General features: G+C 49.1%; 2 protein-coding genes across 3 annotated transcripts; one reads left to right on the top strand and one right to left on the bottom strand.

Moving 5' to 3' along the window:
* The first annotated feature begins 43796 nt into the window (after positions 1–43796).
* On the top strand, positions 43797–50195 carry LOC112899234 (E3 ubiquitin-protein ligase MBR2-like). 2 transcript variants are annotated; one of them, XM_025967629.1, is made up of 7 exons: positions 43800–44041; positions 44775–44871; positions 45086–46863; positions 47436–47486; positions 48497–48595; positions 48918–49064; positions 49760–50184. In XM_025967629.1, exons 3-7 carry the CDS (start codon positions 45190–45192, stop codon positions 49889–49891), a joined length of 2103 nt encoding a protein of 700 aa, XP_025823414.1. In that variant the 5' UTR covers positions 43800–44041; positions 44775–44871; positions 45086–45189; the 3' UTR covers positions 49892–50184. The 2 variants fall into 2 exon arrangements, with proteins under 2 accessions (XP_025823415.1, XP_025823414.1); XM_025967630.1 differs by lacking the exon at positions 47436–47486 and having other exon boundaries at positions 43797–44041; positions 49760–50195.
* A 387-nt stretch (positions 50196–50582) lies between these two features.
* On the bottom strand, positions 50583–51585 carry LOC112899236. Its single transcript, XM_025967631.1, has one exon. The coding sequence runs from the start codon at positions 51530–51532 to the stop codon at positions 50612–50614; it is 921 nt and encodes a 306-aa protein (XP_025823416.1). The 5' UTR covers positions 51533–51585; the 3' UTR covers positions 50583–50611.
* Positions 51586–71631: the final 20046 nt, after the last annotated feature.

Raw genomic sequence — 71631 nt, 5'->3', positions numbered from 1 at the left:
CCCGGCAGTTGTGCCGTGAGCTACTGCGTAAGTGGAGTCCGGTAGCATTAAAACATGGATCCTTTGTGGAGGATCAACCGCACTTATTATTCGAATACTATAGAAATGTTTTGAGAAAACTCTTTTATTAAATGAACCCTTGCATGTGTAAAACCTCGCTTTATCGCAAATGAACCCTAGCCTTATCCTTGATATATCTTGTGCATGATCTTTATTATCCCCCTCCGTGGGTGTGGTTGGACTTGTTGAGTACTTATATACTCACTCTTGCCTAGTTTTTACAGAGGAGGATCCAAACTTCGTTCCTGAAGACGTCGAGTAGGTCGTCGTCCTACACCCAACCTTGCCTGTGGTTCAGGGTCTCCACAGAAAGCTTACCATGGCGCAAGACTCTGATGTTATCTTAGATTTCATTGGCACTTTAGTTTGGCTTGTAGTCCTTATGTTGTTCCTCTTGATAGTGGCGCTTCAATGCCCGCTACCTCAACGGTTTGTACGGTAATGAACCATCTGATGTAATAAATGTGTTATCAGCCTCCTGGGACTGATATTTGTACCACATTTAGTCACCTCGGATGAGGGGATGCTTCAGTGACTGTAGGTGTTGTTTCAGATCCTGCAGGGCTGGCTTAGCCTCTTCCTTCCACTGGAACTTGTCTTGGCGCTTCAGGAGTTTGAAGAAAGGGTAGTCCCCTCTCCCGGAGTCGGGAGATGAACCTGTTCAGGGCTGCCATACATCCTGTTAGTTTGTGCACATCCTTGATTGTGGTCGGAGCCTCCATGTCAGTGATGGCCATGATCTTCACAGGATTGGCTTCAATTCCTCGGTTGCTAACAATGAACCCGAGCAATTTCCCTGATGGTACTCCGAATACGCACTTTGTTGGGTTGAGCTTCCATCCGAACCTTCATAAACTATTGAACGTTTCTTCCAAGTCTGTGATCAGGTCCTCGGGATTCCTGGTCTTGATGACCACATCATCCACGTAGGCCTCAGCATTCCGATGCAGCTGATCGGCAAAGCACATTTGAATTGCGCGTTGATAGGTTGCACCTGCATTTTTCAACCCGAAAGACATAGTTTTGTAGGCATATATCCCGAACGGGGTGATAAACACGATCTTTATTTGATCCTCCTCCTTGAGCGCAATCTAGTGATACCCCGAATAGTAGTCAAGGAAATAGAGGAGTACACAACCCGCCGTCGAGTCAACAACTTGATCAATGCGTGGTAGCCCGAAGCGATCCTTTGGGCAATGCTTGTTGAGATCGGTGTAGTCAACGCACATTCTCCATTCATTGTTCTTTTTCTTTACAAGGACGGGATTAGCGACCCACTCTGGATGGATTACTTCTTTAATGAAGCCAACCGCCAGGAGTTTAGCTATTTTCCTTTTGATTGCCTCTCGTTTGTCTTAAGCAAACCTTCGAAGGCGTTGCTTTTTGGGCACAGCTTGTGCATGTACATTTAGGCTATGCTCGATCAGTTCCTTGGGCACCCCTAGCATATCCGTTGGTTTCCACGCGAATATGTCTCGGTTAGCTTGGAGGAAACTAACGAGCGCGATTTCCTATTTCTCACCTAAGCCTGCATCGATGACAGCGGTCTTAGATGAGTCACCCTCCAGGAGCTGGATGGTCTTGTGGGCCACATCACCGATCGAGTGGATGCTCGACTTGCTTGCCTTCCTCGTTGGGATTTCCAGTCCGGCTTGGGAGAGTTGTTGCACGGCCGCGAGTACTTCTCCTGAAGCATCTGGCACACGCGTAGTCGAAGCGTACTGGATGGCTTCCTGGTTGCAGTCATACGACTTCTTCAAGTCATCTCGGAGAGTGAGTACCCCACTTCTTCCTGGCATCTTGAGAAGTAGATAAACATAGTGCGGCACGGCCATGAATTTGGCTAGTGCCGGCCTGCCCAGAATGGCATGATATGAAGATTCGAAGTTGGCAACTTCGAATTTGATGAACTCGATATGGTAGTTCTCTCTCATGCTGAACGTGACTGGAAGGACCACCGTGCCAAGTGGATGCGCTGTGTTGCCTGGGACAAAGCCATAGAAGGGAGACTTGCTTGGGACGAGCATGTCCGTTAAGTCCAAGCCATCTTTCTCAGCGTGCTGGCAAAGATGAGGTTAAGACCGCTTCCGCCGTCGATGAGTACTCTAGCGAGTTTGACCTCTGCCACCACCGGGTCCAGAATCAGGGGGAATTTGCTGGGCTCTGAAAAGCTGGTCCATTGATTGTCTCGTGACAATGAGATGGGGACCTCCGACCACCGGAGTGGTCGTGGTACCGCCGGCTCGACAGACATGATTTCTCGGAGAAGTAGTTTCTGTTCCCTCCTGGAACTGATCTCTTCGTCACCTTCAGAGATGATGTTGATGGTTTTGGAGGCATCTTGGAACTTCGCGTTATGCGATTTGTCCCCTTGGTCGTCCTCTTCAGGCTCTTTATCCGCTGGCTTGTTCTTCTTGTTGCTACTAGGATTGCTGAATGTCCTCCAGAGGTGGTAGCAATCAATTGCCACATGATTGGCACCTGGATGCCATGGGCATTTCTTCTGCAAGAGTTTTTCGAACTCCTCCTGCGTCATTGTCTTCCTGCCTCACGAAGGACGATCCACAGCCGTGATGAGGTCGTCTGGCTTGCGCTTTCAGGATGGACCTGAGTAGTCCCGCTAGCTCTTGTCGGTACGATTGTCATTTGTGTGCCTTAGGTTGTTGTCATTGTGCCTCGGGAACCGCTCACGCATCTTTTCCTCTTGCTCGGACTAATCGTGCATCATGTCACGAAGTCCTGCAACAGTTTTTGGTCTGTTCCGCCAAAAGTCTCTATAGATGCCTGGGTCGGTGAGGCCATTGTAGAAGCAGTCAATGATGTCCTCTTCTGAGATGTTCGCGATGGTAGCTCGCACGTCGAAGAAATGGCGTGTGTATGACCGTAGGAGCTTGTTGCGTTCCTGTTTACACTGAGCAAGGTCATGACGAGTACCTGCGCGGGTGATCGCCCCCCTGGAAGTTGTCGATGAAGACTTTCTTGAGCCGCTCCCAGGAGTCGATCGAGTTGTTGCTGAGGCTCTCCAGCCATGTGAGCAGCGCAGGGTCCAAAGCCATCGGGAAGTAGACGACCTTGGTGATGTTGGAGCCTCCTGCGACTTCTATGGCGGTGAAGTAACATCGTAGCCATTGCTGAGGAGCTTGTTTGCCGTCGTACTTGGTGATTCCAATCAGCTTGAAGCCCTCAGGGTACTTGTAACTACTGAACCGTGCTGTGAATGCTGGAAATCAATCACTGCAGTCGGTACCCTCTGTATCGGCTACTTCACGCTCTCTACATCTGGAATCAATTATGGATCATGCATCGCGTCCTTCAATGATTCTCTAGCGCAGGTCTTCTGGAGGATTCCGATGATTAGGTTGTCGCGGGTTGCCTCCTAGAGGTGGCTGTTGCCGCTCACCAGTGTCCTGACTCCCGCGAGCGTTGTCGTTGTTATTGCTTCCCTAACGTTGAGGATAGCCGCCTGCCGTTCGACTGTTAGGCTGGCTGCGGCTTTCGCCCATGTGTTCTTCTCCGATGGCAGACGCGGGGTTTTGTTGATCGAGCTGGATCCATGCTCGCTGCGCGTAGCGAAGTGCTTGGCGCAGGTTTGGATCGTTGCCGCGCTCAAGTATGGCAGTTACCCTGGCGATGTTAACCACGGGGGTTCTGAAACCCCGCTCGCTCACGGCGGTGAATTTGGCATCTAGCTCACGATGCGTAGATCGCATGCGCTCGTTCACCCTCTGTCGTCGGGTTGCGCGGACTCTATTCCAGGCCCTTCGTGCCTCACACTCAGTGTCATTTTCATCACCGGCATTGGCTGTGACCTCGTCTTCGGATATCATGTCAAGTGCTTCGTTGGGTGAGATGCCATCGTCCTCGCCCTCTTCCGCCATCAACACTTGGCGTGATATGAGCTCGTCAGAGCTCGCTTCGACTAGCTCAATTGATTCTTCTGCCATGGTGGCTAATGGCCTTCCCTCCTTAAAAGGCAAGGGCTCGAGGTGTGCCACGTGTCGGTCTTTGTCCTCGAGTAGATCGAAGAGTTTCATGCCCTTCCAATGCATGAAACGGCCTTCTGGAGTGGAGGTGATCATCAGACCATTGTCACCAAGGCAACCCACAGCCCCCCGACGTGCGGTGGCTTCGGGTTTTCCGATTTGGAGTAAATAGTCCAAGTCCTTTTCCAATACGGAGAGGCACTCGGAATTGTTGGCCTCCTGATGTTCAGTGGCCGAATTGCATAGACCGAGTCATGATCGGTTACGCAAGTTCTCATATTGGAGCGAGTCCGATCCGAGTGTGGTCGTTGCAGCGCGAGGCGGAGTCACGTTGAAAACGGAATCCTCCTCGGTCTTCCTAGCGGAGCCATGGGTCGACAAGTCATTGAGATTGTCGATGAACACGTCGAGCTCGCTATGAAAACTCACTGCGAGAGTTTTTGGCTTCATGACATCGATGGTGAACCGACAAAAATCACCCCGCCGTCTGCGATGCAGACCCACGAGCCAAAAACGAACGTCGTGCCCTAGGGGGCATGGCACTGGTGAACTTGAACGAACCCATCGAGTTCACCGATGGATCTTCGATGCGCCCCCCTACCTGGCGCGCCAGCTATCGGTGTTTTACCTCCTGCCCACCGAGGGGTATACCCGAGGTGGTAAGTTTTAGGTAGAGTCACGCCGAGATCAGGATCTCGAAGGTGCAAGCAACACAAGGTTTAGATAGGTTTGGGCCGCGATGTGCGTAATACCCTACGTCCTGTTTGGTGGTTTGTATTGCCTTGGGTGTTGATGTGTTTTGAGGGGGTCCCTGCCCACCCTTATATATCCGGAAGGATAGGGTTACATGAATCCTAGTCCGACACTAGCCTAGGAATCATACTCGAGTACAACTCAAGTAATTTCCTTCTGTATCGGCTAGTCCTACTTCATATGCGAGTAGAGTACAACACAAATAAGGTATAGGACATGCTCTATCCCCTATTCCTGTATGAACTATGTTATATACGCAGTCCTATAGTCTCGGGTCTAACACTTGGCGGCTACAACCACGAGTAAACTTACTTGGGGGTTGCGGTCACAGGGTCTACAAAATTCGACTACCTTTTTGTAGACCCTGGAGGCTACAACTACGAGTAAACTTACTTGTGGGTTGCGGTCACAGGCTCTACAAAATTTGACTACCTTTTTATAGACCCTGGTAGCTATAGCCATGAGTAAACTTACTTGGGGTTGCGGTCACAGGCTCTACAAAATTTGACTACCTTTTTTAGACCCTAGCGGCTACAGCCATGAGTAAACTTACTTAGGGGTTGCAGCCATAGGCTCTACAAAGTTTAGACTACCATTTTGTAGACCCTGGTGGCTACAGCCATGAGTAAACTTACTTGGGGTTGCGGCCACAGGCTCTACAAAAATTTGACTACCTTTTTGTAGACCCTGGCGGCTACAGCCACGAGTAAACTTACTCGGGGGTTCCGACCACACACTCTACAAAAATTTGACTACCCTTTTGTAGACCCTGGCGGCTACAGCCATGAGTAAACTTACTTGGGAGTTGTAGCTATAGGCTCCACAAAACTCGACCATCCCGTTGTAGACCCTCATGGCTACATCCACGAGTAAACTTACTTGGGGGATGTACCAGGGTTACATCAATAAAGAGTTGTTTTGGCCCCCCAAAACAACTACTTTTGTCTCCAAGGTAGAACCTAGGGCTCTAGCCATGAGTACTAACAACATGTTGACTACGATAAGTCATTTGGAGTGCTCGAAGGTCAACACCGCTACCACAGCCAAACATGGCTAAGTCGCAAGGCCACTTGCGCTTATTCTGACTACTTCGAGTACTAGCCTACATGATTCAGCAGAATCAGTTGCACTAAGTAACTACAAGAATGTCGAAGAGGTCCTTACACCCATACAACGCAAGCAATCCAGAATTGCATGATGCGAATAAATCTTGATTCGCTTAAGTCCCTGCGCGGCGCCAAGCTATCGACTACACCTAGAGTCGCTGCACCTGGTGTAGCTCGATCTACGCATCTCGAGTTTTTTCCGAAGTCTTAGGATTGTCAAGCACCCTGAGTACTCTGAACAAACCCATAGGCAGAAAATATCGCACATGATATATTTACATATAATTAGATAGATTGTTCATGACATGTACTAATCTTGCTCTAGGTTCTCTACTATTTTTTGAGCCACAGGACCAACTTCATCAAGGTATTCTGCAAACTTCTCATCGGAGCAGTCTGCAGCCATACCCTCGGCTAGTGGACTCAAATTTCCATTGGGCCAAAATGACTTGATGAGCCCAAGGATGTGCGCTACGTATGTCTTAGTGGTCTCCGAAAGATAGCCAGATATCTTCTGGGAGGCCTCGCAAAGGCGCTCCAGCAGAGTCCTATCTCTAACTACATCTCTGACTACTCCTTCTGGAGGGACCACCATGTCGATGACGACTCGTGCAACGTCCTCAAGCTCTTCGAGTTGTTTCTACCACAAGTCTTTCTCCTCGGTCATTGACTTGACGTGCTGCATGCACTCCATGAGTCGCTTGTTAGCATCTTCAAGCCTCTTCGTTAGAAGTTCGACTTCACTTGAACGACAGTGCAACAAATTCTTCATGTCACTCTATAGTTCTTCTTTATACTGAGTTCTGCAGGCTAATGACAAGAAGGAGTACTCATACAAATTCACATAACACCACTTGGATACATCAAACCATATATAGTACTCGAGAAAGTATTACCTCGGTGCATCTTGGCCAGGGATTTGTTCTTCTCCTCCAGGTTTTCGATTTCCTTTTTGAGGAGCCAAACTTCTCTTGTGCGCTCTAGCTTGATGGCATCAAGCTGGTTCCATAACTCAACATTCTTCATGATCTGCTACCCAATTTGGCGGTCCTTGGCCTGCAAGTGACAAAGGTCATCTTCAACAGCTCTCAGCTTGTCGGATTTCTCTTTGGATAGATTGGCCATTGTCTGTGGATCAAGATAGGTGGTCAGTCAAGCAAGCAAGATATTCAACTAAGCATTTTGTGATAGAACAAACAAGCATATCATGGAGAATTTACACAACTTCTTAAAGGTATCTTGAAAATACTTCAAGACATCTGAAGTCAGCATTGGATCATCGACAAGCTCCATTAGGACAGCATATCACGACTTGGGAGGTGTGACCAGAGTACCACCCGATGAAGTACCTACAGCACCAGTTTCCTCGACACTTGGCTTTAGCTGCAGAGTACGTGCCACCTCACCCGCGATAATTAGTCTTGTCTCTGGCAGAAAAGTACTCACGGGCGGGGCCGGCACAATCGGCTCACCTGATGGAATCTTAGGGGCAGGTTCCACCACCCTAGGACTTTCCGCCACGTCCCGCTCTTTACTCACTGCATTCCTCTCAACTTCGGTAGCAGCGGATGCTCTCAACTTCGGTAGCAGCAGATGCAAGGGACTCCGTGCGCAACGGTGGCGAATCAACCCGAGTAGTGATGGCCATTGTCGTCACCAATGCTACAGCATCAAACTCTTGCTCGAGGGCTAGATCAGTCCTGACATCGCTAGGATGCTCCAAGCCTATAGCAGAAGATTTCCTTCACACAACAAGCAATCAGATTGATTCTTACCATTACAAACCTACAAACTACGACTGGAAGTACTCAAATACTTATAGCGAAGACTTCTTAAAAGCAATTTTCTTCACCCTAAAGGCTTTAGGAACTGGAGCACCACCTAAAGCACTCGATGACGTCGATTTGCCAACCGAGGGCGATGCTTGCCTCGGTGAGGCAGTTGGGGCAGTGATAGCGACTTCTGACCAACCATGGGTGGCACTTGCTCCGGCTTGGCCTCCATAGAATCTGACGATGGGTCCACTGTAATAGAGGGCACACTCTGCTCCATTACCGCATCATCCCCGATTACCTCTTCAACCCTTCACTTTGATTGCTTAGGGTTCAAGGGACTCTCATTGAAGAATTGAGAAAAGGGAAGAGTTTGATTTAAATCAAGGAAGGACAACCAACGAAAGTACTCACAAGCACAAGGATGGTTCTTACCTTGGTGTGCCATCATCATTGACGCTTGGTGAGGCGCTAGTCTTGCGCTTCTGAGCGGCAACCCGGGCTTCCTTTGGATAACTTGGGGAGAGAACACCACTGGGAGAGCTTGCTTCCCCTTGGGTGGTACTCATCTTTATATTCCTGATCACCTCTGCCAAGGTGCGATCATCATCAGTTCCCTCATCTTCCTCCACACTCAATGGGTTGTGAGAAGGTCGAGAGATCTTGGGTGGTCGATGCGCTGACGGTAGGGCATGGCTCGGACAATCAATGTCTGGCATAGGAGGCATGCTCCTATAGACATTCACATCATCCTGTGACAAGATTTCAAGCTCTATTAGTACAATTCATATTAAGAAATATGACAAGTAGTCGACAGAAGCAAATGACTACTTACCCTTACCTGTTTTGGAGGATTCTTCACACTGAACAGCTTCGGCAATTAAGGCATAGTATTGGCATTCAAAAGTACTTGGTCACCCGCATCATAGCTTCATCTTGATAAATGCATTCTGCAGTAACTCGAGATTGATCCAAGAGTTCCAGGTACTCAAAGCCGAATTGATCGCGCTTTTGCGAAGGCTAGATGTGCCTGCCAATCCAAGAGTACACTACCGAGGCTCCAGTGAATCCCTCTGTTCTAAGTTTCATGATTCTCTCAAGCAGATCATTGACCTGACTCATATCCCGGGGGCTCAATGTCCACTCACCGGTAATTTTGGGACTTCCAGTAGTCCTCTCTAGAAGTGCGGGTTTGTGGTTCCCGACATAAAACCAACGCTCCCTCCATCCGGACAGAGTAGTTGGGAACTTGTATGGGATGTATTTTTTTCTCCATACCTTGGCTTAGCTGGAGGCTAGCTCCACCAACCTCAGAAATGTTATTCTCACTAGGCTGTGGCTTGAGATGAAAAAGATAACAAAAGAGGTCAAAATGGGGTTCTATCCCTAGGAAGGCTTCACAGAAATGTACGAAGATGGCTATGTGTAGAATAGAGTTGGCGTTGAGATGATGAAGTTGGATACCATAATGGAAAAGCAAGCCACGGAGGAAGTCGCAAGTGGGGATGCCTAGGCCACGCTCGACAAACTGTTGAAACAGTATGGTTTCTTCAGCATTCTCAAATGGCCTTACCTCCCCTGTGGCAGGACGCATTGGACCATTTCTTTGCTCTGAAGGATGCACTCATCTACCAAAGATTGGAGGTCAGCTTCAGTGCATTTACTTTTTTTCCACAACTCGCAAGTTGGTGAGGCAGTCTTGGATTCCTTCCCCTTTCCCTTGGAAGCACTCTTCTTGCAGACCATCCTTGTTGTCACGAGTCGCTTTACTCACATGCGCTTGGGGGCTAAGGAGTGGGATGGTGGAGGAGCGTACCGGAGGAGGGGGAAGACTTCGGCGACTACTTCTCACAAGAGAAGAAAAGTTGGGAATGGCGCAGATCTAAATCTGGGATCGGAGGCAGCTGCTAGTGAAGAGGTGAATAAACCCTAGGTCACTGTGCAATTAAATAACCAGCGGCAAGCCCGGAGTCACTATGCGGAAGCTGAAGAGAATTTTCAGGATAAGATTGGATTTGGGCGGTAATTTAGGGCTTCTTTGGGGAAGTTATTTGTTTAACCATTTTTTCAGGGATTTCATCCCAAAAAAAGAGATTTTCAAATTTCTGAACCAATTTTCTTATTTTAACCATCAATTCAAACTCAGGGCTTATTTCACAACGCATGCCACGAACTTTTGGATCTTTTTCAAACCTTGGGATTTGGATTTAAGACTCGGGCGCTTCAGGACACGTGTCATCAATGGTTTACTTTTTGAATTCATTTGGAAGATAAAGACTAGGAGATTCAAGACTAATTTGACCCTCAGCTTGATTCTTCGATTCAACCTAAGGCTCAGGGGCTACTCCATATGGAGTGCGAGTTTCATCGCACCCCATATAAAAGAAGACTACTTGGGGCATGAGCACCTCACAGTCTCGAGGCAGCCAAGAAAGTACTCGGAAGACACCTTCAAGACGAAGTTAGGGAGAACTCAAAGACGCCTTTAGAAATACTCAAAAGCCTGCATTACTCAGCTACGAAGAGCTCGGGGGCTTGTCAGACCCGGGGCCACGAGACTGGGCATATGGCATGAATATTCTAGAATAAAGAATGGGCCATGTCCCTATCTTATACCTGTTATAAGCTACTCGGCCACGAGTAGGACTAGTTGGAACAGAAGAAAACTACCCGAGTACTCGGGTAGGACTCCTAAGCTTGTATCTGGCTAGGATATCTATAACCCTGTCCCCCGGACTATATAAGGGCAGGCAGGGACCCCCTCCAAACCAATCCACATCTAAGACAATATAAACCACTACACAGGATGCAGGGTATTACGCTCTCGGCGGTCCGAACCTATCTAAAGTTTTGTGTTCCTTGCACCTTCAAGTTCCAGATCTCGGTGACACCCTACCTACAACCTACCATCTTGGGTATCCCTCGATGGGCTTAGCGATAAAACACTGACAGGGTCTATAAAATTTTAATGTACGTATTACAGATAATCCTTGGATGAATAGTCTATACTACTCCCTATACTTAATGTGGATAAAATTATAGGGAGCTGCTTTCAGTAACTGTTGCGGGTGCCCTAAGTGATGTAAGAGAAGAGCTGCTGGGCCTAATCCACGTTTTATTAGGACTGACCGAAGTCAGCGACCCCACCTATCTTTTATATTATTTTTTATTCAATCCAAGTATCTTATATGGTGTTGTAACCACTAGGCTAGAGACAATTTTGCATCCAAAATGATTTTCAATTGCACCATTTTATATCTTATGACAAGATCAAAGGTGAATATTTTTATATAATTTATAACTTGAATATTTTTCCCAAAAGTGGAGTAGTTTTATTATACGTCTAGAATAGTTGTCCACCATCACAATAAAATTGTTCCACATGTGAAAAAATGAATCAGAAATAATCTCAACGAAACATTATTGAACATGATCTTGTTTTGAAGATCACGTTGCAAGAAACATAATAGTATTATTGGAATTTGATTTGAACACTAACTACAGTTTGTTTCCTTAGAATCTTCATTAAACTCTGCAGCTGCTAGCTTGTTGTTAATGGACCAACAGAAGAACCATAAGCCAAAGGAAATAATAGGAAGAATAAAAAGTTGAAGAAGTAACTCGGGGTCATGCGCGACCCCAATTTATCGCTGAATTTAGCACACTTTTTAGGATATATCACCCTGTAACACCTAGTTTTGGGTGAAGGGTAATTTATACCCCTCCACCCCTTCCCCTCAATCTCTCTCTCTCAACTAACTCGTCCAGAGATCATCCCCAACCATGCAAAGCTCATCTTTACTCCCCTCTTGGCTTTTTTGTGAGATTTGGTGAGGGATTGAAGGGAGATTGAAGGGAGGGCAAGAGTGAGTGCTAGCGAGCTATTTTCTCAACTCCTTAGCACCTCATTCTTTATCTAAGTTGGGGGATTTTTCTTTTGTTACTCATAGAGCTCTAGGATCATTGACGGCTAGGCATTGCCCGTTGAGCACCTAAGGTTGTGGTGTGCCCCGAGAAGTTTGTATCACCTTGACAATTGAGTAAGCAAACTCTTGCCTGATCTTCGTGGTAGCTAGGATGAGGAAAGTTGTTTAGTATGTGTCGGTACATATGGACAAGGGTACCTTCTGCTAGGGTGTCCAGGCCCTTAGCGTATCACCATACGTGATCTCCCCCTCGTCTTCTGGGTGACGTGGCATACGGCCCGGGCTTGACAGCTGGGGCCATGGTCTCCGGACCTTCCCCGTGCTCTTAGAGGTCCGGGGCCTCCGCATGCCCAGGAGGGCAGAGGAGCTCTCAGGTAGCCCCTGCGGACCCGGACTCCCCAGGGGTCCGGGGCCGCCACGTGTGATGGCCGGACCATCACAGGCCAGACCGCTCCAACCGGCCTCGGGGGTCTGGACCCCCCTCCCCCCAGGAAGGGGTCCGGTGCCGCCACGTGCCGCCCCTGCAGAGGGAGCGGGGCTGGCCCTGCCACGTGCCTGCGGCATGTGGCCCATCGCGGGTCTCCGGCCCACCTACCAGCATTTAATGCGGTAGTTGGGCCGGGCACGCCCAAGTCAAAAAGTGTGACCTGCCACTGACACATGGGGCAGGTAGGTTGACACCACGGTAAGCCCGCCTGTTTCCAAGGCGGCGCGTCGTGTCACCGTGTACTGTGCGCAGGCGGCGTACAGTCCCGTCACAACGCCGCGCACGGCGTAATGATGGCCTGTAACAGGAGGGCCGAGGCGTGCGCTGCTACAGTGCGCAAGGAGGCAACGGCGTGGCGGGTCAGCACTGCTCCCTCGCCTGACAGAATCGCACGTAACAGTGGCAGCACAGCTTCACTGTTGAGTAGCACTGACAGCGGTCACTGTGCCTGCAAGGCAGCACACGACCGTATCCAGGTTGTGGATACGCACATTATCTTCCCAACCGTGAAGGCTACAACGAGGAGCTGGAGATGGAGATCTCCATATCACATAGAGCAGGCTCCTGTTGGCCGGGCCCACGTGTCAGGGCCCCGCATAGTGTAAGCACTCCCCTTGGACTATAAAAGGAGAGTGTACTCGTTAGAAGACAGGGTTCATACATGCGAACACAAGTCAAGACTGAGTTCTATCCAGGCTTACACAGTCAATACAACACCAAAGTGGACGTAGGGTATTACGCTCCGGCGGCCCGAATCACTCTAAATCCTTGCGTCCTTCCTGTGTTCATCTGTCCACCGATCAAGCGCTCCTAAGTCCCCTCCAAACTCATCCTTAACTAGGATTAGGCGGGTGCTTTCCGCCACCCGGCTGGAGATTTCCTCCGACATTTGGCGCGCCAGGTAGGGGGTTAGGTTTGGTCTGCGCTCAGTCGACCCTCAAGACCACAATGGCGCAGGAAGATGGTCACCACGACCTCCAGTTGGGCGAGGAAGTGGCGTCCATGACGCCACATGTTTCCCGTCGTCCAACATCCAGGGCGGCGCGAGCAGCTCCACAGCGCGCTGCGGCGCGGGCCTCTGTGGCCCAATCGGTGCCCGCACCGAATGGGCCACTCATGGCAGCCAGGGAGTTGCTTCGCAACCCCCCTGGAGAGGCGGCCTCGCCCGATGCCCAGAGGCAATGGCGTGACGACGTCGACCGCCTCCTCAACCTAGCATAGGCTTCCCCATGTTCAGCAGGGGGGTCTGCCTCCAGGCAACACCGTCATCAGGGCGGCGCATCCGGTTCTGTGCATTCACCATCAGTGAGGAGTGCACGGACCGAGGACCTCCGGGCGGAGCTCAACCGCAGACGTGCGAGAGAGGACGCCCATGTCTCCATCGAGCGGGCGCGTGGTCGCCGGCTCAGTATCGAGGGTCGCGACCTCGATGCCGAATTCACTGTGGTAGTTCCAGCCCTGCAGGGACCTGTCCAGGCACCGGTGTCCGGGGTGGGCTGCGCCGCGCTTGCAGATCACCTTTGCGCAGTTGCCTGGCCATCCAAGTTTCGGCCACACCTGCCAGAAAAGTATGATGGGTCCTCTAACCCATCAGAATTCCTACAGGTCTACATCACCGCCATCACGGCAGCTGGAGGTAACGATGCCGTCATGGCAAGTTACTTTCATGTAGCCTTGACCGGGCCAGCCCGGACCTGGCTCATGAACCTTACTCCAGGATCTATTCGATCCTGGGGTGAGCTGTGCGCACAGTTCACGGCAAACTTTGCCAGTGCGTACCAGCAGCATGGTGTGGAGGCCCACCTCCACGCTGTGAGGCAGCAACCCGGAGAAACCCTCCGGACCTTCATCTCCCGCTTCACCAAGGTACGTGGAACGATTCCGCGTATCTCCGACGCGTCTATTATCACGGCTTTCCGATAGAGGGTCCGTGATGAGAAGATGCTGGAGAAGCTGGCGACCCACCAGGTGGAAACCGTCACCACCTTGTTCGCTTTGGCGGACAAATGCGTCAGGGCAGCAGAAGGCCGTGCATGGCACTCTGCAACCCAGGCAGGTCCCGCTCAGACGAGTGGGCCCAGTGTCGCTGCCCCTGGCAGCGGCAAGAAGAAGAACAAGAAGAGCCGTGGCTTTGACAAGTCACGGATCGGGGGTCCGGCCGTTGCTGCAGCAACGACCGGGGGCCAAAACCCCCGCGGCAAGCGCCCACGGCAATAGCGCACCGACCTCGGGTCGTGCCCTGTTCACCCTGGGGCTTGCCATTGCGCCACCGAGTGCCGCGAGATCCAGAAGCTCGCGGAGCGCGTCAGCAAGAGACGCGACCAAGCCTCAAGGGAAGGCACCTCCCCTCCGCGGCGGTCCGGCAAGGAGAAGGTCTCCGACGCCGATGCGGCCACAGCAGAGAGGGAGTTGGGGTATCAAACCCCCAACAAGGACCTTAAGGGTCTCTTCCACCAGTCCGACTCCGAGTCCGGTGGTGACGAGCGCCGCAAGAAGCTGTACGTCATGTACGGCGGCAGCTCGGAGCTCATCTTCCGTTGGGACGTCAAGACCCTTCGCCGAGAGGTCCTCTCGGGGAAGCTGGCGACGCCAAAGGCGGCGCCCCACCAGCGGTGGAAGAACACTACCATCACCTTCGGGCCATCGGACTGCCCGGAGAACATGGCGGGTGCTGGTGTGCTGCCGCTTGTCACGGCACCCACCATCACCAATGTCCGCCTCCACCACGTGCTGATCGACGGGGGTGCAGGCCTCAGCGTCATCAGCTATGCAGCGTTTAAACACCTGCAGATCCCGGAGTCCAAGCTGACTCCTTCGCGCCCATTCTCCGGAGTGGGCCCGGACCCAGTGTACCCGGTGGGGACCATCACCCTACCGGTTACATTTGGGACGGAGGACAACTTCCGTACTGAGAACATGCAGTTCGAGGTGGCAGAGGTTAACCTCCCCTTCAACGCTATCATTGGCAGACCGGCCCTGTACCGGTTCATGGCCATTGCCCATTATGGGTATTTGGTCCTGAAGATGCCTTCTCCGGCAGGCGTCCTCACCGTCCAGAGCGACCATGCCGCTGCCGTCATGGCGGTTGAGAAGCTCCATGCACTGGCAACAGGGCTTGCCCCTGCAGCTGGCGCCCGGGGGTCCGACCCCTCCACCTCGTGTGCCAAGGCTCTGGCCAAGGCACCTAAGGTCCGTCCGTCCGACATGGACGATGTACCCGTGAAGACCGTCCAGGTCGGAGCGGAGACCTCCCAGACCACCCGCATCGGTGGGAATCTGGGAGAGAAATAGGAAAGCGCGCTCATCGCCTTCCTCTGGGCAAATGTCGACGTGTTCGCCTCGGAACCGTCACAGATGCCCGGGATCCCTAGGGAGGTGATTGAGCACCATCTGAAGATTCACCCTGACGCCAGGCCGGTCCGGCAGAAGCCACGCAAGGAGTCCATCGAGCGGCAAAACTTCATCCGTGAAGAGGTCCGCAAGCTGCTGCAGGCTGGCTTCATTGAGGAGGTCTATCACCCAGCGTGGTTGGCCAACCCAGTCGTGGTCCCGAAGGCAAACGGGAAGCTTCGGATGTGCATCGACTACACCAATCTTAATAAGGCATGTCCAAAAGACCCTTATCCACTTTCGCGCATAGACCAAATTGTAGACTCCACCTCCGGGTGTGATTTGCTGTCCTTCATAGATGCCTATTCTAGTTTTCACCAAATCAAAATGGTTGAGGATGATAGGAAGCATACAGCTTTTGTAACAGTGGATGGTCTTTATTGTTATATAGTAATGCCTTATGGATTGCTTAATGCTCTACCCACCTTTGCACGGGCAATGAACATCACTTTAGGTGATTTGGTTAGAGAAATAGTTGAGGTGTATGTTGATGACATCGTTGTCAAGACTAAAGAATCAAATTCCCTCTTAGAAAATTTAGCTCAAGTCTTCGACAAGTTACGAGCGACCTCCACCAAGCTTAACCCTGAGAAATGCGTCTTTGGCGTGTCGGCGGGAAAGGTCCTTGGTTTCCTGGTCTCCCACCGGGGGATCGAGGCCAACCCGGATAAGGTCCGGGCGATCGAGGCAATGAGACCCCCTGCGCGCCTCAAGGATGTCCAGAGGTTGACGGGGTCCCTTGCAGCCCTCAGCCGCTTCATCTTGAGGTTGGCGGAGAGAGCACTTCCCTTCTTCAAACTGATGAGGGGGTCCGGTCCATTTTCATGGACTGAAGAGGCGGAACGTGCCTTCCAAGAAATGAAGCAGTACCTCACCTCCTTGCCGGTCCTGGTTGCACCGGACCCAGGTGAGACACTGTTTCTCTATCTTGCAGCAACGGCCGAAGTGATCAGCATGGTACTGGTCACTGAGAGGTCCGAGCATCTCCCGCAGGGGGCCCCCGCGGACCCCCTGCAGGAGAAGGAGGTTCGGCCTCCACCGCTCCAGCAACCGGCCCTACTTCGGAGGGTCCGGCCAGGTTCCGACCTGGAGAAGCACCAAGCAATATGGGGTTCGGCGGGCCCCCAGCTGAAGCAGAAGGACCCGCCCCGGCTGGCAGAGTCAGGACCATCCAGAAGCCGGTCTACTATGTCAGTGAGGTCCTTCATGAGGCAAAGGCCAGGTATCCTGAGATGCATAAGCTTCTTTATGCTATACTCATTGCGTCTAGGAAACTCCGCCACTACTTCCAGGCCCACAAGATCGTGGTGGTAACCTCCTACCCATTGAGGGCCATTCTCCACAATTCCAACGCCATAGGCAACATCGCCAAGTGGGCAGCTGAGCTTGCTGGATTCCAGCTTGACTTCCAGCCACGCCATGCCATCAAGACCCAGGTCCTTGCTGACTTTGTCGTGGAGTAGACGCCATCGCCCAGCGTCCCTGGGGGTCTGGGTGACGGCTCGGACCCCCCAAGTCCAGAAGTCAGGGCTCCGGTGTTCACCGGACCTCACTGGACACTCTTCTTTGATGGGTCCGCCCGCAGCAAGAGAGCAGGGGCTGGCATGGTCCTCATCGACCCACGTGGTGAGCAGTTGAAGTACATGGTGCATCTTGACTTTGAGGCCACGAACAACATGGCGGAGTATGAGGCCTTGATCTTTGGACTCACGGTAGCTCTGTCCCTGGGGGTCCGGGAGCTCCTGGTCAAAGGGGACTCTCAAATCGTCATCAGGCAAGTCCGGGGGGAATGTTGCTGTAACAATCCCCAGCTTGCAGCCTACCTCATTCACGTGAAGAGGCTGGAGAAGGACTTCGATGTGCTGGAACTGCAACATGTTCCACGCGAAGGCAACTCAGCAGCTGATGCACTCTCCACGAGCGCATCGACTCAGGCACCCGTACCCGAGGGCGTCTTCCAGAGACGTCTGCTGAAGCCTTCCGCCCAGCCTACCGACCTGGGCGAAGGGGGTCGGACTAGCACCTCGAAGCTAGCGGTCCCGGCAGCGCTCCATCCGTGGAGCCCGCCAAGGGTCGTGTGCTCCCTCGAGGGTCCCGAAGACCTCAGGGAGCCATGCCCAAATTCTCAGGAAGGACCCGATGCATGGATCTTTAAGGTTCGGGACTACCTGAAAGATAATTTCCTTCCTGAAGACCAAGCATCTGCTGAGCGTATAGTCCGGATGGCTAAGCGATACACAGTGGTAGAAGGGGATCTCTACCGCCGTGGCGCCAACGGCATCCTCATGCGGTGCATTACCCAGGAAGAGGGCCGCAACTTGCTCGCAGAGATCCATGGAGGCGAGTGCGGAAGTCATTCTTCATCCCGCACGCTGGTCGGTAAAGCCTTCCGGCACGGCTTTTACTGGCCGACAGCACTCCAGGATGCAGCTGAGTTGGTAAGGTCCTGCAAAGTGTGTCAGTTCCATGCAAAGCAGATACACACTCCAGCTCAGGTGCTGCAGATGATTCCTCCCTCTTGGCCCTTTGCTGTGTGGGGTTGGATATCTTGGGACCTTTTCCTAGGGCTGTCGGCGGGTACCGGTACCTCTATGTCGCCATTGACAAATTCACCAAGTGGCCGGAGGCAACCCCAATGGTCAACATCACCAAGGCGTCAGCAACCGCTTTCCTCAAGTCAATTGTGTGCCGGTTCGGGGTCTCGAACCGGGTCATCACCGACAATGGGACTCAGTTCACGAGCCAATACTTCCAGGAGTACTGCGAGGACATTGGCATCCAGCTCTGTTTCGCCTCAGTGGCGCATCCCAGGAGCAATGGCCAAGTCGAGCGGGCTAATGCTGAGATCCTCAGAGGACTCAAGATCTGGACCTACTGCGATCTTGAGAAACATGGCGCAAGGTGGATTGATGAGCTTCCGAGTGTGCTGTGGGGAAACCGGACCACACCTAGCCGAGCAACAGGGGAAACCCCTTTCTTCTTGGTCTACGGGGCCGAAGCATGCCTTCCCCCGGAGATCACCATGGGCTCCCTGCGAGTCCAGGTTTTTGATGAGGACTTGCAGGAATAGCAGCGTCGCCAAGATGTGGACCTCATCAACGAGCGAAGATGGCGAGCTGCAGTCCGAAACGCAGGGTACAATCAAGCGCTCCAGCGCTACCACCAACGGTTCGTGCGCAGTAGGGAGCTCCGGGTCGGTGACCTAGTCTTGAGGCAGATCCTAAACTGAGAGGGCCTGCACAAGCTCTCCCCCAGCTGGGAGGGGCCCTTCAAGGTGACAAAGGTGTGTCGACCCGGATCTGTTCGTTTGGCTACGAAGGAAGGCATGCAGCTACCCAATCCATGGAACATTGAGCACCTCCGTCAGTTCTATCCCTAGGACCTAGTTGAGAGGAAATTTTTCCTTTGTAATTGGTAGCATCAACGTGCGGACCAGGGCGGTGGAGGTCCACCCTCGTAAACACGGCCCCTGGCATACATCGCACAACTCTTCTGTACCAATTCATTAAGGAAAAATTTGTTCTCAGTGTGTCCTTGAAGTCTATGCGATTCTATTTTTCTTTGCTTCTCGTTACGCTAACCCTCCATGTGGTTTTTCGCGTCTGTGTTGAGCCTAAGGCCTTTCTTGAGTTGATACGCTACGTCTCTGCCCCGGGACCTCTGTCTCGCGGGAGAAAAGGAACCGAACACCTGGGAACTGGCTTCAGGGAGACGTGCTCGTTCTTTGCTGGGGTCCAGGGCCGTGTAGCCGCTTAGCCTGGTTCCGTACCCTAAGCCTACACGCCCTGCCCCCCTAGGATGAGTACCGTTGTACCTCGAACCATAGACCCAGGGGCCGGGACCCCTTTAATCCCCAAACCTAGGCCCCGGCGCTCTGACCCGCTATGCAACTCAGGAGGCCTTCGCTGGCCAGACCGGGACCTCGTGGGGACGTCTACTAAGCGTCAATCCTAAGTCATGTGCAGGACCTCGGTTCTATGGCAGCTAGTCCCGATCTATCGCGACTACCTCCCAGGGGGCCACAAGACCTCGGTGTGCTCGAGAACACTTTATAGATCGACAACCAGGAAAACAGCTAAGTTTTTCGCAAAAAGTAGACGCACGAAATACTTAAATGCATTACTGATAATATGCACAACATCATAAAGTTATCTTATAATAACAAAAGTTATATTACAAAAGAAACAACAGAAAGATACTAGCACTACTGTCCGGCGGCACCCCCACTCTCTGCAGGTTCAGGGCGGCATCGGATGCGTGCCACGACCATGTCGGCCGCCTCCTGGACTCCTTGCGCGGCGGCCGCCGTTGCCCGGAGGGGTCCGACCAGGACAGGAGTCAGCTGGATGGCGGGGTCGTGGCTCCGGAAGCTGGTAAGGATGTACTCCGCCATCCCCCGAGCAACTGCACGCCCTTCCATCTCCAGGAGGTCCTGTATGCTGGCCTCCACATTCCGCAGCCGCTCGGCGGTGGAGTCCAGCACCTGGAGGGCGGCGCCAAGTGGTGAAGGAGCCTCCGACACCCGGATGGGGTTGGCTCCGAGTGCTTCTAGCAGAGGGTTCACTGCTCCGACCCATCTTGTGATCTGGCCGAGGCTAGTGCTCCGCTCCGCCAGGAGTTCCTCCACCTTGGCCTCCCTCTCCTGGAGGGCCGCCTCGCACTCCTGGAGCCTCTGGGTCCCGGCTGCCAGCTCCTCCTCCATGGCCTCTTCCCGCTTCTGGAGCTCCTGGAGCCGGGCCACCTCCTCTGCTTCACGGGCGGCCAGCCATTCTTCTTTCTTCGCTGTGGCTGCCACCAGTTCTGCAAGGGCGGTCTCTTGCGTCTTGACCGCTGCCGCCGCCCTCTTGGCCTGGTCGGCCAGCTCCAGGACGGTCTGCTCCCTGTCTGTCTGCTCCCGCTTGAGGGCTAGCGCTTCCCGCCGCATGGCCGCTTTCTCCCGTTGGAACGCTGCCGCCTCCCGGTCGCGAGCCTGCTGCAGTTGCTCTTGCAGGAGCTCGCGCTCCAGCACGAGCTTGGCGCGCTCATCGGCGTGGTGGGCGGAGGTGGACTTGATGCGGTCCCCAAGGCGGTGCTCCCAGTCGTAGAGCCAGAGATGCTCCGCCTCCAACTTCTCCCACTCCCGGCGAATGCCAGCCTCCAGCTCCTCCTGAACCTGCTGGCATTTGGCAAAGAGCTGGGGGAGAGGGATCTCCACTGTGCTCGGAAGGAGGCGCCTTCCCAGCACCACCTCCGGTTCCTCCTCCTCCGCTGGTGGGGCGGCGGTGCTGGCGACCTCAGCGACCTCCGGTGCCGCTGTCTCCGCCACCTCCGCTGCCTCCGACGCTGCAGCCTCCGCCATCGCAGCAGCCCCCACTGCTGCTGGTTCAGCTGGAGAGGGCCCGGCCTCGACGCACGGTGCTGCTACCGGTGCCTCGGTCGATGCTGCGGGTCTGGCGGCCCCCTCCTGGGGGGCGGCTTCGGGACGTGGCGGTGTGGTGGCCTCCGGCTCCGGACCCCTAGGTCCGGAGGCTTCTGGAGCCGTCCCAGGTGGGGGTCCTGCTGGAGCCGACGCCGAAGATTCCGGCGCTGGCTGGGGGCCGGATCCCCCAGTTGGAGCATCTGAAGATTGGGGCCTGCCGTGTCACCGATATGGTTAAGGCCCAGAAGTTAAGAGGGAGAACGAAAAACTCTAAGAGGACTACTTACGCGAAGTCGTACCACTCCCATCTGCCCCGGGCGGCTGGGGGGGCCTTCTTCCCTGCCGAGGACCCCCCGGACCTTTGGCGGGTGTCCCCGGCCACCGGTGCTTCTGGCAGCGGTGGTGGGGTCTGTGGCCTGGGCTCGGATGATGGTTGTGGCGTTGCCGGACGCCATGTCGGCGGTGGTGGTGGAGGAGTCTGCTGCCTCGGAGGAGGCCGTCGCGCCTCCTCCGGTCTCCTCTCCGGCTGTTGGCGTTGCAGCGGAGGTGGTGTGTAACACCCTAAGGTAAATTTCTTAAATTTTAATGAATTTATTTGGGCTTAAATAAAATTTCTAAGATTTTTCTTGATTTATCTTGCATTTAAATTAATTTTATACCACAAGTAATTAAAATTTATTTTAGGAATAACATGTTTGTGCATTCATGCTGGTGCATATGTTTTATTGGAATGAGTGCACAGGGTTTGAATTCAAAAGTTCATTTGAATTCAAATAGATTTAGGTTTCAAAAAGAAATAGAAGAGGGAAAGGAAAAAAAGGAGAAAAGAAAGCAGCCCAAACCTCTTGGGCCGGCCCTCTCCCCTCTCCCCTCTTCTTTCTTCTTTCCGCATGGGCCACGCCGGCCCACTCCCTTTCTCTCCCGGGCTCCCTCTCCTCTACCTCCTCTCCACGCGGCCCGGTTCGCTCGGCCTAGTTTCTACCGCACCTGTTCTCTCCTTCTCTCTCTGGTTGCCCGGTCCCGCACGTCAGCGCCTCCCCTTACCTCTCCTCTCCTTTCTCCTCCCCACGCACCGGCCGCCCGAAACCTCCGGTGAGCCCTAGCACCGGGCCCGCACGACGAGTTCCCCGGCCGGGCTTTATCTGGCGATCCCGAACCCCCCTGCGTTCTTATCCCTATCCTTGGCGGCGCTCTCAAACCCTAGGACCCCCCCCCCCCCCCCGCTTTGCTCCGCCGCGTCACCTCCTCTGCACCACCGTGGGCACGCTGCTCCACCGCGCCACGGCCCGCGAGAGCTCCCGCATCAGCGTCGCCTCATCACCCAGGAGCTCTAGCGCCTTTCACTCGCGACCCCTGGCCCGTTCTTTGGTCTGAATTTCCCCCGAAGATCTCCGCAGGTGAGCACTGCCGCCGCCGCAATTGCTTGCCGCCGGTGGACCGCGGGCCCTATTAACTCACGCAGCACCTTCGCAGGACCTCCACGCGTCGATCCACGGTGACCAGGAGCCCAGAGACCCTCGGTAGCCGCTCTTTCCACGAACCCCAACCACCTCCGCCGCCTGTCCGCCGTTGAGGTCACCACGCCACCGCGTTCCAGCCTGTCCCGAGCCTTGGTGAGCATCACATCTTCCCCCCGGACCTTCAGTGCTAGCCGTCTTAGATCGTAGGCCACCCTAGGACGGGAACGCGCGCACGCCGGCGAGCTCCGCTGACCCGAGCCGCCCATGCCATGGCGCGAGCCGTTGCAACCCCCGCAGACCTGTGCCAACCACCCAGATGGGTTACGTGTGTCGTGAGCATCCTCCAGGGCCTGATCTCGTCCAAAATGGGGCCCGGACGGCCGAGTTCGGCCATCTCCGGTGAGCCGCCGCCACGGGAGTGTTTTCCGGCGATCTATCGCCACCGCCCGAACCCCCAATCTCTTTTCCCTTTGATTCGTACCGCCCGATCGCGATCCAACGCTCCTAGTTAGAACATACCGGTTCGGCCTGCCAGATTTGCTAAAGAGCCCCTGCGCTTTTCAAAAATCAACCCGCAGTCCTATGTCATTCAAAAGTATTTGCAGATCAGCCCCATTTTTAGTGTTTAGACCCCTGGATTCTTTAGAAATAGAACCCGCAGTCCAGTCCTAGTAGTTTTGCTTGTTAGACCCTACGTCTAGCCTTTAATTACGTTTAGGTCCCTGGTTTTTGCCCAGAACCCCCTGGAAGTTCTGGTTTCTCGCAGAAAAGCCTCTGGACCCTGTTTTAGCCCTAGATTTCGCGTCTTAGCTCCGTTTTAGGCGGTTTTCACGCTCACACGATCGTTGTAACGCGTAGAATAGTTCTATTATAGTTTTGTATGCTGTTTTTATGTAATGTTGTACTGTTTCTTATCTTTTGTCTTTATTTGTATGTATATGTATGTGCTGGACCATGTTTTGGCGTTGCGATGGTGAGTAGACGCTGAGCCTTTGGACGAGTACCAGGAGCCCCTTTCTACAGAGTAGTTTGAGCAGCAGCAGGAGAATTTTGAGGAAGGCAAGTATAACATGAATATCCTATCACTTTTAAATACAATTTCATACTGCATTTTAATTATGTATGCCGATAAGGACTTCCTAGCCACCTTATCCTTTATATATGTACCTTGGGTTGCATTTTGGTTAGTTGTGCTAGGTGCTGCGCTCTCACACATCTCGGTCCTTTTTAATTAATTTGATTAATGGTTATATGCAACTTAATTCTGAGAGTGGCCCTCTGTGCTGTGTGCTTGAGCGGCTCACGTCTCCTTAAAATGTGTTTTGTTAAAAAAATGGTTTAGGGGGCCAGCACGGTGCTTAGTGCTTGGTTGGCCACTCTCCATAAGGACCAGTTCATAGAGCGACAACCTGGGACAACCGTGCAACCACAAGACTGGAATGGGACGGTCTTGACTTACTAATTAGGTCATTTTGGTTTGCGAGTAACTTACCTGCGTGGGCAAGAGGGGTGGTAAGCTTCAATGGTCCCTGCTCCTCCGGCTTGGTCTGTGCTGTGTGCTTGTACCCCCGTGAGGTGGGCCCCATCGTTGCTGATCCAGAAACCTTAGCGGTTACACCTTACTAACGTGATCCTTTGTAACGGTCTCGTAGTGTGCTTGCTAGTCATCTCACCTAAGGAAGTGTGATGAACAACTAGCGTAGCTCACGACTTGTGGGTAAAGTTGTGCAACCTCTCGAGAGTGTAAAACTGGTATACTAGCCGTGCTCACGGTCATGAGCGGCCCAGATCCTCCGTCTGATTAGTGTGGTTTACCTTTGGTGGATTGGCTTGGTTTTCAGTAGTCTCATGATTAATTTTGATTAATTATTATATAACTTGGGTTATGGTAATTCATCCACTTGTAGTAAATAGCTTTAATAAAATTTGCCAAGATTAAAAGCTAATGCAGTTGAGTCAGCTAACCTTAAGCCTCATAATTCGTGTTATACTTGTTGAGTACAAGTTGTGTACTCACACTTGCCTCCTGTACTCTTCTGTTCTCTCTGGGATATCTTCGACTGCTGCTCAGTATCAGGCGACGTGGAGGACTACATCAGCGGACTCGACGATTTCTAGGCGTTGTCTCCCAGCCGACATCCCTGTGGCGCCCTATTCTTCATGTATTTATTTTACGCTTCCGCATTCCTTGAACTGATTCTTGATTCAGTTGTAATAAAAATATTCATTTATAGTTTATACGCTTTTATTTCGAGATACGTGTTGTGATATCTTGATGATTCTGTTGTATATATGCGTGACTTGATCCTGGCGCATATATGATTGCTCGATTTATGTTCTTATAAATCGGGTGTGACATGGTGGAGCTCCGCTCCGCTCCTCCACCCCCGCTGTCTTCTGGCGCTTGGGCACTGGCTCCCCAACCAAGGAGCCGTCGCGACGCTGGAGCCTCCGGGACTTGCTCCCTTCGGCTTGGCTGGTCCGCACGGGTGCCGCCCCCTGAGCCTCGTCGCTCCTTTGGGCTGGGGCAGCACCCGCATTGTCCTTGTGCCGGTGCTCCGGCACCGGCACCTTCTCCTTCCCTTTCCCGCCGGGGGCCGGACCTCCGGGTCTTGGCTCCCCGGGACCTTCGCTGGTATGTTGCTAGCGGTCCGGTGTGACGCCAGGGATCTGGAGCTCGCGGTTGGGATCACCTCCCAGTTGCCGGACCGCCAGGCCGCCCTCGTCCAGGGTCGGCATCGACACCAGGATTGATGACCGCAACGCCTGGTCCTCGCACAGGGCCTTGACCCCGCTCGGGAGGACCAGAGACTCTGGACTGAACGCCTCGCCGGTCATCGCCCGGAGCACCGCCTCCAGCTCCGCCCTGGTGAATTCGGAGCCGGACCCCCGCACGATTCTGCTGCAGTCGTTCAGTCCCGTGTACATGTAGGCCATCCGGGACCGCTGCTGCAGGGGGGCGATCCGCCGCTTCAGAAAGTCGCCCAGCACCATCAAGGATGTCAGGCCGCTCCGTTGGAGATTCTTGACCCAGTCAAGGACCGGGCCGAGCTCCTTCGGTATCGTTGGCTTGGCCTTCCAGGTGCTCCGATCGCTCTGGGGTGCGTCTGTTGGCAGCTCCAGGCAGTCGTGGGGGTCAGCTACCGCGATGACCCAGCCTTCGCGCCAGTCCTCCCACTTGGAGCTGGAGAAGGTGGCGATGTAGGAGTTAGCCATCCCGTGCCGGAGCTGGAAGTAGTAAGTGCCCACCTCGCGCTTGCTCCTCCCGGTCCCAACCAAGGCATAGAAATGCTGGAAGATGGTGGTGCAGGGGCGCACCCCCACGAACATCTCCATGAAGTGGGCGAAGACCGCCACGAGGAGGACGGAGTGGGGGGTGAGATGATGAAGTTGGAGGCCGAACTCCTCCAGGAGCAGGAGGAAGAAGGAGGAGATCGGAGGGGGATCTTGCCGAACTCCCCCGTGGCAAGGTCGCGGAGGGGGATCTTGCCGGCCCTAATCTTCCCGGCTGGTGCCGACACGGACCATCCTAGAAGGCGGCGCACCGAGTCCAGCTGAGTCTGGCTCTGGAAGCGCCGCGGGAAAGGAAGCGAAGACATGGCGATGGATGTTGAGGTTGCTAAGGATGGATCGAAAGGGAGCAGGGAAGAGAAGGAAGCCAAGCGCAAGGAAGCTAATCGCAAGGAAGATTGCGAAGGCGAAGGGGCGCTACGGCGTCTATTGATGGCAAGAGCGAAAAGGTAGCCGTTCCCTTCGGTGCTTACCTTTTATGCAAAAGGCTGTTGCCCTCTTGCGCTCTGCGGCGACTGAGGAGAAGTCGAACGGTTGCCTGCACCAGGCCCCCTCCTCTCACACCCAATGACCGGTGGGCCCGGGCCCGCCAGTCAAAGGCATGACCACTAGGAGGAAGGGGGAAAGGCGGAATCCGAACCGCCCGAGCCACGGGATGGACTTGAATAAGACAAGAATCTGAACCGCCTGACGCGCACGGCGTGGGCGGGGGACGAGCCCCTCGGGGATCCCGCTTTGGGGGAAAGGTCATCCATGCCCTTCCCCGGCGGGAACGAGCTATCCACCCGGCGCAATACTGGGAACTGGCCCCACCTGCGAGTTCATCCTTCACCCGAGGTGGGCCTTGGGGCCTCTGTCGGTACATACGGACAGGGGTACCTTTTGCTAGGGTGTCCAGGCCCTTAGCATATCACCATACGTGATCTCCCCCTCGTCTTCTGGGTGATGTGGCATACGGCCCGGGCCTGACAGCTGGGGCCATGGTCTCCGAACCTTCCCCGTGTCTTAGAGGTCCGGGGCCTCCGCATGCCCAGGAGGGCAGGGGAGCTCTCGGGTAGCCCCTGCGGACCCGGACTCCCCAGGGTGTCCGGGGCCGCCACGTGTGATGGCCGGACCATCACAGGCCAGACCGCTCCAACCGGCCTCGGGGGTCTGGACCCCCCTCCCCCCAGGAAGGGGTCCGGTGCCGCCACGTGCCGCCCCTGCAGAGGGAGCGGGGCTGGCCCTGCCACGTGCCTGCGGCATGTGGCCCATCGCGGGTCTCCGGCCCACCTACCAGCATTTAATGCGGTAGTTGGGCCGGGCGCGCCCAAGTCAAAAAGTGTGACCTGCCACTTACACATGGGGCAGGTAGGCTGACACCACGGTAAGCCCGTCTGTTTCCAAGGCGGCGCATCGTGTCACCGTGTACTGTGCCCAGGCGGCGTACAGTCCCGTCACAGCGCCGCGCACGGTGTAATGATGGCCTGTAATAGGAGGGCCGAGGCGTGCGCTGCTACAGTGCGCATGGAGGCAACGGCGCGGTGGGTCAGCACTGCTCCCTCGCCTGACAGAATAGCACCTAACAGTGGCAGCACAGCTTCACTGTTTGTCACACCCGATTTATAAAAACATAAATCGAGCAATCATATATGCGCCAGGATCAAGTCACGCATATATACAACAGATTATCAAGATATCACAACACATGTCACGAATAACATTAATATAAATCCTAAATGAATCATAAATGAATTATTTTATTACAACCGAATCAAGAATCGGTTCAAGAGTTGCGGAAGCGTAAAAGGAATACATGAAGAGCTGGGCGCCACAGGGACGTCGACTGGGAGACAAACGCCTAGAAGTCGTCGAAGCCGCTGACGTAGTCCTCCACGTTGCCGGGCACTGAGCAGCAGTCGAAGATATCCCAAAATAGAACAGAAGAGTAGAGAGGCAAGTGTGAGTACAAACTCGTACTCAACAAGTATAACACGAGCATGAGGCTCTAAGGTTAGCTGACTCAACTGCATTAGCTTTTAGTCTTGGCAAATTTTATTAAAGCTAATTACTACAAGTGGATGAATTATCATAAACCCAATTGCATAATAAATTAATCAATATTAATTAAAAACTACTGAGAACCATCCAACCAAAACCACCCGGGGAATCGCCCTCGTCAAAGGTTGATAACCCCACTAATCAGACGGAGGGTCTGGGCCGCTCATGACTGTGAGCACAGCTGATATATCAGTTTTACACTCTCGAGAGGTTGCACAACTTTACCCACAAGTCGTGAGCTACGCTAGTTGTTCATCACACTTCCTTAGGTGAGATGGCTAGCAAGCACACTACGAGACCGTTACAAAGGATCACGTTGGTAAGGTGTAACCGCTAAGGATTCTGGATCAGCGACGATGGGGCCCACCTCCGGGGGTACAAGACACACAGCACAGACCAAGCCGGAGGAGCAGGGACCATTGAAGCTTACCACCCCTCTTGCCCACGCAGGTAAGTTACTCCCGAACCAAAATGTCCTAATTAGTAAGTCAAGACCGTCCCATACCAGTCTTGTGGTTGCGCGGTTGTCCCAGGTTGTCGCTCTATGAACCGGTCCTTATGGAGAGTGGCCAACCAAGCACTAAGCACCGTGCTGGCCCCCTAAACCATGTTTCTAAAAAAACATATTTTTAAGGACGCACAAACCACTCAAGCACACAGCACAGAGGGTCGGCTCCAGAATTAAGTTGCATAAGACCGTTAATCAAATTAATTAAAAAGGACCAAGATATGTTGTAGCGCAGCAACCTAGCACATCTAACCAAAATGCAACCCAAAGGATATATATATAAAGGATATAAAGGTGGCTAGGAAGTCCTTATAGGTATACAGAATTAAAATGCAGTATGAAATTGTATTTAAAAGTGATAGGAGGTTCATGTTATACTTTCCTTCCTCGTACTCTCCCGGCTGCTGCTCAAACTGCTCGGAAGACGGCTGCTCCTGGTACTGCTCCAAAGGCTCCGCGTCTACTCACGATCATCAAACATAGCCCACACATACACACATGCATAACAAGAACAAACTATAAGAAAACAGTACAACATTACATAGAACAGCACATGAAACTAGCCTAGAACTAATCTACGCGTTACAACGATCGCGTGCATATAAAGAACACTTAAAACGGAGCTAAAACGCGAAAACTGCGCTTAAAACAGGATCCAGGGACCTAATTGTAAGAAAAACAGAGAAACAGGGGCTTCTGGACAAAAACCGAGGACTTAAACGTAAATAAACCCTAGACACAGGGGCTAGCTGGTTAGAAACCTCAGGTTGGACGGCGGGTTAGATTTCCAGAGAAGCTAGGGGTCTAAACGCATGAAACAGGACTTATCCGTAATTTCTTTTGAACTACACGCGGACCGCGGGTTGATTCCCCAAAAAGGCGAGGGCTCTTTAGCAAAAAGACATGACCGAAGCGGTATGTTTAAATCTGGCTCGTTGGATCAGGATCGGGCGGCTCAGATTAGATCCGTCTCGCGAAGGGGTACGCTCAGATCTCACCCGTTGGATCTCGATCCTACGCTCCGGACTCTATCCTCCCTTGGATCTAATACCCCCCGCTGGATCTGAGATGGGCGGCCGAGATTCAAAATGAGGGGCGAACCGTTACGCTCTAACCTGGGCGCTTGGATTTGGATCTAGCGGTTCGGGACAAAGGGGTACGCGGTTCTAATCAGGCGCGTCGATCTCAGATCGAACGGCCCAGGGAAAAGGAGACAGAGGGGGGCGGCGCTGCGACGCCGGCGGCGACACCCGCGGCGGCGCGGCTCGGAGCTCACCGGAGCTCGGCGTTCCCGCCGTTCCGGGGGCCGAAGCTTCACGACTTCTAGCCAGGAAGGACCACTGAGGTACGGGGAGACGACCTAGGGTTACGTCTGGGCCTAGAGGAGCTCGGGTTTCGCGCGCCACGGTGAGGGGCGGCGGTCATCACCGGCGAACGGCGTTCCAGGGGTGGCGGCCTGCCAAAACTCACGGAAGCTGGCGCCAAATAACCAGGGGAAGGAGGGGAGGCTCACCAAAAGGTTGTGGAGGCCGGAGCGGCAGCAGACGGAGGGGAGCGACGACGACCGGCGGCGGAAGAGCTCGGCTCTTCGCGGAGGAGGATGGTGCCGGGGTGGCCGGGCCCTCTGGGTGGCGGGAAACTCTCCGGGGGTCCCTACGGAGGTGGCAAAAGGGTCAGTACGGCCTGAGATGCCCCGGTGGCCGGCAATTGCGCGGGGGCGGTCCACCGGTTGCGGCTGCCCGGGGCCCAATTCCGGCGAGCGCAAGGGCGTGGTGACGCGAGCAAGGGCTCGGGGACTGACCTTGTGCTGGGGCGGAGCTCCTGCGGGGTCCGGTCGGGGCTGGATCGCAGCGGAGCGGCGGGCCCGCGGCGGCGAGGGCTCTGCTCCGAGCAGAAGCAAGGCGGCGGCCACCTCTAGGGTTCGGGGTGGTGCTGTTGGGGAAGATGGGTTCCAGGGGTGGCGCAGGGGGATAAGAAGAGCGGGGCCAGGGGTCTCGGGGGGTTGCGGCGGGGGAGGGCCGGGGATCTCGGCCGTGCAGCGGCGCGGCCGTTGCGGGGAGGAGTTGCGGGAGGAGGGAGATGACAGGTGGGGCCACGTTGCCAGAGAGAAGGGAGGGAAAAAAGGCGCGGCTCAGCTGGGCAAGGAAGTGGCGCCGACATGCGGGCCCGTGCAGCGGCGAGAAAGAGAGGGAGCGTGGGGTGGCCGGCTGGGCGAAGTGGGCCGGGACTCGGCCCACGCGGGGAAAGAGGGAAGGGGGAGAGGGGAAGGAGATGGGCCGGGCTGGGCTGGCCAGCTGTTGGGTTGTGCTGCCTTCTTTCATCCCTTCTCCTTTTCTTCTTTTGTTTTTCTAACTCATTAATTCAAACAATCCTAATTGAATTCAAATGCGATTTGAATTCAAACCTATACACCCAACACAAATAAAACAATGCTGCGGCATGAATGCACAAACACTTTAATCCTATGATAAATTTTATTTTCTTGCGTTATAAAATTACCTTAAATGCGAGATAACTTAGAGAAAACCCTGGAAAATTTATTCAAGCCCAAATAAATTAATTAAAATATGAGAAATTTACCTTAGGGTGTTACAAACCTACCCCCCTTACAGGAATCTCGTCCCGAGATTCGGATAGGCTAGCTAGCAAAGAGATCGGGATATGTCTTCCTCAGCTCGTCTTCTCGCTCCCAAGTAGCCTCATCCTCCGTGTGATGGCTCCACTGAACACGGCACATCTTGACCTTCTTGTTTCTAGTAACTCTCTCAGATGTCTCCAGAATCTTCACCGGATGCTCAACATAGGTCAGATCCTCCTGCACATCCAACCCTTCTATCAGTGCTTGCTCTTCTGGCACTCTCAAGCACTTCTTCAGCTGAGACACGTGAAACACATCGTGCACTCCTGAGAGATTGAGTGGCAACTCCAGACGATATGCCACCTCACCTTTCCGTTCCAACACCTTGAACGGACCAATGTATCGAGGAGCTAGCTTCCCTCGTACATTAAACCTGCGGATTCCTCTCATCGGCGAGACCTTCAGATATACATGATCACCCACTGCAAAGGTCAAATCTCGGCGACGCACATCCGCATAACTCTTCTGACGAGTCTGAGCGACCCTCAGATTCTCTCGCACCTGCTGTACCAACTGTTCTGCCTCTTCAACAATATCTGGACCGAATACCTGCTTCTCACCAATCTGATCCCAATACAACGGAGTCCTGCATTTTCGACCGTACAGGGCCTCAAACGGGGACTTCTTCAGACTGGCCTGATAACTGTTGTTATAGGAAAACTCTGCATACGGCAGGCATTTATCCCAGCTGGTACCATACTGAATAGCACAGGCTCGAAGCATATCCTCCAACACTTGGTTGGTTCTCTCTGTCTGCCCATCTGTCTGAGGATGATAAGCAGTACTGAAGCGCAGCTTCGTATCCAACGAATCGTGCAACTGCTCCCAGAACCGTGAAGTGAACTGAGATCCTCGATCAGATATAATCTTCTTCGGAACACCATGCAGACAGACAATCCGGGAGATGTACAACTCTGCGAGTCTAGCACCGGAGTAAGTAGTGTTCACCGGAATAAAATGAGCCACCTTCGTCAACCGGTCCACTACTACCCATATGGAGTTGTACCCTTTCTGAGTACGAGGCAAGCCAACAATGAAATCCATAGTGATTTCCTCCCATTTCCACTCTGGAATCTTCAACGGCTGCAATAACCCTGCTGGCCTCTGATGCTCTGCCTTGACACGCTGACAAGTGTCACAGATAGCCACGTACTCCGCAACGGAACGCTTCATTCCAGACCACCAGAATCGTTCCTTCAGGTCGTAATACATCTTCGTGCTGCCTGGATGGATAGAATACGCTGTATCATGAGCCTCACTCAGAATCAACTTCCTGAGTTCTGCTACATCCGGCACACATATACGACCCTTGTACCATAAGGTACCCTGCTCATCCTCTCTGAAATGAGGAGCCTTGCCAATCTTGAGCAACTCACGAATCTCCTGCAGCTTCTGATCTTCCTTCTGATGCTGCCTGATCTCTGCCTCTAGAGTGGGTTCCGCCTCGAACGATGTACCCGAGGTGTGATGCACGAAACCCAGACTCAACTGCTCAAACTCCTCGCATAGCTCCTGAGGCATCTGAAAAGCCACGGCCATGTTAACATAGCTCTTCCTGCTCAGAGCATCTGCTACAACATTGGCCTTGCCCGGATGATAGTGAATCTCCAGGTCGTAATCCTTGACCAACTCTAGCCATCTTCTCTGCCGCATATTCAGCTCACTCTGAGTGAAAATATACTTGAGGCTCTTGTGATCGGTGTAAATATCACACCTCTGCCCAAACAAGTAATGCCTCCATATCTTCAGAGCATGCACAACTGCGGCTAACTCCAGATCATGAGTGGGATAATTCAGCTCGTGCCGGCGTAACTGCCGCGAAGCATAAGCTATCACTCTGCCTTCCTGCATCAGAACGCAACCAAGACCATCCCTCGAAGCATCACAATACACTGTGAACCTCTTGCTCTGGTCCGGCAGAGTAAGGACTGGCGCCGTGGTCAACCTCTTCTTCAACTCCTCGAAGGCACTCTGACGCTCATCAGTCCAAGAAAAGCCCACATCCTTCTCCAGCAAGGAAGTCAAAGGCTTCGCAATCTTGGAGAAATTCTCGATGAACCTCCGATAATAACCTGCTAAGCCCAGAAAAGAGCGGACTTCCTTCACCGTCTGCGGTACAACCCAGTCTAGCACATCCTTCACCTTTCCGGGGTCCACAGCAATACCTCCCTTGGAGATAACATGACCGAGGAACGGAACCTCGTCAATCCAGAACTCGCACTTGCTGAGCTTGGCATACAGCTTGTGCTCTGAGCCTCTGCAACACAAGCCTTAGATGCTTCTCATGCTCCGCTTCTGACTTGGAATATATCAGGATATCATCAATGAATATCACCACAAAGGTGTCCAGATAATCCATGAAAACCTTGTTCATCAGATGCATGAAGAAAGCCGGAGCATTAGTCAAGCCGAAGGACATGACCGTATACTCATATAGCCCATACTTGCAGGTGAATGCCGTCTTCGGAATATCCTCAGAACGAATCTTCAGCTGGTGATAACCCGAACGCAGATCAATCTTCGAGAATACACAAGCACCCTGAAGCTGATCAAAGAGATCCTCAATACGGGGCAATGGATGCTTGTTCTTGATAGTGACTGCATTCAGATCCCGATAATCGACGCACATTCTCTTCGCGCCATCCTTCTTCTCTACAAGCAACACAGGAAAAGCCCAAGGGGAGAAACTGCGACGGATATAACCCTTAGCTAGCAACTCGTCGACAGTCTTCTTAACCTCCTCATGCTCGACAGGAGCCATACGATAGGGCCTCTTAGCAATAGGAGCTGTGCCAGGCAAGAGATCAATAGAAAACTCAATGTCGCGATCAGGCGGCATACCTGGCAAATCATCCGGAAAGACATCCGGGAATTCAGACACCACGCGAATACCATCCGTGGGTCTAGCCTCCATCTGATGAAGAAATCCAGAAGGCTCCGTAGCTCCAACAGTAACCTCCTGACCATCCGGTGCTGACAGAAGAACCGTCCTCTGAGCACAATCTATCCGGACTCCCCATTTAGCAAGAGTCTCCATTCCGAGGATCACATCAATGCCCTTGGAGTCAAGCACCATCAGATTTGCACTGAAATCTACCCCCCTTATAGCCACACTGACTCTGGGACAGAAGACATGAGACCTCAACTGCCCTCCCGGTGAAGATACTATCATGCACCTCTTTAATGTGCTAGTAGGAATACCATGATGCTCAACAAAAGACTGGGTGATGAAAGAATGTGTAGCACCAGTATCAAAAAGCACTGTAGCAGGATGGGCATTAACCATGAACGTACCAATAACCACGTTGGGAGCCTCGGCCGCTGACTCGGCCGTCACGTGGTTCACTCTGCCCTGAGCTGGAGCCTTGGGCGGTGCTGCACGCCCCTGCTGTCCCGCCTGCGCCTTCCGAGGGCAGACGTTGGCGTAGTGCCCTGGCTCGCCGCAGTGGAAGCACACTCGAGGAAGTGCCGGAGCCTGCTGCCCAGGAGGAGGAGTGGGCGCTCCCTGCCTCTGAGCTGGTGGAGCCGGAGGCGCCGGAAGCCTCTGACCCTGTCCCGCCTGCTGCTGCTGCTGAAGACGAGGCGGAAACTGCTGCCGCTGCTGGTACTGCTGGGGCGGCCTCTGCTGCTGCTGCTGCGGAGGGTACTGGTAGCGGGGACGGGTGTTGCTGCCCGAAGAGGATGGAGCCATCTTCCTCTTCTTGTCCTCAATCTCCCGGCGCTTGCGCTCGGTGTTGAGGGCCGCATCAACCAGCTGGTTGAAGTTGTCGAAGCGGTGGTTCAGCAGCGCATACTGGATGTGATCATCCAGTCCCTCCTTGAAGTACTCCTGCTTATCGCTATCACGAGCGACGTCAGCAGGGGCGTAGCGGGCAAGCTGAAGGAAACAGTCACGATACTCCGTCACCGTCATGGATCCCTGAAATAACGAACACAGATAACAAGGATGGAAATCGCTCAATTGGTTAGGTTACAAACGAAATCAAGGATGGATCAAGCTCAAAAGGAATGGTAGGGAATTCCGTTAAATTTTACCTGCTTAAGAGCACGGAACTCCTTCTGCTTCATCTTCATGATGCCCTCAGGAATGTGATGGTTCCTGAAACGCTCACGGAACTGGTCCCACGTGAGAGCCTCACGATCCCGAGCTGGATAGGACTCCCACCAGTCAAGAGCGGAGCACCGCAGCTGCCCTGCTGCGTACAGAACCCGCTCTCGGTCGTCGCACTGCGCAACAACCAACTGGCGCTCCACTGAGCGAAGCCAGTCGTCCGCCTGGAGTGGGTCCGTGGCGTGAGAGAAGGTCGGCGGGTGACCTCTCAGGAAATCCGCACGCCTGTCACGGGGCTGAGGCGGCGGTGGAGGCGGTGGCTGAGCATGGATCTGCTGCAGAGCCTGAACGGTGTTGTTCAGGGTAGCCATCATCTGCATCTGGAGCTGGAAGAACTGCTCCGGGGTCAGTGGTGGCGGCATCGGCAGCGGCTGACCAGTACCCTGGCTGTTCTGCTCCTGCTGGTCAGAACCGGAACCGGTGCGCCTGGTGTTCACCATCTGATTGCAACAAACGAAATTTATGAGAACGAGATATTGTGCAGCTGCGGAAATGAAACTTCGGAAGGATATGACAGAAAGAAAGGAATATAGGTTTTACCCCCAACGTTCTAACTCAATTTTATTATTTAGTTCAAGTGGGGTTAGGTCGATTTGCATGAACAAGTTTAACTACTAGCCTATGCAATCAACCAAAAATCCAAATCAGACATTTGCACAATAACAAACATTCAATATTCACAAATTAGTCGAGTTTTCCACACTACTCGACTAACACACTCGTTCTAGCGTATTTTTATCGGGACAACTTAAACTTATAACTTACAAGATTAGGCGACTCCGGCCCACGTCTACGGAAAACTCAAGCTTAAGACTCAAGGAATGGGAGCAGAAAAATGATGGTTGAGGATTTGCGGAGGTGAGCAAGAGAACAGAAGTCCTAAACTCGACCAATTCTACCTAGGCTTCGTCCTACAGTCGACACGGCTCTGATACCAATCTGTCACACCCGATTTATAAAAACATAAATCGAGCAATCATATATGCGCCAGGATCAAGTCACGCATATATACAACAGATTATCAAGATATCACAACACATGTCACGAATAACATTAATATAAATCGTAAATGAATCATAAATGAATTATTTTATTACAACCGAATCAAGAATCGGTTCAAGAGTTGCGGAAGCGTAAAAGGAATACATGAAGAGCTGGGCGCCACAGGGACGTCGACTGGGAGACAAACGCCTAGAAGTCGTCGAAGCCGCTGACGTAGTCCTCCACGTTGCCGGGCACTGAGCAGCAGTCGAAGATATCCCAAAATAGAACAGAAGAGTAGAGAGGCAAGTGTGAGTACAAACTCGTACTCAACAAGTATAACACGAGCATGAGGCTCTAAGGTTAGCTGACTCAACTGCATTAGCTTTTAGTCTTGGCAAATTTTATTAAAGCTAATTACTACAAGTGGATGAATTATCATAAACCCAATTGCATAATAAATTAATCAATATTAATTAAAAACTACTGAGAACCATCCAACCAAAACCACCCGGGGAATCGCCCTCGTCAAAGGTTGATAACCCCACTAATCAGACGGAGGGTCTGGGCCGCTCATGACTGTGAGCACAGCTGATATATCAGTTTTACACTCTCGAGAGGTTGCACAACTTTACCCACAAGTCGTGAGCTACGCTAGTTGTTCATCACACTTCCTTAGGTGAGATGGCTAGCAAGCACACTACGAGACCGTTACAAAGGATCACGTTGGTAAGGTGTAACCGCTAAGGATTCTGGATCAGCGACGATGGGGCCCACCTCCGGGGGTACAAGACACACAGCACAGACCAAGCCGGAGGAGCAGGGACCATTGAAGCTTACCACCCCTCTTGCCCACGCAGGTAAGTTACTCCCGAACCAAAATGTCCTAATTAGTAAGTCAAGACCGTCCCATACCAGTCTTGTGGTTGCGCGGTTGTCCCAGGTTGTCGCTCTATGAACCGGTCCTTATGGAGAGTGGCCAACCAAGCACTAAGCACCGTGCTGGCCCCCTAAACCATGTTTCTAAAAAAACATATTTTTAAGGACGCACAAACCACTCAAGCACACAGCACAGAGGGTCGGCTCCAGAATTAAGTTGCATAAGACCGTTAATCAAATTAATTAAAAAGGACCAAGATATGTTGTAGCGCAGTAACCTAGCACATCTAACCAAAATGCAACCCAAAGGATATATATATAAAGGATATAAAGGTGGCTAGGAAGTCCTTATAGGTATACAGAATTAAAATGCAGTATGAAATTGTATTTAAAAGTGATAGGAGGTTCATGTTATACTTGCCTTCCTCGTACTCTCCCGGCTGCTGCTCAAACTGCTCGGAAGACGGCTGCTCCTGGTACTGCTCCAAAGGCTCCGCGTCTACTCACGATCATCAAACATAGCCCACACATACACACATGCATAACAAGAACAAACTATAAGAAAACAGTACAACATTACATAGAACAGCACATGAAACTAGCCTAGAACTAATCTACGCGTTACAACGATCGCGTGCATATAAAGAACACTTAAAACGGAGCTAAAACGCGAAAACTGCGCTTAAAACAGGATCCAGGGACCTAATTGTAAGAAAAACAGAGAAACAGGGGCTTCTGGACAAAAACCGAGGACTTAAACGTAAATAAACCCTAGACACAGGGGCTAGCTGGTTAGAAACCTCAGGTTGGACGGCGGGTTAGATTTCCAGAGAAGCTAGGAGTCTAAACGCATGAAACAGGACTTATCCGTAATTTCTTTTGAACTACACGCGGACCGCGGGTTGATTCCCCAAAAAGGCGAGGGCTCTTTAGCAAAAAGACATGACCGAAGCGGTATGTTTAAATCTGGCTCGTTGGATCAGGATCGGGCGGCTCAGATTAGATCCGTCTCGCGAAGGGGTACGCTCAGATCTCACCCGTTGGATCTCGATCCTACGCTCCGGACTCTATCCTCCCTCGGATCTAATACCCCCCGCTGGATCTGAGATGGGCCGCCGAGATTCAAAATGAGGGGCGAACCGTTACGCTCTAACCTGGGCGCTTGGATTTGGATCTAGCGGTTCGGGACAAAGGGGTACGCGGTTCTAATCAGGCGCGTCGATCTCAGATCGAACGGCCCAGGGAAAAGGAGATAGAGGGGGGCGGCGCTGCGACGCCGGCGGCGACACCCGCGGCGGCGCGGCTCGGAGCTCACCGGAGCTCGGCGTTCCCGCCGTTCCGGGGGCCGAAGCTTCACGACTTCTAGCCAGGAAGGACCACTGAGGTACGGGGAGACGACCTAGGGTTACGTCTGGGCCTAGAGGAGCTCGGGTTTCGCGCGCCACGGTGAGGGGCGGCGGTCATCACCGGCGAACGGCGTTCCAGGGGCGGCGGCCTGCCAAAACTCACGGAAGCTGGCGCCAAATAACCAGGGGAAGGAGGGGAGGCTCACCAAAAGGTTGTGGAGGCCGGAGCGGCAGCAGACGGAGGGGAGCGACGACGACCGGCGGCGGAAGAGCTCGGCTCTTCGCGGAGGAGGATGGTGCCGGGGTGGCCGGGCCCTCTGGGTGGCGGGAAACTCTCCGGGGGTCCCTACGGAGGTGGCAAAAGGGTCAGTACGGCCTGAGATGCCCCGGTGGCCGGCAATTGCGCGGGGGCGGTCCACCGGTTGCGGCTGCCCGGGGCCCAATTCCGGCGAGCGCAAGGGCGTGGTGACGCGAGCAAGGGCTCGGGGACCGACCTTGTGCTGGGGCGGAGCTCCTGCGGGGTCCGGTCGGGGCTGGATCGCAGCGGAGCGGCGGGCCCGCGGCGGCGAGGGCTCTGCTCCGAGCAGAAGCAAGGCGGCGGCCACCTCTAGGGTTCGGGGTGGTGCTGTTGGGGAAGATGGGTTCCAGGGGTGGCGCAGGGGGATAAGAAGAGCGGGGCCAGGGGTCTCGGGGGGTTGCGGCGGGGGAGGGCCGGGGATCTCGGCCGTGCAGCGGCGCGGCCGTTGCGGGGAGGAGTTGCGGGAGGAGGGAGATGACAGGTGGGGCCACGTTGCCAGAGAGAAGGGAGGGAAAAAAGGCGCGGCTCAGCTGGGCAAGGAAGTGGCGCCGACATGCGGGCCCGTGCAGCAGCGAGAAAGAGAGGGAGCGTGGGGTGGCCGGCTGGGCGAAGTGGGCCGGGACTCGGCCCACGCGGGGAAAGAGGGAAGGGGGAGAGGGGAAGGAGATGGGCCGGGCTGGGCTGGCCAGCTGTTGGGTTGTGCTGCCTTCTTTCATCCCTTCTCCTTTTCTTCTTTTGTTTTTCTAACTCATTAATTCAAACAATCCTAATTGAATTCAAATGCGATTTGAATTCAAACCTATACACCCAACACAAATAAAACAATGCTGCGGCATGAATGCACAAACACTTTAATCCTATGATAAATTTTATTTTCTTGCGTTATAAAATTACCTTAAATGCGAGATAACTTAGAGAAAACCCTGGAAAATTTATTCAAGCCCAAATAAATTAATTAAAATATGAGAAATTTACCTTAGGGTGTTACACTGTTGAGTAGCACTGACAGCGGTCACTGTGCCTGTAAGGCAGCACACGACCGTATCCAGGTTGTGGATACGCACATTATCTTCCCAACCGTGAAGGCTACAACGAGGAGCTGGAGATGGAGATCTCCATATCACATAGAGCAGGCTCCTGTTGGCCGGGCCCACCTGTCGGGGCCCCGCACAGTGTAAGCACTCCCCTTGGACTATAAAAGGAGAGTGTACTCGTTAGAAGACAGGGTTCATACACTCGAACACAAGTCTAGACTGAGTTCTATCTAGGCTTACACAGTCAATACAACACCAAAGTGGACGTAGGGTATTACGCTCCGGCGGCCCGAACCGCTCTAAATCCTTGTGTCCTTCCTGCGTTCATCTGTCCACCGATCAAGCGCTCCTAAGTCCCCTCCAAACCCATCCTTAACTAGGATTAGGCGGGTGCTTTCCGCCACCCGGCTGGAGATTTCCTCCAACAGTATGGAAAACAAAGATGTAAGTTCTTGTGTGGGATAGAAGTTTGATAAAATATCCTTATGCCTCTTGTGCTTGATTTATTGATTTCTCTACTTATTGCACGTGCTAATTCTCTTTTAGGGTTTCATCCTGAACTACTTCGTGGAAGGTTTGAGCCACAAGTAGTTATTTAAATAGGTTGGAAACAAGCCACTAGTGTTTGAAAATTCTTTGATCTATTTCTGGTTGAGGTTTGCTTAATTGAACTTTGAATTCAACAAATTATTTTGGATACCCAATAGATTTCTATTGAATCTCCATAAGTTGCAGAGATCCCTGAAAAATCTACGGAGTTTTCATAAGTTACTAATCAAGTTGTTTTAAGCTGTGGTAAATTTCAGCTTCGATTATTCAACCCCCCTCTATTCAACACCCTACATCCTTTCATATAGTCTCATGATGGCTCTTTGAGTCACAAATTGTATTGTCGTTTCTATGTAAGACAATACATGCAAAAAAATGTGTTATGCTAAAAAAACTATTCTAGCACTTTGCACGCAAGCTTTGTTGTGTTGCCCCCTTACATTTTGCATAGCCTCCTAAATGATTGATGAAAGTGTTGAAGTACATAAGAGAGAATTAAGAAGGTTATAACTTTTGCTTCCTTTTTATTTGCACCAATGGTTTATAAACTGTTAGCCATAGCATTTGAATAATAATATTACAACCAAATTAAAGGTCACTAGTGAGCTTACCAACAATCTAACCTACTTACTAGCACACACTTTCAAATGGAAGTGACTATTTAGGAAATTCCATAAGTTTGGATATAAGTTACATCAATTGCTTAAAATTGACAAAACATGTAAAAGTCAAATCCATATCATCCAGTACAAAAGACCTAGTAAGGGCCATGGTTACCATGACTTTTCTATTATTTTATTTATATAATATGACATCAATAAATGCATCGTTGCAAGTGCTGGATATATTTTCCATTTAATTGCATAGTTTGGTATTTTTCTATATATTTTATTTACTAGGCAAATATGCTCGTGTGTTGCTATGGACAAAGATCATATAAGTATCGCATATGTACAGTGGCCCATGCGTTAATCTGTAGGGGTCTTCGTGATTGAGTCACGGACGAAGGGTTGGTCTCACTCACATACGAGATGGACCAAGGCCCACATGTCGATGACAGAAGTTGGACCAAACCAAAAAAATAAGGTGGAAACATTATGTGCTTTAGAAATAGGTAAAGATTTATTCTTATTTTACCATAATAGTTTACATGTTTAGCCATGTCAAATAATCACTAAACTCCATGCATGGTCACATTTTGGATTCTTGGGTGTTGAAAACACTACTTAAGTTTTAAACTTTTGTTTGCATCATTATTAGACCCAAGAAGAATAATATGAAACCAAAGACCATGGAGATCCCCATTAGGGCCCCTTCAATTTTTAGGCACCATGGATGCCAAAATGGGGGGGTGGGGGATGAACATAAAGTGTAGCCTCATTTCTTTGTGGTTGGACCAATTCAGTTGGAAAGTGCTGCAATAAGCTGGCCGAGACCATTAAACACCCAATATTTCAATTTTGGCCCAAAGCTTTGAAGCCCAATAGCCCATTAGGTATTCCCCCAATTCCCATAAGTATGCAACACAAACCCTAATTGCTTCTTTGTTAGTCACCATTCATGCCGCCATGGCCGCCCGACGGCCGAAGGGCGAAATGGCGGCTTGTGAGTGTGAGAACCATTGAACCGCGAGACCACAAGTGGTGAGTCAAAAGGAGGGAAAGGCGGTGGCACAGGCAGACCCATAGCCATGGAGCGCGCGGCCTGCTGATAGGTGATGCGCATGCGAGCGTAGGGCCATGAAGGCACAAAAGCATGGGCGGCGCACGTTGGGCCATCAACTAGCCGACGGTTGGCTGGGCAGCAATAGCGGCCTATGGTCTTGATCTGCAAGAGTTGACAATAAGCAAGGCAAGTCCAAATTTTCAATGTTTGTCACCTATTGTTTAATGTCTATCAATAAGTAATGTATCAAATCTTCAATATTTGTTCATACTTTCTAGAATTACAAGATGTCTAAGAGAACATTGCTCACTTAATTTTAAAGCAATAGGTCATTCTCTAACTAATCTCCAGAGATCACTGAGAACACAAAGGCAACCCAAAATGCCTAAAATAGAGTTTCATTGCTGAGATATCATTAGTGATTTTGGAATGGACAAACCAATTAATGAGTACCCATTTGAGATTAAAGATGAAGTAAAGATGCCATATGCTCTGAGGGACCCAACTCAACCTATTATTTTTTTCACATTTTCTCACAAATGGAAAGCTTTGATTTTGTGTTCATCATGCATTTGATGATAGAATTGCTCAGCATTACAGGCAATTTTTCCATGGCTTTGCAAAGGAAGGATTTATTTTGTATTCATGCATTTGATGATGTAAATGCTAAGCATTCTAGACAATTTGTCAAAGGCTTTGCAAAGGAAGGATCGAGATATTTTTTGAAGCAATGAATTCGATTATGGATGTAAGAGATTGCTTGCAGTATATGAGAGATAATGATGAGAGCTATTATTCAAGGTCATTCATTGATAACAATGAGATTTAAGTGCCAAATATTGACAAGCGCTAGAGGGACATTGTGTGGAAGAAAAAGGTATAAACATATGCATTTCTATAGTGTTGAGATCTTTCTGGCTGCCATTCATGCCATTCTATCAGAGATAAATCATTGGTTTAGTGAAGTTTTCTTAGAGTTATTAGCATGCATGGCTTGTTAATTTTCAAGGAACAACTTCTCTTAGTTTTCATGTGGATAAGCTTAAGAGACTTGTTGAAATTTGCTCTGAAGATTTCGATGTTGCTGACCTTTTTGTTGTTATGGGGCCAACTTAAAGGCTTTTTATCGATCATGTAAAGAAGAGATACATAATTTATTGGATCTACGCATCTATGGAACATCAAAAGATCGATGGAATAATGAAAAGGGGATTGCACATATTGTACGCGTTTGTTTGTCAACTCATTGAGCTAACATTGATACTTCTACTGGCGACATCTTTAGTTAAGAGAGTTTTTTTTTTCAGCTATGGCTCTTATAAGATGGATTTGTGTAGCAAAATGGGAGATGAATGACTCAATGACTTGATGATATGCTACATTGAGAGGGTGATATTTATAATTTTTGGTAACTAAAACATTATAAAATAGTTCGAAGAGATGAAAAGCGTTGTGCCTCAAAAGAACTTAGTGGTATGCTCAATTGCTTTCTATGTTTAGGATTAATTTAATCTTTATTTTCCTTCTCTCGCTAATGTATTTATCATATTTGCATACAGCTCCTCACGAAGAATAATGAGTGTCACATAGGCATCTATTAGTTTGGTATGGATAAATTGCCAATTTATTATTTGTTATTTTTCTCACAATGGCTAATTTCCCAACAAATATAGTCATGTGTATTATATTTGGAAACTTTATAATAGACATTGCCTGATGAGTTGACTTATAAACAATTTTTTTATAATAAAAGGATGATACATTGCTCAACACATTCAAGTGGGAAGCTCCAAGTCCGGGCCAGATTGGGCCGGGCTACCCTCCTCATGACCAGGTCCAAATACTAAAGAAATCCATCATCCTCTCTCCTTAATAAATTGGAGCACCTAGAGAAAGATCCCAAAAACCAGTGGCAGCATCAACATTTATGACATGCCGTTTTAAATCACGCCTTGCGGGAGGACTCGGTGGACGGACCAGCCAGCCCGGGTGGGTTTGTTTCACACCCTCTCCTCTGTCCACGGGCTGGCAGGCGCCCCATCCGCCGTCGATCTGGCCCATCCGACGGCCGGGACCCGCCCGCGGCGATTATCTATCTATTCGTGGGTTCCGCTGCGTCGCCCACTTTCTTCCCTTCCACCACCCACCCACCCCTCTCCCTCAAAAAACGCCGCAACCCCCCTCATTTTCCTCCCCGTCTCCACCTCCTCCTCCATACATTCGAGCACGCCGGACGCGGACGCGGTCGGGAGGGAGAAAGCAGCAGGCGGCGCCGGCTCCCTCGCCCTTCCTCGCCGCCGATCGACGCCGATCGGGGCCGCCTGCACGCGGGGGATGCCGATCGGGGCCCGGGCGGCGCTGCGTCCGTACGTTTCTAGCTGCTTCGTCCGGGTTTTTCTTCCTGTTGCTTGGGGGCGGCTAGGTGGGGCGGTGGGTGGATAGGGTTGCGCTGTTGGGTCAGGCGTCCCGGGATGGGGGTCGATGGGGCCGTCGTGGGGCGTGGCGGCGTGGGGGCTGAGATCTGTGGGGATTTTGGGGGCGGATCTGGAGGCGATTTTTCTGCGGAATTCTTCGGCTGTACGAGGGGAATTTTCTTGATTTGAGCTCGCCGGGGGTTATGGCTAGGATTTGGTGGTCGGAACATCATTTTGTTGGGGGCGAAATGGAATAGAAATGAGAATTTTATCGGGAAATGGATGTGCGGGGCGGGAGTACTTGCAGGATTGGATTTCTGTAGCATTACGGTTGCATATATTTCTTTTAAACGTCTAATCACCACAAAATCAATAGCCATTGTCTGCGAGAGATCGACCTTCAGTGTGGACAACCTGTTCAATAGTACTTTTCTGCAATAGCCAATAGGATTAGATACTTCTGAAATTGTTCTGCAGGTTCGTGCATAACATACAGTTTGGTGCGTGTCAGATATGTTCGCGAAGCCTATTTGTTGGGACAATTACATTACATGCTTATGCTGATACAGTCTACAGGCTCATAATCATTTTGGGATGTTCCAAATGATTAGAATAGTTGCTTTGAGATGTTATGATATTCTGTCTCGATGTTGGTATTTGACTTATGTTGGTTTTTATTTGCCAGAATCTAGGGAAGCAGTTTGTAGTTTTCTCCAGTTGCCCGCCACCATTTCCAACGGTTTCCACCATTTGTCTAATAGATTATTGGTGTTGTACTTAAGGTATGAAGCCGACATCCCACATTGTTCCTGTTGATTATAAGCTGCAAAATTAAGTTCCGTTATGTGTACTCCGCACGGATGCTTAATATTCCGTACATTTATTGTAAGGATTCGTAACTGACAGACATTCAGTTTTGGCTTGGTTTGTCTTTCCTTACGTTACTATATGGTTGAGTCCAATGCTGATTCTTTTCTAATTGGTCGTATTTGCCAGGTTTTCATTCTTCATGTTGTAAAGCATAAAAGCATTGCCTTTTTTGGGTCATGATTTGTTTTATTCAAATCATTTGAGTACCAAGGAAGTACATTAAATCCTTGATGCAACATAATAGGATCACCATGCTGTCTTCCTCGGAAACTTGCCAGCTTGGTTCTAGTTCTAGCAACTCTGCCATCGATCAGCAGAATTTACTTCCCAACAACCCTACTGCAGATGAACAGATTTTGCTTCCCAATGCATTAGAGAGTGAGAGCTACCCACACTATTTGCTCAATAGTCATGAGGTGGAAATGCCAGTGGAAAGCCTGAATGGTCAGCAAAATACAAGCTTGAGCTTGTGGGAATCAGCTGGATCTAGCTCTATGGGTTGCTTAGTTGATCATGGTAACTTTTTCCATGCCAAAAGGGAGCATCTTGCGCCTTCTCTATCTATTGGAGGCCCATTAAGTATAGACAGGAGGAGACATGAAGCCACTAGTTCTTTGCCTTCACACAACTTAAACATAGACCTCAACGTTAACCAGGCTGATCAATTTGGCTCTGATGATGTTGACCTTGTACACAGTAATGGGCAATCAGGAACAAATACTGTTTCAGCCCACAGGGGCTCTTCCCTTACTGAGCGTATTCTGCATCATGGAGTTTCTGATGCTATAGGAAGTTCTTCACGGAATGCAGACTGTTTTGAGGGTGCATCGGGCCAAGAAGTTCATTTACTTGACAGTCATCATCCAACCTTTAAGAGAAAGTATATTGATGGATGTCATGCAGAGTCTTCTGCCAATGGAAGCTCACGCAATCGTCACCTAAACAATAATACTCTGCTAGAAAGTTCAACTATGCCAACCGCAACAAACTTTACTGTTCCGTATCCTCCAGTGGAACAGCTAAACCAGAGTACTAATATTGCTTCAAGCTCTAATTTGTCTGATCGTTATTCTTTGTATAGTGATCCACATGAAAATGAATTCATGCGAAATACACGGATGAGAATAAGCCCTAGTGATTATGATCAATCGCTGCCCAATCTATTGCCTGAGGGGAGTTTCAGGTGCTCAGCTTATCAGCCTACACAGTCTTCATTTATTCCAGTGCAACCTAGAAAACTGAGCTCTTCTGCCGGTTCTCATAGTCGACCTCATGTGCCTGCTATTACTCAATTTTCTCAAAATCTTCACCGTCCATCATCAAATGTTAGTCTTGGATCAAGAATTGGGAGTTCTTCCAGTTCTGCTGGTACTGGGAGTTCTTCCAGGTCTGCAATACAGATATCTGCTTCGCAAGATCCCAGTACTAGCTTGATGGGAAGCGATTATCCTGAGCCCCTTTTGTTAGGTTCTTCTTTGTTTAATGCTGATTCAACAAATTTCTTATCTGCATCTGGAAGCAGAACCAACCAGCAAAATTCTGGCTCCAGCTCTGGTTCCATGCTTAGAGCTGCTGTAAATGTGGGATCTCAACAAGTCCATGGGTTCAATGCATCTCAGTCAAGTGCAACTTTAAGAGGTTCAGCTGATATGTCCAGGAGGTCCTTGATTTCTGCTGGTGTTTCTCATTCTAGAAGTTCAAGCATCGCATTGCAGCACCGCGGAAATTCATCCACATCACACGAGGTTCGGAGTCATCAGCCAGTATCAAGCTCTCGTTCCCTGCAGCACTACTCAAGAGCAGGTCATCCCTCCATAGACAGGCAGAACCCTGGTTACTTGGACCTTCAGTCTTTTATGCAGACAATAGCTGCTTCAAGGGAAGGAGGCAGGCCAATATCTGAGGTAAGCTGCCCTCGAGTCATTTCGTTGAACTTATGGTCTTCATTAGCACTAACATGATAACTTCATTATTTTCATATCGAGCCATCATGTCCTGTGGAAGTGATTGGAGATATATAGTTCCAACGATAGTTTGGCTCCCAGTTTTCTACTGATGTGGGGTTTATTATGACATGAAACTGCTTTAACTGATATCATCAAATTTGAATGCTTTTATATGATGTACACTGTTTAATTTTGTATTTTTTTGGGCTACATGTGCATCTTGTAGATGATTTAACTAGCACATTTGCATGTCATCCCCAATGCCTAGTGTTGAGATTAATATTTCGCATTATCATGTTGTGTTCCAATCAGATCCTATTATTGTTTGCTCCGTAACAGTATATTCATGATCAACTATTCTAGCTGTGTCCACTATGGCAAGCCATGATCTGCTCCCTAAATATTAGCAGTTGACACCGCATTTGGTCTTAAATATCTCTCAATTTAATGATTTTTATAGAAGTTTTTTTATGAAAGTGCTACTGATAGTCATATTTAGATTTTCAATATCTCACTGTTTTCTTGTGCAGCTCCGCAATGTTTTCGATCAGATTCGTCAGGGAAGAAATGCTAGACTTGAGGTCAGATTTATTTCTATTTTGCAGTTTGTTATGGTGGCCAGGAGGTCTTAATGTTCCATATCATTTGTATGCTTGAACCACCTAAAATTAGTCTGTTAGAGGGTTGGTCCTTGGAATATATGGTACTACATTATTTATGCACACGAGCGCTTGTGCACACATGCTCACACACAGCCATGTTGAGAAAAGATTGGAGGCCTAGCCTCGTGTAACGCGGGAGCATGCTTTGACCACCGAATGTACCAATATATGCATGTATTACTACTGCCTGGAATGAATCTGGGAGGAATATGATGATATGTAGACAAGTGTGCTCTATATAATAAACTAAGTGATTGTTGGTAAGCAGCCAGTGCTAGTTTCTTCGGCAGTAGCAAGTAGTGGTATGGAAACTTTCGCAGCTCACTAGGCCAATATGATAGACAGTTTGCAGATCTCTGTACAATAGGTTGCTAATTATTTGGCTTCGTATATAAATGTTGGCCGTAAATGGCAAATGGTAATCACTCCATATCTGGTGCCAGGTAATATGATTCAAAGATCCAAACTATTACGCCTCTGTGAAATAAAGGCTTCACTTAAAACTTCTTTTAGTAACTTTGTGCTGTGTATTTTAAACGAGAGCAGTCTATCACTGCCGCCAAATGTTCCGGTTTCTGCAACTTGAGGTCTAGAACTGTTTGTGGTAATTATGTTGTAGTTCCTTTTGTTACTCTCCAATGATGTAATATATCCTATGTTTAATAATTTTCTCAGAACTATTACAAAGACATAACAATAGTTTACGATCCCATTCGTCGCTGCATGTTCATAGTTTTGAGCAAACTAAGTACAATATAGAGACAGTGATGGTACTGTTCAATATGTTTTGGAATTAGATGTGCCATCTTAAAATAAAAATATTGATTTGTGAACAGGATTTGCTTCTCATTGATCGAGATATGGTACTGTTCAATATGTTTTGGAATTAGATGTGCCATCTTAAAATAAAAATATTGATTTGTGAACAGGATTTGCTTCTCATTGATCGATCACTTATCATGAGGCGAGCTAATTTGATTGATAGGCATCGGGATATGCGGCTTGATGTGGATAATATGTCCTATGAGGTATGAGGTTTTCTCTTGATTATATTACATAATGTTATCCTCAAAACTTAAATCCTTGCCTAATGGGGATTTTTTTTTGGTGGGTGGGTGGGATGGATATTTTGAACCCTGGCCTGTTTGGTTTCCAATTTTGTTTGAATTAAATCATTTTCCTGTTAAAGAAGATATCCCATGCCATATCCTAAAAATGTTTTAGTAAGCATGGAGTTGGATTAAATTGCATAGTTTTGGTAAAACTGCCTGCGCTCAAGGAACACATAACTTAGTTTATACCTGTAGTAGGGAATGATATATGACTACTGCAATTTTGTGTGTTCCCCAGGAATTGCTGGCACTTGGTGAACGTATTGGGTATGTAAACACAGGGCTTAGTGAGGAGAAAATTATGAGTAGCTTGAAACAATGGAAATATGCCATAAGAGCATTGGATGATCCTCCCACATGTGTTGAACCATGCTGCATTTGCCAGGTAAGCTTTATGTTTCCTTAAATGCTTGTAAAGATTTGTTTGGTAGGAATTCCTTTTATAGACCAGATGCTATATTCTTTGATATAATTATCCACTCATTGCATTATTCAACTGGCTGTCTTTGGCTGGAACTAGAGGAGTTTCCTACCTCCTCGCCCTAGTACCACCAGCTGCTTAGGTTTTGGTCAGCAGTTTCCTGGTCAGGTCTCTCTGTTTTTGTGAGAAGTAGCTTTTACTGTAAATGGGCGGGTTACAGGCCCTAATCTGTAACATTTGGGGCTCCTCCCCCACCATTTTCTTCTTAATATATTGATACGCAGTTCTCCTGTGTGTTTGAGAAAAAAGAAAGAAAAAAACTGGTTGTCCTAGCAAGACATAATGTAAGATTGTGGTTTAGCTGATGTCTGAGTACCGTGACCCCTATTGTGTTTAAATATCCACAGAAGTCTTGGCCTGTCTTTTAATTATTTAGGGTCTGCGGTTGCATGTTGCAGGGAAATCATGGGATTCTTGTCTATGGCTCCAATACTCTGTTAAAACTCAGGCATTGTAGAGATTCTCATATTTACTTTCCTGCCCTTGTTTAGAATGTGTTTATTGTTGGTGGAACCAATCTTAATATTGGTTCTACACATTTAATCCCAGATATCAATGGTAGCTCATTGGCATTACTGACTGTTCCTTAAACCTCGCAGGAAGACTATGTGGAAGATGAAGACTTGGGCAGACTGGACTGTGGTCATGACTTCCACACCGCATGCATCAAACAATGGCTTGTTATAAAAAATCTGTGCCCAATCTGCAAAAAAACAGCACTGGGCACCTAAAACATGGCTGCTGCAGCCCGCTTCTCAGGAAATAGCTGGTAGCACCATTAGGGCAAGTGGTTATCATTCCACCACACCCTCCCAAGATCAGCAACTGGTTACAAGCATGTTACACCTTCCCATGATCAACATACAGGTGGGAATTTATACTATAGGTGGTACATGGCACTTACCTGAAGCCAATGGCTGTAGACCCTGGAGTTTCATCCTTGTTTTGTTCAAACCTAGATTTGGGATTTAAAATTTATTCAATGACATTCAATTTACTTGGCAATCTGTGATATTCGATATCATCGTTGATGTTATCTATGTTTTTGCTTCTGCGTATCCTCTGTTTTCGTTGCTTCGTTTGCAGTAAGTAGGGGAACTTGCAAGTTGCAATCCCTCATCGTCGATGTTGCAATCCTTTCACCTTGATTCTTCAACCCCTCATCGGTTCATCAGAAGTGTAAGCAAAAGGGGACATTGGATTCCTAGCAGAAGGGACCATTGTGATCTGTGAGCCTGTGGTATCAATTTGGTTTTACACTTTTACTTACGGATTGGGTGTGCTGGGTGTTCGCCATCTTTGTATATGACAGCAAACTCGATGAGTAGCCACTAGCAAGAAATACGCTCATATTACAAACATGCTAATTCAGAGTTCCTGAATCTTGATGGACGTACATATAGCTCTATGGAACTGAAGACATTGGCAAGTAACAGATCTGTACTGTTAATTTATTCGCTCAAATTTGTCGGAGCGGTCTGCTTGTTACTCTGGCCAGATGCTGGTGGTGCCTCGTCCTCGTTCTCGACGGAGAGCTCCTCCAGCGACTTTCCCTTCGACTCCGGCACGAGGAACGTGAACAGGAACACGACAACATTGCATCCGCTGAGCATGAACAGCGAGTTGCGCACGCCGATGCCCGGCGGGTAGCCGGCATCGGTCTTGGTCGGGTCAGTGCTCTGCGCTGCGTACAGGGACCCGAACGAACCGACAATGGCGCCAGACTTCCCTGCAGCTGAGGAAATGCCGTGGCAAGTGGACCGCAGCCGTGCCGGGAAGATCTCTGCCGGCACGATGAAGGTGGTGGAGTTGGGCCCGAAGTTGGTGAAGAAGAAGGTGAACGTGTACATGACGACGAATCCGACGTGGTTACCGGGCGTCGTCCAGTGATGGTACGGGATGGCGAGGCCGAGCATGAAGGCCGAGCATGAACGCCAATATATGGTGCATGTCCAAATGGAATCGGAGGAGGGACCAACTCGATCCGCATTCGAGGTGTATATTTCTCTTAGGGATGGACCCAATCCATATGAAATTTTAACCAAACGCGGGTCGAAGTTGGTCGAACCCATCACAACCCATATCGACCCACCATCCAAACATACACTAAGACATTTTATGGAAGAGATTCCATAGGATTTTGGCTCAACGATGGCAAGAAGAAAAATAAAAAACTGAAAATATTCTATATAAATGGTTGTTAATTTGTTTGCCGTGGAACAAAAGCTAAAACGAATTTCTACGTGGAACAGATTGATCACAGTTGCAGTTAATTTCTCGAAATATGGTGGTGAAGCAACAGTAGGAACCCCGAAACGAACAAATGAAAAAGAGACGGGCTCATTATTTTGGTACCAAAATAGATACAACATCCATTTTCATGATAAAATTAAAGCAACACAACATGGACGAACGAACAATCAGAAATTTGTACCAAACCATCCTAATCGAAAAGGAAAAGATAGATGATATACTTAAATCGGACTGAAAGAAGGAAATAAATCGCAAACCTGAAAGAATACTGAAATCAGTAGCAGTTCTTCAGCAGGATTGACATGTACCTTGCAGTTTCCAGTTTAATTGCTACTTCGTGCAGAAGGGATCAGTTCTGAACTTCTGATTGCTGAATGAATGAAGATATATAGAGAAGAGAAGCCAATGCAACAAGATACCACTTGCCTGCAGGAATTTATACTAGCGGTGTATACATACAAATTGTTGTGTGCCACAGTCAAATATTCCTCGTTAACTATGTAACAGCACCATCCATATGTCGCGGCCACCAATGTACCAGTTGTGCTGCTTTGTGGACACAAGTGATAATCCCACAGCTAGCAAGTTCTATACGTGTCCAGGTTGTGTTGTACACACAACTCTTGGATAGAGATTCCTGTCTGACTTTTCCGTTGTTGTGTTCTCTCTTCGATGGGCTTATTAATTCCTCGGGATAGATGCAGACAAAGAGCCAATGGAAGTTGCACGTGTTAAGAAATTACGTATGACAATTGTTCGCTTTGCTGACGAAAATGTCTAGCGTTAGTATTATCAAAGGCCATGCATGTTAGATATAACTAGCTGCCAATTTTTGCCCACACACACAAAAAAAAAACTTGTCGTGGAGTTGGGCAAAACCCAGATCAAAGAAGGAAGCTGCCAAGCTAGATGTAGAACGAAAGTGGCCCATCATGTAGATGCAGAAAGCCTTTGCTTCTATATGTGAACAATCTAGACCTCATGAGTCAGCTCAAAAAAAAAAATCTAGATCTCATGAGTCATGACTATCTCGGTTATGTGATCTAAATAGTTCATACCAAGGGTTGCAATCGGATCGGATAAACATAGGACCGGACGCTGATGCTGTCGTATACAAATGCGGATGCAGATGTCTCATTACAAATACGAAGGGATGTTTATCCAATATTTGATGAGCCAAATGCCAACAATATTGATCACACTAGTAAAAAAAAACTAAAGGTCCACATCAAAAGTACTAGTAGAAAAATGACTCCGAGTACTTTTAAGGTGGATGGAAAGGACCATAGACCTTTTAGTATCGGTACTAATGTATCAAGCTATATTAGTACCGGTTGGTAAGACCACCCGGTACTAAAAGTGACATTCTACCATACGATACTAAAGATCCTCCACGGGTTACTTCAAAAGGAAGGTATCTCCCTCTTAATCGCAACTGCGAGACAAGAGGTCGCGGGTTTGAACCCCGGCTACCGCATGCGCGCGTATTTCACGTGAAAAAATAGCATGACTTGTGACTTGTGTGCGCGCGGGTGCGAACCTCTTCCCTGTTTAATATATTTTTTATGATGAAAATGCTTAGTTACAAGGTGTAACTTTCACCCGGTACTAAAGATGGAATTTAGGTATTGGGTGTTTTACCCCGTGACGAAGATCGAGACTTTTAGTCTGGGCTTCGCAGTACCGGTTGGAAAATCGGTGCTTAAAGACCTTACCAACCAGTACTGTACTGTAAGACTTTTTTCTAGTAGTGTCACAAGTATTTCTTTGAATGTAAAATGAACAACCATACCTTTTTCCAGTAGTGTCACAAGTATTTCTTTGAATGTAAAATGAACAACCATGTATATGCCACATTCATTTCTAATATGAAATGTGGCTTGTATGAAAGGTTTAAGAATATTTGTGAATAGACAAAATAAAGGATAAAATACAACTAAATGTTATGCATGAACAACACTCAGTGATTCCAAATATCACTTATGGTTGTCTTCCAAAACCATCTGCTTTGGTGCATCACAGTTGGTTTGCTTATTACAAAATTGTTTGTTTCTTTTTTTCAAGCACCCTATATGTGTGTTACAAGGAACTTAATTTCTTCGTCAGTACCAAAATCTTCTTTTTTGAACGAACAGTCTTACCAAAATCTAAAGTCCACCATAACATAAGATAGAAAGCCTCCCAAAAACTTGATATAAAATTTCGTGGGTGCCCCTGACATCCACTTCTCTTTCACTTCACAACCCTCGTCCTCGTTGAGTATGGATTGCTTATATAAAATTCTGCAAGACACTGAACTGAAACATGTTTCACCGCAAGAAACCTAATTCATTTTCTAGCGACACTGCAGGTTAATCCCACAAATTAAAACTAAATCAAAGGATTAGATCTCCACTATAATTGATATTATTTACATATAACAAGGTTTATATAATAAACCAGGGATGTTAATTTCAAAATCCGAGTCACATGGGGCCCAAATAAATTCGAAATTCCAATAAACTCCAGGCTCTAGCACCAAGCAAATTAAACTACAAGTACAGTAGTAGACCTGATGCAAGCAGTGATAAAACGTGGGAAAATACTTTCCCGCCACGGCACACGGTGACAGTCATCAACTCATCAAACTTCCAAAAGAAAATGAAGCGGAAAGATTTGGACTTCAACCCTTGATGTCAGGTTCCCAGAAAATATGCCTCAGGAGCCCAAGCAATACCTCTTTCCCAACGAAAACTAGATTATGCGAGGTTGCCACCTCAGTGTTGGAAAATAAGTCAAATTACGGTTCCTTTTGATTCGAAATATCAGATAAATCATGACACTTGGGATAACAGAAACATGAGCATATAAGTTGTACTCATGTGCCTTTCATGAGTCTTTAGAGATTACCCTATCTCATAGACTGTCACTAGCAGTCGAACTCATATAGGTGTGTTTTTTAAAAGATATCTCTGCAGGACAACATCTTTGCTTAAAATATGCCACTTGGATCACATTAAGATATAAACCAACCTGCCATGCAGATAAGGAGAGACTGCATCTTCAATGGAGTGAGTTTGTACAAAAGTACTCTCCTTCTCAGTTAATCAATAGCTTGTTTCGTTGTCCTACTTCACGAGATCTCTGATCAAATAGAACAGGTTACCATTATGACATAACTCTCAAGTAGGTCTCAATCCCATCTTCCTTGATGTCTCGTCAATCACATTCAGTGAAAGACCTTTAGTAAAAGAATCTGCCAAATTTTAGCCGTTTGAACATTATCCAACGCTATTACTCCGGAGTTTCTCATTTTTCTGACAGGCTTCAACCACGTTTTCACATGCCTTGATGACTTCATGTTGTCTTTTAAACTATTCACATTGACAATCATAGTTTGATTATCATAGTTTATTTGAAAGTGCATCGAGGCCCCTAGTGGGTTTTGGTGAATAGAATGACACTGCGATTAAAGAACTAATGATCTTATTGAGTATATGAGCAGTAGTTGATTGGTATATCAATGGAATATTTATGATGAAAGATAATGAAAGTAAAGATAAAAGGCTCATATGACAAGACGTATATGACAAGACGTGTGATTAAGCTATGATTAAATTGATAATATTGACAAGCAATGATTACTATATGGATTGAGTTACGTGTTGATGACAACTATTTATTCTCATATCCAAATGAAGCTTGTTGACAAAGTCATAGCACTAGAAGGAAATTTCTTGTGAAGAAATGGACAATCTATCAATAGAAGATAAGTTGCAAAGAATTGTGAAGAATAGATTTCATTAATGATTTAATTATGATACAAACCTATGTGGAACTCTATGTGATGCGAGGATGAAGAGTTGGAATTCAAGATTGTGTTTCGAGGGGCTAAGCTTGGCGAAGGGCAATTGGTTTGTGCCGAGGCACCAACGCTAGGGTGAAGAAGCTTTCTTTGGATTCAACTTGAAGAATCTTGGTCATATAGGGTGTTCATATTAGCAAGTATCAATCCTTCTAGAATCTTATTGTGAAGATGGTGGTTTGAACAAGAAGTGAATTTCATTCAAAGATAATGGTTCAAGTCACTAGCTCAAGGAAGTTGTGCTCAAGTTATAGAAACCAAGATCGATGCACTTCTCAGATTGAGAATGATCAAGGCACGACATGGTACACTTTTGAGAAACTGAAATGGTTGAAATGTAATCTATCTTTGTTCTTGAGTATAAGTGTGCCGCACTATCAAGAGGGATGCATCATATTGTGTTTTGGTTTAGTCTCAATGCTCAAGTAACCCAACTGCATTGAGAGAGACACAAAAGCCTCAAGTGCACATTGAGTGGAATTAACAGGGCAACCCGGAAGTTCCGGATTTCCCAACCCGGAAGTTTCGGGTTTTGCTTACGTGGCACTAACGGCTAGTAGGTTTGAAAACCCGAAGGTTCCGGGTATGAGAATCCGAAAGTTTCGGGCTCTAACTGTCACATAACGGCTAGTTTCTTTGGACCCAGCTATTTATACCCTTGAGCCCCCTCCTTGGTGGGCTACTATTCCAGGTATTTTTTTGCTGCTTGCTGGTCATCCTAAGAAAGCTTGGTAGCCTCGTTGAGCTCTCCCCAACATCTCTTTATGAGATTGTGTGATTCTTGTAATATCTTTGAGTTGGGTTTGAGAGAGTGAATGCTTGAGAGCACTAGGAGCACAACAAACCTTGAGCACTTGAGTTTTGCCGAAATCGTGTGTTTCATATTTGTTACTGTTGGAGCTTTGGCTCCTAGACGGCTAGGTGATGCCCGGCGAGCAACCAATCATGTGGGCTGTTGCGGGAAGTTTGAAAGGGTCGGTTTCCACCTCCGCAAGGGAAGGAAATCAAGATAGTGGAAGGCTAAGGTGTGCTTGTGTAGCACCTTGGTGGGGAGGCTTCACGGCGCTCCTGAACGGAGAGTAGGATTCACTGAGCTTGTGTAGCACATGCGGTGAATCCCAATTTCGGTAAAATTCCTTGTGTCAATTGTGTTCGATTTATATCGTAGATTTGAGGAGCTCTCCATTGAACACTTGTGTTCTTGGAGAAATTGTTATTTTTGTAATTATAGGAACTGTATGGATCTGCTCCACAAACTCCACTTAGCCTACTCTACATCTGGGGTTTGAACTTGTAACTATTTACTTGCACTAGATTTATTATCTTCACTCTACTCTGTGTGAACCTGGAAGTTTCGGTTTGTAGAATATGAAAGTTCCGAGTTCATCTACTGTCCTGTTTAAATTCGAAAGTTCTGGATTTGCTCACCGGAAGTTCTGGGTTTGGCAGGCAGTGAATTTTATCCGGTGCTTTGGAGTGAAAATTTTTAGGTGTGCCTATTCACCCCTTTCTAGGTGACATCATGATCCTTTCAATTGGTATCAGAGTTTGGCTTCACATCAAAGCTTAATCGCCGTGAAGAAAGATGTCGATGCCTAATGAGGTATTCATTGAGACACTTGTAAGTAATGGCTCTAACTACGCTTCTTGGTCTACTCATGTACGTAATGCTTTTAGGACCATGGGTCCAAATGTTGAGCGAATTTTAGTTGCTAGCACTCTTCCTCCAACGTTTGATATTGACCATATCGATTGGGAAAATATCACTCAAGAAGAGTTGGAATGCACGCAACTCAATGCTTATGTTACTAACTTCTTGCAGTGTGTTCTTTGTGAAGATATTCAGGAAGCTATCTTTGAGATGGAAGAAATACATCATGATGCATATCTCATTTGGGCCGCTCTCAAGTATAAATATGATGGGGCAAAATGTGATGCTCAAATATAAAAAGTTAGTGAGTCTGCTAAGGGTTGCACAATATCATCATCAGAAACTAAAACTCAAATGACAACAAGCAACAATAAAAAAAATAAAGATTCAGTAGACAGTAACTTCACCTTTATTCTTGCTGCATATCCGGAAGTTCCGGATATGAAACCAGGAAGTTCCGGATCTGGAAGAGAGGCTGAAAGACAACAACCAAATGATGAGTCCTCTTCTATCAGTTCTGCTCAATCACACTATGATCATCATCAGTGCTTTGTGGCCATGTCCGAAGATTAATCTGATTCAGATAGTGATTGTGATGATGATGAAGAACTTATGCTTGAGCTTAGAAAAATGAGTAAGAAAAGTAGAGAAACAATCATTGAGATGATGAAAAATGTGATGAAGCAAGATCAAGAGATTGAAATACAAAGAAAGCTTATCAGTGATAAAGATGAAGAAATCAAATCTCTTGCTCTAATAGAAAATAAGGATCAAGCTCTCACAGCTCAAGTGGATGAACTCACTATCAAGCATATGGATTTGCAAGCTCTTCATATGGAGCTCAAGGGCTCTAATGAAAAGCTTCTGGAATCGTATGCCATGCTAGAGGTAGCTCATGAGGTTATGATCTCAATAATGAAATCATGTCAACTAACTTACGATACTTGCTCACAAAATGAAAATAAAGAGAAACAATCTGGCTTGAGCAAGTGACCATGGAAGATTGTAATGATGACCTAATTCAAGAGAATGAAGTGCTCAAGCAAGAGGTTGAGAGGCTCTCGAAGGAGTTGACCAAGATGAAAGGCAAGAGTATTGTACAACCTACTCAAGATAACCGTGAAATCATGGTGAAGAAGCTTGAGAAGGGATCAATCGTGCAAAGCTCATGCAACCAAGTACACAAATCTAACAAGAGCAAGCTTCAAGCAAAGAAAAATAATTTGGATCATATCAAGTGTTTCAAGTGTTCCAACATGGGACATTATGCTTCAATGTGCTTACTCAAGCTGGAAGGCCAGCAAACACTCTCCAAGAGATAAAGAAGCCATGACAAGAGAAGGTACTTTGGATGCTGCAAAAAGGGACACAAAATTGCAACGTGTCCAAACAAGTTAAATGTGCTCTCTAGCAAAAGCGGAAGTTCCGAATGTGGCTGTGCAACATCACTACAAGATGAACAAAGGTTTTAAGAGAGCTCAAGCACAGTACTTGGAGAGGAAGGATGTCAGAAACAAAGAGAACAAGCTAGCAAGCAACCGCAAGCACAAAGTGTGTTACACATGTCGAGGAAAGGGACATCTTGGTAAGGATTGTCCAGGTAACACTTCTAAGTCCAACTTGGTCAACAATCTTCATGAACAGCTTAGGAGGTCCCATGTTGGCGTTTGGGCTGGTAGGATGATAAAGTCATCAACTATTCGGCGAAAAGCCATTTGGGTTTCTAAATCCTTCTTGACTAACCTTTGTGGACCCAATGCAACTTGGGTACCAAAATGTGCTTGAAAGAATTAGCAGGTACTTAGAGAGGCATTAAAGACTTGGCAAAACTTGAGAAGAGCTTCATCATGTTAATACTATGTCAAGTTTGGTTTTCTCATCTCCCATCTTCAAAAATTGCCAAGTTGAAATCAAAGTGGTCTATATTATATTTCAATGCATCTCCAGTAACAAGTACCTCCCTATAGCTATCTAGCTTCCTACATCTGAGTTTGCATTGTGTGATTTCAAATATAGGATCTACTTAGCCTCTTATGTCAATTTAAGAAATTTAATTAATGTGACACATGATGCCCTCAACAAGCTCTATGGTAGAGCTAGTGTTTTCTTGATGATATAAGAAAATCTACAAGCCTTATCTCTCAAATTCCCTAAACTCATTCTTCATCGAAATCAGTCTTTTTGGAGAAGATAAGCTACCGTCAGAACTTTCGAAAAATCCCCTGTGTGAGGAGTACCGGTAAACCCGGAAGTTCCGGTTTCTCAATTCCGTAAGTGCCGGATTCTGCAAGATGGTCAAGACTAAGGTATAATAAAGGCTAATTTGTTATGGGCTTGAAAAGAAATTTATCCCCAGTCATAATATTCATTTCACTTGACCAAAATATGAAATAAGTCTCCTCTAGTTTCTTAAGATGATAGAAAGTGCATATCTCAAGTATTCCATCCTTGATGCACATATTAAGGGGGAGCTAATTTCATATCTTGTGCCATTACATTTAATCATGCTTTCAAGTCTCCTTGTGTGTAGAGTTATATTCTTGAAAGAATGAGGTTTTATCGTGAGTATGCTACATGACTTCAAGGTCATCAATCCAACATGAAAAGATGCACATGTACTTGTCTTCCAAATATATATGTGTGCATCATATTTTTGCGAGGAATTTAGTCCATGTTATGAGGCTTCATTGTTTGGTGGCTCATTCTCTTCCATATACAAAAGCTACCAAACATAAAACTAGAACTTATGCTGCTATTGGTTATCCCTTGTCCTTGTGAGCTTCTCATGATTTATCAAGGAAGATATCACAAGTGGTATGAATGGTAATTAGTGCAAGCTTAGATATGAAATCCTTCTATTGTGAAGGATAAGGGATCTCAAGGGCCAAGGTATGTACAACTCATGTGTATATGCATTGATTTTTTCATCTAGGCCCTTTACATGCTAGTGTGCGCATGTTTTGCATAAGGTAATCTCAAAATCCTTAGTGTGACTTAGATATTTAGTTAATACCTTTAACTTTTTGACTTAGTGCCAAGAGAAATTTAAAATCTTGTAAGGTATGAGCTAAATGTACTAAGGATGGTGCTTAGCTTGTTTTGGCTGAATGCTTGAGTGATATAGGATAGATTTTTCAAAAAATCCAACTAGTATGCTAGATATGTGTTTTTTGGAAAATTATTTGGTTTTTGGATTTTGTGACCATGTCAATGTAACATTCAGGTAATTAGAATTTTAAACACTAGATCTTAGTGTTAAGGGAACATTTGTGATCTTGTTATGTGTGTTCAAATTGAAGTGCAAAGGGAGAAGGGGCATTTATGTAATTCTGATAAATGTGGGCTTTTTAGTAATAATTGGGTAAGAATGGGAGGTAGCATCAAAACCTAGAAAAAATATAACACTAGGTGTCAAATTTATATCACCATAGGAAAGAAAGTGCAATAGATATGTTAAATCCTAAGAAAAATAGGTCTTTATGTGAAAACAGTGACCTACATGTGGTTAATGTAAAAACATGGATCCTTTTATGCAAAAATTATTGAAGTATAAAAGTAATTCTTAAAGTTTACTTAGGGCCAAAATGTAAGAATGCAAGTCATCATGACATCACATGAAACTTGTAAACATATCCAAAATTACATCAAAAATCCATCTTGGTAAGGACAAAAGTAATTCAAATTCTACCTTTGTTTAAAATTTAACATATAAAGCTATAAGATTTGGGTTTTTAAACTTGAACCCTAAAGCAATGTTGTAGAGTTTGAAAAACTCTACAACTTCTATTTTGGTCACTTCCTCATTAGAGCTTTAGATCAACGGGAAATGTTACTTTACAGGGAAGTCCCTAGATCTTTTCAATTTTCCAAATGAGCCCCTCAGACTTTTCCCCTCCTTCTTTTTCCTCTGAGCCCCCTCTATTCCCCTGCCTCCCCTGCTCTGCTTCTCACTGCTGCCGGTGCAGCTCTCCCGGCCGCCGCCGTGCTGCCGCCATGCTCCACCTCCTGCTTCCCTCCCTCCACGTTCGTTTCCCTCTTTCCCTGAGCCTGTTCTTCTTCCCTGACACCCTCCTCCGCGAGTGCCACGGCCCCCTTGAGCTCACTGCCGATCGACACCTCGCCGCCGCCGAGGCACAGGCCGAGCGCCCTCTCTTGGCCTCTAACCTCCTGAAGCGTCCCCCCATCAGGGAAGACTTAAAAGTAATGCTTTATCAGTCCCAGGAGGCTGATAACACTTTTATTACATCAGATGGTACAACACCGTACAACTCTATGCGGTAATGGGTAGTGAAGCGCCACTATCGCGAGGACTACGACTAAAACCCACACTACTACACTAGCTACGAAAAGAGGGTCATCAGAGTCTTGCGCCATGCGGAACTCCAGCGGTGGCCTTAACCACAGGCAAGACTGGGTGCAGGACGGAACCCTACTCGACGTCTTCGGGGAGGTAATCTGGATCTTCTGCTGTAAAAAGTAAGAGTGGGGTGAGTACAAACGTACTCAGAAAGTCCAATCACACCCACGGAGGGGGATATAACAGAAATCAATGCACAGGACAGTCCAAGGATAAAGTTATGGTTCATTTGCGTAAAACCCGGTTGTATGCAAAGGTTCGTTCAAAAACATTTTTCAAAACAAGTTTTCTAGTACCAAGGAGCACGTGATGTTGATCCACACAAAATCCAAGTTTTGAGCTGCTACCGGACTCCCCGTCCGCCGTAGCACACGGCACAACTGCCGGATATTTTTCCAAACCACTCACACCAATCCAACCATTCCCAAAGAGAAACACTAGTTATGTGACCACACCATAACTTGCCCAATACCATGGGCACGGCTATTCGAATAGATTTTAACTCTGCAGAGGTGTGCAACTTTACCCACAGGTGGGGTACCATAGCACGATCACCTTAGTGTCGGTGCAGATCCCAACAAAGCCATTACCCACCTTAGCTAGACCTGACTAGCCACCACGGGGTCCATCAAGGGGTCATTCGACCTATCTCTGAGGTTTTAACCGGGGCATAAGTCACAGAGGGCTTATCCCTTCTCCTTGATCACCCGTTGCTCTCAGCTCTCCTGATGGCTATCAGACTAACTAGTGGGGTGCACGTGGGTGTAGTGCGAGGCACAGTGCGGAGCACGGCAGCAGCGGCACGCGTGGCAGGTGGCGCGGCAGGCGACGGGCGGCGCGGCCACGCGCAGGGGAGGGCGCGCGCGTGCGCGCACGGCGCGGCGAGGCGCGGGCCAGGGGCAGGGGTGCGAGCGGCGGGCGGCACGGCATGGCGCACGGCCACGCGTTGTGCGTGCGCGTCATGGAGGGAGGCCGGGGCAGGGCTCGTGCGCGGCGTGGGCAGGACCGGCACGCGGCCGAGCGGCGCTCGGGCGCGAGGCAAGGGGGAAAGGAAGGAGAGAGAGAAGGGAGGAGGAGGGAGAAGAAAGAAAAGAAAGGAAAAGGAAAAAGGAAAAAGGGGAGAAAGAAAGGGGAGGGAAAAGGAAAGGAAGAGGAAAAAGAAAATAGGAGGAAAATAGAGAAAAGAAATGGAGAGAGAAAAAGAGAAGGAGAGGGAAAAAGAGAGAGAGGACTCATGCCGGCGCTTTCGCGGCGGTCACTACGGCCGGTCCGCCACGCGAGGGCAACGGGCAGGCGACACACTTGGTGCGAGGAAAAGAGGATGGGACAGCGGTCGAGTTCGGTGTCGGTCGTCAGGATGGCGGGGAAAAAACGGAGAGGGTTAGGGCTAGGGTTTGAACGGGCTTTGACGGCGAACAGTTTTTGAACAAAACACTCTAGCGCGTGATTTATTTTTGGTGACTTTTCGGGATGTTACAAACCTACCCCACTTAAAATGGATCTCGTCCTCGAGATTCGACTGGTTCCTAAATAGATGGGGAACTCCTTCTTTAGGGCATCTTCGTGTTCCCATGTCGCTTCTTCTACTCTATGTCTGCTCCACTGAACTCTACAGATTCGTACTTCGAAATTCCTTGTCCTCCTAGTGACCGTGTCCAAAATCTTGACCGGTATCTCCTAGTATCGTAGATCCGGTTGCAGGTCTATTGCCTCTGTTGGCACGTGTTCTATCTCGGGTACTCTCAAACACCTTCTGAGTTGCAAGACATGAAACACTGGGTGTATATCTGCCATTTCTCTTGGTAGCTCCAATTGATATGCTACGGCTCCGACTTTCTTCAGAACTTGGTACAGTCCAATGTACCGAGGGGCTAGCTTTCCTTGTACTTGAAACCTTCGGGTCCCTCGAATAGGTGAGACCTTGAGATAAGCAAAATCTCCTGGGTTGAAACTTATTTCTCGCCTCTTCTTGTCTGCGTAGCTCTTTTGTCGGGACTGAGCTGCTTTCAATTTCTCGCAGATCTCCGCTACTTTTTCCTCTGCTTCTTTTATAAGTGCGGATCCCACTAGGGCACGTTCCCCAACTTCTGACCACATTAGGGGAGTTTTGCACTTCCTTCCATAGAGAGCTTCGAATGGTGACATACCCAAGCTGGTTTGGTAACTATTGTTGTACGAGAATTCTGCATAAGGCAGACTCTGCTCCCAGTCCTTTCGGTTGGTCAGGACGCATGCTCTCAGCATATCTTCCATAATGTGATTTACCCTTTCGGTTTGACCATCCGTCTGTGGGTGATATGCGGAGCTGAAATCTAACTTGGTGCCCATGGCTTGATGCAAGCTTTTCCAAAACCTAGAGGTGAATTGGGTTCCTCTATCTGAGATAATTCTGCTAGGCACTCCATGTAACTTTACTATGTTTTCCACATAAAACTTTGCCATCTTTTCTCCACCGTAATTAGTTCGTACGGGTATGAAATGAGCCGATTTAGTGAGTCGGTCCACTATTACCCATATGGAATCGTGTCCCTTCTGTGTTCTAGGTAGGCCCACTACAAAGTCCATTCCTATCTCATCCCATTTCCAAACCGGAATGGGTAGGGGTTGCAATAATCCTGCTGGCTTTTGATGTTCGGCCTTGATCCTTTGACAAGTATCACAATGGGCCACAAATCGGGCAATATCCGCCTTCATTCCATTCCACCAATATTTTTGCCTTATGTCCATATACATTTTGGTGGATCCTGGGTGGATGGAGTAGGCCGAGTTATGGGCTTTGTCCATGATTATCCACCGGAAGTCTCCATTCTGGGGTACACAAATCCTATTCTCGTACCACAACGTTCCCTTATCATCCACTCTGAAACCCGGTGCTTTGTTTTCTCCAGTTTGTTTGCAGATCTTTATTAACTCCTGATCCGAGCGTTGAGCCTCTCTAATTCTATCCTCAAGTGTTGATTGGATGTTCAGCACATGGCTGGAACCTCGAGGAACAATATGCACATTTAATCGTGCCATTTCCTCGCGCAGATGGTCATCTTTGGGTCCATAGGATTTCCGGCTTAGGGCATCGGCTACCACGTTCACTTTTCTGGAGTGATAATGGATTTCCAAATTGTAGTCCTTAACCAACTCCAACCATCTTCTCTGCCTTAAGATCAAATCCGACTGGGTGAAGATATACTTCAGACTCTTATGGTCGGTGTAAATCTCACACTTATTTCCAATCAAGTAGTGTCTCCAAATCTTAAGGGCATGCACTACGGCTACAAATTCCAAATCATGGGTCGGATAGTTCTGCTCATGAGTTTTGAGTTGGCGGGAAGCATATGCAACGACTTTCCCATCTTGCATCAGCACACATCCTAATCCTTGTCGGGATGCGTCACAATAAATGACAAAATCCCGATGAATGTCCGGTAGGGTCAGCACTGGGGTGGTTGTCAACCTTTGCTTCAATTCTTGAAAACTTCTTTCACAAGGTTCTATCCAGGCGAACTTCTTCTCTTTCTTAAGAAGTTCCGTCATGGGTCGGGCTATCTTGGAGAAACCCTTGATAAATCTCCGATAGTACCCAGCTAATCCAAGAAAACTCCTGATTTCACTAACATTAGTCGGTCGCTGACAGTTGAAAACTGCTTCGACCTTCTCTGGGTCCACTGCTACGCCTTCCGCGGTCAGAATGTGACCAAGGAAAGCTACTCTCTCCAGCCAGAATTCACACTTGCTAAACTTGGCATATAGCCTATGTATTCTCAGCTTTTCCAATACTACCCGTAGGTGTTGCTCATGTTCCTGCATACTCTTGGAGTAGACAAGTATGTCATCGATAAAGACTACGACAAACTTATCTAGCTTGTCCATGAATACTTTATTCATGAGGTTCATAAAATAGGTAGGGGCATTGGTTAGTCCGAAGGATATTATAGTGAACTCAAACTGCCCTGTCTTAGGGATGTCACTTTCTCTAATCTTGAGCTGAAAATATCCTGACCTTAGGTCGATCTTGGAAAAGTACTTGGCTCCTTTTAGCTGATCAAAAAGGTCATCAATCCTGGGGAGGGGGTACTTATTCTTAATGGTAACCTCATTCAGTGCCCGGTAATCTACACACAACCTCATACTCCCATCCTTCTTCTTGACAAACAGAACTGGGGCTCCCCAGGGCGACGAGCTTGGTCTGATGAAGCCAATTCATTGCAGTTCTTCTAGTTGCTTCTTTAATTCAGTCAACTCAGAGGCCGCCATCCTATAGGGTCTCTTGGCTCTAGGGGAGGTCCCAGGGATAAGGTCAATGACGAACTCTATATCCCTGTCCGGTGGCATACCGGGAAGTTCTTCGGGGAAGACATCTGGGTATTCGTTTACTATCGGGACTTCTTCTAAGGGCTTGGCTTCCATGCTAAACACCATCGGGTTAAACTTACTTTCCCGGGTATGGCAGATTACCTGTACTCCTTCGGGGTTTGTTAGGTGTACCACTTTGTCAGTACAGCCTATGAGACCATTGTGTCGGCTTAACCAGTCCATTCCAAGGATCACGTCTATTCCCCCAGACTTAAGCACTACCAAGTCTGCTAGAAATTCTACCCCACTTAAATTGATCCTTACCCGTGGACAACCTAATTGACAATTGATGTCACCTCCAGGCGTCCGGGTTAATAGGGGTATTCTTAGTAGTACTGTAGGTATTTTGTGTTTTTCCACAAAACTTGAGGATATGAATGAGTGCGACGCTCCAGAATCAAATAGTACTGTTGCCAGTGCTGAGTTGACTAGGTACTCACCGAGCACTATGCCCTGAGCTTCTTGAGCCTCCTGCGCGTCGATGTGATTGACGCGGGCTCGTCCAAATGATTGCTGGGGCTGCTTCATCTGTTGACTGTTGTCGTTGTTGCGGATGGGCACTCGGTTGGCACCGGTCAGGGCTGGTCTGGGTCCATTCACCGTGTTGGAGAAGGCTGATGTAGCTGGCTTATTCTTGGCATAAGGGCAATTGGCGATGAAATGCCCTGTCTCACGGCAGTTAAAACAGGCCTTAACATTGTTGTTGTCGGAGGCGACCAGGGTTGTAGTGCTTTGCGGGGCCCTCATGGTACTCTGGCTCCTAGGCTGTGTGTCAGGGGCCCGTGGTCCTGTCACTTGAGACTAAGTCCAATACTGCATTGGGGCCTGAGATCTTGGTGCAGTGTAGCTGAAGTTCCTCGGCTTTTGGAATCGGTCCTGTTGGCGGGCCTTACTTTCCAGGAATTTGCGTTTGTTATCCTTCCTCTCTTCAGTTTTGTCCCTTTCCGTAAGGATAGCCTTGTTCATCAGGGTGTTGAAATTAGGATAGATCTGAGGGGTAAGCAAGGTCCAGAGTTCTGGGTTTAGTCCCTTCTTGAACATGTCTTGTTTCTTGTCATCGTCGTTCACTTCCTCCGGTGCATATCGGGCTAACTCTATGAACCGGTGGGTGTACTCTTCCACCGTCATGCTTCCTTGCTGCAATGCGCGGAACTCATCTGCCTTGCGCTTCATGGTGGCTGAAGGGATGTGATAACGACGGAACTCCCTCACGAATTCCTCCCAAGTGATGGTAGAGGCATCCTTGGCTGCGGCACAATAATTCTCCCACCAAGCCAATGCGGTTCCGGTGAGTTGGTGGCCTACCAGAAGGACTTTATCTCGGTCCTGGCATTCAAACGGTTCAAGTTTCCTCTGAATTACTCGTAACCAGTCATCTGCATCCAAGGGGTTGCAGGATCCGGCAAAGGTGGGCGGCTTGGTCCTTAGGAAGGCTGTTAGCTTGTCATTCATGTTCTGCCCTCGTGGTTGCCGGTTAATGAGGGCATTGGCCAGTGTTTCCAGTATAAGGGTCTGGTTGTGGATTATCTGCGCCAGGTCTCCGAGGGGTGGGGGTGGTGGTAGTTGCTCTCCTCCTTGATTTTCTTCTCGGTTCTGGCTTACTTCCTGTTCTCCCTGAGGAAGATCTTGTCCAACAGGCTGTGCTCTGGCACCAGCGGCTGCGGGGTTCCGGCTACGGGGGGCCCTCGTGATGTTCCGGGGAGTCACCTGTTGATTGGGTAGATTGGGGTTACGATTATGTGATGTTTAAGTTGTTTAATTCGTATATACGGCAGAATCTACCTCCTGCCGGTAGTCACACAAACAAACAGCACACAACAAACCAGCATACAACATCACAAACAACAAGCACAAACAACTTCATTACTGCAAGGGGGTACAGCTTGGGGGTAAAACCAGATCTCGTACTACTCGTCCGGGGTCATGCCTAAGGGCACGACTTAAGCAAAAGAGGCTGGGGGGTACATCACTAGGGAGGCGTCGGTTATTTTACTCGCGAGGCGCGCCTTCTTCCAGGGCGGGGAGTGTGAGTAATCCTTGCTCGCCGTCCTCTGGGTTCCCATCTATCATGGGTTGCGCTGCAGCATCCCCTTCGATGGCGGCAGTAGAACTTTCAGGGTTCTCGGGTGGGGCTTGTGCGTTTCCAAAGAGTGGTCCCCATCCTACGACGGGTGTCCTGAGTAAAACATGGTCTTCTCCAATTGCCGGGACTGGTGTTCCACTTTGGGTCCACTCTTGCATACGCCGGTCTTGGGCCTGCCTGAGGCTCTCTTGGGTGACTGCTTCACTGCTGACCGCGGCTGCGGCCCTTGCCTCGGCTTGGGTGGCTCGGATCTGCTGCAGTCTTACTGTGAGCTCTGCTTGCTCAGCTCGATGGGTCTGCTCTCTCAGAAGGTTGGCTTGCTCATCAAAGAGTTGGTCCAAGGTGGCTAGATAAGTAGCCACTTGGTACAGAGGGCCTTCTTCATGGCGACGTCGTTCCAGACTTCTCATGCGTGCTTCCCAAACTGGGTTCTGATGGCCGGCGGGAAGAACCTCACTGGTGTGGGGGTGAGGTGTCCTTCAAAAATCCAGCATAAATAACGGAGTGCTTTTCTGATGGTCAAGGGGTAGGTGTCAAGGAAGCGAAAGCCAGAGGTGGAGATGAACCAGGGGTCCACATCAGGGTAGCGGGTGCTTTTTTCCACAAAGACCATCATGTCGCATCGAAGGGTGCCCTTGGAGGTGTATTCCCGGTAGGCATACTCTGGTGGTTCCATAACTCCGATGCGTTCCAGGCTGAGTATTAATAACTTAGGAAGGCCGGGCTCTGCGTGGCAGATTCCGTCAATCCATCCATCGTCAGCCATTTGGAACAGGACAAGAACCAGTGGTGAGTGTTTGCGTAGGAAAAGAGCTAAGTCAGAATAAGTCCTGGGGCCTGAAAAAGCGTCTCGTTTCTAGGGTCACGTTCTACGGCCAGCCTACGGCTCTGATACCACCTGAAGCGTCCCCCCATCAGGGAAGACTTAAAAGTAATGCTTTATCAGTCCCAGGAGGCTGATAACACTTTTATTACATCAGATGGTACAACACCGTACAACTCTATGCGGTAATGGGTAGTGAAGCGCCACTATCGCGAGGACTACGACTAAAACCCACACTACTACACTAGCTACGAAAAGAGGGTCATCAGAGTCTTGCGCCATGCGGAACTCCAGCGGTGGCCTTAACCACAGGCAAGACTGGGTGCAGGACGGAACCCTACTCGACGTCTTCGGGGAGGTAATCTGGATCTTCTGCTGTAAAAAGTAAGAGTGGGGTGAGTACAAACGTACTCAGAAAGTCCAATCACACCCACGGAGGGGGATATAACAGAAATCAATGCACAGGACAGTCCAAGGATAAAGTTATGGTTCATTTGCGGAAAATCCGGTTGTATGCAAAGGTTCGTTCAAAAACATTTTTCAAAACAAGTTTTCTAGTACCAAGGAGCACGTGATGTTGATCCACACAAAATCCAAGTTTTGAGCTGCTACCGGACTCCCCGTTCGCCGTAGCACACAGCACAACTGCCAGATACTTTTCCAAACCACTCACACCAGTCCAACCATTCCCAAAGAGAAACACTAGTTATGTGACCACACCATAACTTGCCCAATACCATGGGCACGGCTATTCGGATAGATTTTAACTCTGCAGATATGTGCAACTTTACCCACAGGTGGGGTACCATAGCACGATCACCTTAGTGTCGGTGCAGATCCCAACAAAGCCATTACCCACCTTAGCTAGACTTGACTAGCCACCACGGGGTCCATCGAGGGGTCATTCGACCTATCTCTGAGGTTTTAACCGGGGCATAAGTCACAGAGGGCTTATCCCTTCTCCTTGATCACCCGTTGCTCTCAGCTCTCCTGATGGCTATCAGACTAACTAGTGGGGTTTATGCTAAGCCGTTGCCCATACAACGGTCAAGTGGTTTGCACGACAGGAAGCTAGGTGAGATGACACATCAACTCGGTCCTTAGGGGTGACAAGATGGATATCTCCCTTCCTTGCCCAACCACACAGGTACGAGCACACCAACAGCAATTCACACCGAAATGCCATCCATCCCGTCTGACTCATTTTTTGAAACCATATTTTATCTCTTCCCACACATGCACACATATTCCCTATAACACCAGGTGGTCAAGGAATGGTCATCGGGAACAAGGGCTGGCTATCCTACCATGTTTTCAGCAAAACACATGCAATTTTATAAAATAGGCCAATGGGTTGTGTTTATAAAAACTAGGACAGAAACATGCATCAAAGGGCGGGATTGAACTTGCCATCATCAAATCCTTGCGGGAGGTCCTGATCGAAGCACTGTCCCTCGGGTTCGGGGTCACAGAACTAGTCCTCGTTCGCTTGATCACAGTCGGGACCTTCCTTGTTCACTCCGTGTCCTACGACGCAAATAAATAGGCACACAATCAAGCGAAAGAACTAAAAGCTTTTATCGTTGAGCTTAAATCGGAAATAATTTAGTTATGGAGATAGGGGTAATATTTTTGGATGGTTTCTTAATGGCATGGTTAGAACTATACTAGAAAGGGCATGGTAAAGTTTCAGGTTGATCGGATATCGTTTGGTACATAAAATGATAAGTTAACGGGGTGTTAGGGTCAAAACAAGGGCCCAGGGACTTGTTTGTAATTACTGAAAAGGACTCGTTTGGAATTTCGGGGAAGGTTTGGGTTATCCTGGAAAAAGATAAGGGTTTATTTATAAATGTGTTTATATGGGTGAGGGTTTATCTGCAATTAGGAATGTTGAAGGGGTTTCTTTGGAAAAAGGCTAAAGAGAGGTGGGGGTTCCTTAAAGATTAGGGGAAAGGACAGGGGGCTTTGGGCAAATCTGCCCTCCTTCTTCCTCCTCTCGTTGATAGGAAACAGAGGGGGGGGGGCTCCTGCGCCGGCCGATTCCGGCGGCCAAGGGCGCGGCGGCGGCCGGGGGTGGAGGCAGAAGAGAGAGGGAGGCAAGGGGATTCCATCCCCGGCCTCACCTTGGACCGAGATGGAGCGAGGGGGCGTGCCCACGGGAGCAGGAGGCAGCGGCGCTAGGCGGCTCGGTGTGGCGGTGTTGGGGGCTAGGAAGGCGGTGGGCGGTGGCGGTGGAGGCCGCGGGGGAAGGGTGAGCGGGGCGAGGGCCTATTTATAGGCGAAATGAGGCGGTGGGGAGGAGGGGGCCGTGCGGTGGCCGGTCGTCGAGCTCGGTGGGCACCATTAATGGCGTTCGGCTGCTTGCGGTCATCGTGGAGCGGCGTGTGGTGCATGTGGGTGCAGTGCGAGGCACAGTGCGGAGCACGGCAGCAGCGGCACGCGTGGCGGGCGGCGCGGCAAGCGACGGGCGGCGCGGCCACGCGCAGGGGAGGGCGCGTGCGTGCGCGCACGGCGCGGCGAGGCGCGGGCCAGGGGTGGGGGTGCGAGCGGCGGGCGGCACGGCGTGGCGCACGGCCACGCATTGCGCGTGCGCGTCGCGGAGGGAGGCTGGGGCAGGGCTCGTGTGCGGCGTGGGCAGGACCAGCGCGCGGCCGAGCGGCGCTCGGGCGCGCGGCAAGGGGGAAAGGAAGGAGAGAGAGAAGGGAGGAGGAGGGAGAAGAAAGAAAAGAAAGGAAAAGGAAAAAGGAAAAAGGGGAGAAAGAAAGGGGAGGGAAAAGGAAAGGAAGAGGAAAAAGAAAATAGGAGGAAAATAGAGAAAAGAAATGGAGAGAGAAAAAGAGAAGGAGAGGGAAAAAGAGAGAGAGGACTCGTGCTGGCGCTATTCGCGGCGGTCACTACGGCCGGTCGGCCACGCGAGGGCAACGGGCAGGCGACGCACTTGGTGCGAGGAAAAGAGGATGGGACAGCGGTCGAGTTCGGTGTCGGTCGTCAGGATGGCGGGGAAAATGGAGAGGGTTAGGGCTAGGGTTTGAACGGGCTTTGACGGCGAACAGTTTTTGAACGAAACACTCTAGCACGTGATTTATTTTTGGTGACTTTTCGGGGTGTTA

The sequence above is a fragment of the Panicum hallii genome, chromosome 7 (assembly GCF_002211085.1).
Source record: "Panicum hallii strain FIL2 chromosome 7, PHallii_v3.1, whole genome shotgun sequence".
NCBI classification, from domain to species: Eukaryota; Viridiplantae; Streptophyta; class Magnoliopsida; order Poales; family Poaceae; genus Panicum; species Panicum hallii.
The sequence above is the reverse complement of the archived record's forward strand: the minus strand, read 5'-3'. Positions and strand labels throughout refer to the sequence as shown.

Bases quoted from the DNA above. Each gene is read 5' to 3' on its own strand.
- LOC112899234 (XM_025967629.1), top strand. From the start codon at position 45,190: ATGCAACATAATAGGATCACCATGCTGTCTTCCTCGGAAACTTGCCAG. The intron at 47,487-48,496 runs GTCAGATTTATT...ATTTGTGAACAG, and splicing joins GAAGAAATGCTAGACTTGAG to GATTTGCTTCTCATTGATCG. The intron at 49,065-49,759 runs GTAAGCTTTATG...TAAACCTCGCAG, and splicing joins AACCATGCTGCATTTGCCAG to GAAGACTATGTGGAAGATGA.
- LOC112899236 (XM_025967631.1), bottom strand. From the start codon at position 51,532: ATGTTGTATCTATTTTGGTACCAAAATAATGAGCCCGTCTCTTTTTCA.